The sequence below is a fragment of the Meriones unguiculatus genome, chromosome 12, assembly GCF_030254825.1.
Source record: "Meriones unguiculatus strain TT.TT164.6M chromosome 12, Bangor_MerUng_6.1, whole genome shotgun sequence".
Lineage (NCBI taxonomy): Eukaryota > Metazoa > Chordata > Mammalia > Rodentia > Muridae > Meriones > Meriones unguiculatus.
Genome location: NC_083360.1, coordinates 84,308,333 through 84,380,270, shown reverse-complemented (window position 1 = coordinate 84,380,270; position 71,938 = coordinate 84,308,333). Strand labels below are relative to the sequence as shown.

General features: G+C 46.1%; 1 long non-coding RNA gene across 2 annotated transcripts; it reads left to right on the top strand.

Annotated features, from left to right (window-relative positions):
• The first annotated feature begins 30,238 nt into the window (after nt 1-30,238).
• LOC132646847 (uncharacterized) lies at nt 30,239-70,949 on the top strand. Of its 2 annotated transcripts, XR_009585176.1 has the most exons (4): nt 30,239-32,696; nt 34,747-34,830; nt 46,938-47,074; nt 66,242-70,949. It is a non-coding gene; the product is annotated as an uncharacterized LOC132646847 (long non-coding RNA). The 2 variants fall into 2 exon arrangements; XR_009585177.1 differs by lacking the exon at nt 46,938-47,074.
• The last annotated feature ends 989 nt before the right edge of the window (nt 70,950-71,938 follow it).

Sequence of the window (71,938 nt, the reverse complement as noted above, 5' to 3'; positions counted from 1 at the left end):
ACTAGTTTTTTTTTTTTTTTAATGTCCTACAGACCTGCCTACAGCCTAATCTTATGGACACATTTTTCTCAACTGAGGCTCGCTCCTCTCTGATGACTCTAGCTTGTGTCAAGTTAACGTAAAACCAGCCAGGGCAGGAGCCATCATCTTGTTTTTTAAGGCAGGATTTCTTGGGAGCTTGGAGCGCCCTGAGTATGCTAAGCTGGCTGGCCAGTGCCCAAGGGATGTTCTTGTCTGTACCTCCCCAGTGCTGGGACTACAGGTGCATTGCTGGGCTTTTTTTTTTTTTTTTTGTGCAAGAGTTTCTGGAGGTTGAACTCAGGTCCTCACGCTTGCAAGGCAAGCATTTTCCTGACTATCACTTCAGCCTTACAAATGTAATTGAAGTGGCCTGGATCCAGACATGGTAGCTCATCCCTGTAATCCCAGCACTTGGGAGGCTGAGGCAGGAGGACTGTCACGGTTTGGAAAACAGCCCGAGTTACACTGTGAGTTCCTGAACAGTCTGGGTTACAGAGACCTGTCTCAAAAATACCCAAGCTAGAATTTAAGTGAGCTGTGATAAATTATACACAGCTTCTTTCTTTTTTGTTTTTCACTTTTTAAAAATTTATATTTTTATTAATTACAGTTTATTCACTTTGTATCCCCGCTGTAGGCCCCTCACTCATTCCCTCCCAATCTCACCCTTCTTCCCTCATCTCCTCCCATGCCCCTCCCCAAATCCACTGATAGGGGAAGTCCTCATTCCCTTCCCTCTGACCCTAGCCTATCAGGTCTCATCAGGACTGGCTGCATTGTCTTCCTGTGGCCTGGTAAGGCTGCCCCCCCCTTCAGGGGGAGGTGATCAAAGAGCCAGCCACTGAGTTCATGTCAGAGACAGCCCCTGTTCCCCTTACTAGGAAACCCACTTGGACACTGAGTTGCCATGAACTATATCTGTGCAGGGGTTCTAGGTTATCTCCATGCATGGTCCTTGGTTGTAGCTTCTTATAATATGAATATTCTAGTCATACTAAGATAATCCATTTGGAGAGGCTCCTAGTTAAGGCAGCTATGAAAACATTTTTTCATATACATACTCTTGGGCCAGATAGTCCTGCCTCAGTAGCGTAGTTACCATTTATCTTAGTCTGTTTTCTGTTGCTATTAAAACAAAACAAAACAAAACAAAACAACAACAACAACAAAAACCTCCCAAATGCCTGAGGCTAGGTAATGCATAAAGTTAAGAGGTTTTATTTTTTATTTTTTATTTTTTTTAGCTTAGACTGAAAGTCTAAGATCAAGGGACCTATTCATTTGGTGTCTAATAAGGGCTTTATTGCAACTGGCATCAGAGCAGGGTGTCTGTCAGAGGGGAAAGTCACACAGTAGGGTAGGAAGCCAGAAAGAAGAAGAGGGGGCAGGTTTGTTCTTTGGTAACGACACTCTTCCAAAAATTAAGTGGGGCCCCATGAGAACTACCTTGTTTTCTCCCAAGGGTGGTGTCCCAGTAGCCCAATTTCTCCCACCAGACTCCACTGTAATCGCTCATTGCTTCCCTACATTGTCACACTAGGAAGCAAGTTTCCGCCATATAGACTCCATTCGAAATGCTCAAGCCCAATCATACTATGGCGTTATCTTGCTGCCTAGGCCAGGACAGTCAGATTCAACTTCTTCAAACTGCAACTCTGGCAGAGATGTCTTGGAGACAGATGGTGGAATTACCCAAGTACTGAGATCAACTTTCTAGAGCAACAGGAAGAATGAGGGAGAAGACATTGATGGAACATTCCTGACAGTTGCCTAAAACAGACTATGCACTAGGAACTTGGATTCCTTTTCAGTAGACTCTGAAAGCAAGATGGGAATCCTAAGCCATTTAATAGGGCAATGTCCCCAGGAGATGACCTTGGGGAGTGGTATGGAAAAAGAGAAGGAAGCCTCCATGGTGTGTGTTTTCAAGCATGCTACCCAGTGAGTCACACTGGGGCCTTTGGGGGTAGACTGACCAACTCTGCCAACTTTCCTAGGACTAAGTGGTTTGCTGGGATGGGAAACCTAGGGAAGGCCCAGGCAATTGGATGCAGGATAGTTAACTTAGGATGTACACATGAACCTTTTTCAGCTAGGAGGTGCGAAGGAGAAACCCAACTATCCTTCAGTTCCCCATCCTTGTTCAGGGTTGATAGAGTTTCTTCAAGGTGGAGATCCAGTTTTCCTCAGAGTTCTTGAGAAGCCCTGGGCTCTGGGTGGACACCAGCTGCTGGTGGGACCGAGTCTCTGTGAGGAGGCAGCTTATCACCTTGCCTCGCTTCTTTCTCCTCGCCCACCATGCTCTCCACCCTCAGAGCCTGGGCTCCCACCTCCTTTGGAAAGTGTCAACATCTCTGCCTCTGGCTCTGTTGGAGAAGACTGGCCTAATTCAGCCAGAAGCTTTTGTAGCCCAGGCTTAAGCTTCAGTTCTTCAGCTGATTTTCCATGTTGCTTTGGATAATTAATTTCCCTCAGCTGGGCCTCAGTTTCTCCAAGTGAGAAATTGGAAGCGTAGTATAATCTCTTAGTACCTTCTCAACGCTTATGTTCTTCAAAGTTATGAGTCCCCTAAAAGCCCCCCACGCATGCTCTGTTAACTCATAAGCCACGATCTCCTTTCAACTCACTGGTATTCCTCCCCCCACTCACTGCTAATGAATCTTGGTTTTCTAGGCAATTTTTATTTAAAAGAAAGAGGGAAGAGAGGGTAAAAGCAGGTTTGGAAACTCATAGTCTCTATGCCCAGAGGATATTTTCCTAAAACAATCTTTTTTTTTTTTTTAAGGGGATGTGGAGCTTAGTTTGCAAGGAAGTTCAGTTGGTCCAAAATGGCCTTTGAAACTAAAGACTTCAAGTTCAAGGAGAGGCATGAAGTGATTGGGGATAAACAGTTCCATATGGGTTACTGGATAGGATATTCCTCCTTGCACTACTCTATTCTGGAGCGAGCGGAGACCGCATGCTTGGTGTGCGCTAACAGATGTGTGCTTAGCTTTAATGGGATTTTTTAGAAGGGTCAAGAATTCCCCTGAAGAGTGCTTACCCCACTCAGCTCTCTGACGGTCAAGAGAAGCCACACAAAGTTCCACTGCCTGGTCATTCCTAGGCCTTGGAGGGTTTGCTCATTAACATAGCACAGGAACTCACCTCACACAAAAGATGCTCGGTAAGCTGTTCCAGGCAACATAGTGATAGAGAAGACATGAGATGTAGGTCCCACAGTCTGTGCTTTGGTCACTGTGGGAAGTGGGAAGGGACACTGAGACTTGGGCAGGACCAGAAGGCTATAGACCTCTTCTGTGTTCAGGACCCAGTAAATGTTTATTCCTGTGGATGGTAGATAATTAAACAGGGATTATGGCCCTGGTCCTGTGGTAGCAAAGATGAGTTGCCTATGGCTCCTGTCACATGCAGGAGCTGACACTTCATGAGGAAGATAAGGTACACCATGGGATTGTCACTTTACCTTCTGGATATAGATCTCTACCTGTCACAGGGGCAAGAGGTCAGGGGAAATGACAGGGCTGTGGGGGAGGCAGGCTGCTGTGTACAGGGGTCTTGGCTTTGGAATTACATCATGGTTAGAAATCTGGCTCTGCTCTCTCAAGAAATGAGGCCTTGGGCAAGTAACTAAACCTCTGTGATCTTCCAGGAGGACAAGCCGCTAGGGCTGACTGTGTAGGTCACACAAGATGTGAAAGCATCTAAACATAGAGGAGAGGAACACATTACAATGAATGAGCTTACAAGATTATGAATAGTTCGTTTAAATATTTCTTCTACACAGGAGAACAAAATACACACACACACACACACACCACACATCCTTGTCTCCCACAGAAAAACTGCAGATTCTACAGTTAGCAGTAGAATTGTTTTAATTTTTTGGGGGGAGGGGGAATGGGCAACTTCTTTATCAGTTAAGAAGACTGTTTAAATGGGGTCTTGGTTTCACCCATGGTCAGAAGCTGTTTCAGAAGGAGAGTTTGAAGCAAAGAGGTGATGCTAAACCCATTGTGCATGATCAGCTAGCTAAAAGGTGCTGTGTCCCTGGGTACCAGTGAGTCAGGAGCTGCCTGTGGAATCGAGGGGCTAGCTGTTCACCATTCTGCTTCCCTTACTCTGGGACGCATCCTCTTTTCCTAGGTTGTATGCAGCAAGACTCATCCCCGTGTCCCTGCGTGCGCTGTGGGCGGGACCTTCCGGAGCGGCTCACACACTTGCTGGACCCGCCTACAGAAATCCGTCGGTGAGGCCCTCTCTTTCCTCGTCTGCTGGATGCTGGTGCTTGGGTTCGTTACGTTCTACATCATCACTTCTAAACATCCGACAGAAGCAAGTTAAGGAAGGCTTCTCTGCGGGGAGGGGGAGCAGTTCTTCATGGTGGATAAGGCACGGAGGTGGAACGGGCTCTTGTTCATGATGGCGGGAACATGACGCGGCTGGCGACACTCACGGGCAGGCAGGAGGCAGGAAGACCTTGGGCTGAAAGTGAAGCAGGACTATGCTCCTCGACACCAGCCCTTCCCCCACCCCCAATGACCCACTTCCTGCAGAGGCTCTAGGCTCTCAAAATGGCACCCTCACCTGGGGAACAAGTGTTCAAACATACAAGTCCAAGGGAGAAATTCTGGGCATAAGCCATAATAAAATGGAGTTTAAAGCGGGAACTGCAAGGTAAGATGCAGATCCGCCAAAACTCTGGATCCATGAGTGACCATGTAGAGTACTGCTTCATGGGCCCCTGTCCTCCTCCTGACTGGACTTTTTATGAGCAAAACTTTCCAAAAAGCGTCTGGGATTTCAGAACCTCCCCTCTTAGAGCCATCAGGGTTACCTTAATTGACAGAATGGGTACCAGATCCTGGGCTTCCGAGGGAGAGCTCGGAGGAGTCAGATCTTTAAACGTCAGGGGAGGAGGGGGGAGAAACAGTTGTTTGACGTGAAGGCAGCACAGAGCTGAGCAAAATGATGCCTTGCTGGGACTGAAGATGGAGGCGCAAAGGCTGTTGGTCTCTCTGGACCTGCACTACCTGGTTTTAAGTTTTACTTTAGCGTTCTGTGTAGTATTGGTTAGACTGTAATATTGGTTAGAGCGTCTTAAACAATGTGATTTAATATCACCTATGCTTTGGACAATGAAGGTAGGACCAACATGCTTGTGTGAGGAGACCGGGGAGCCAGAGGAGGCCACCAGGGGCGTGAGAGCTGCCTTTCGAGCCCCAGAAGTTTCTAGCAATTGGGTGGAGTCTGATTTTTCTCCTGTAATTAGGAGACTGAGGCTTAAATTGGGCTAAGGTCCTCTGGGTTACAAAAGAGCTGTTAAGACCGTGGCTTTGCCCTGTGGTTGATTATTCCTGCTGTGACAAACCTGCGGTAGGAAGGGAGGGAAGATTTGGGCTCACAGTTTCCGAGAGTCACCATCACGGTGGGGAAGGCAAGGCGGAATTCATGGTGGCACGAACATACGATAGAGACACCTCCTATCTTGGTCAAGCAGGAGGCAGAGAATTCCCAGATCCAGGGGCCAGCCTATAAACTTTCCTACCCTTAGTAACTGACTTCTGCCAGGCGGGCCACATCTCTTAAAGGTTTTGAAGCCTCAGGAACAGGACCACTAGCCAGGAGCCAAGTGCCTGAAGCATGGCTTGTAGGAGATTCTCCAGATCTGAACTGTGGAAGACCGGGCCCTTTGGAGATGTTTGAATTGCTTCTAGCTGGGGAAGGCTTTCTCTCTGAGATGAGAAAACAAGGGTTCACAAGACACAGCTGCTCTACTCAAATCCCTGGGAGGCAGAGGGACAAACCAAAATAACTAAAGGGACAAAAACAGAGCGACCCCAAAGGCATACAGTTAATGAATGGCAGAGCCTGAGTCCCATCTGAGGGCTGGTTGAGATTTGTTTCTGCATCCATAAAAGGGGAAACAGTAACGACTTCGTGGGGCTGCTTGAAGGATTAAATAAAAGAGCATTTGGAAGCCATAAGCCTGACACTCGGTAAGCGCTCAACATCTATTTAATTCCACCCCTTCTTTCCTTCTGCCGACAGTGGTTGACATGTGGAAGGGCTTTCTTATGTGGTCCTAAAAGTACAGGTTTCAGAGAGGCCAATTTTCGTTGATGATTTGGGTGAATATTCCATCTCGTTTCCTAGGTGTCCCTTTGACGTAGACTTGGAAACTGAGGATGCAGAAATGAGTTAAGTGGTGGTTCAGGCCCCTTGAGAATTCCTGCGGTGGTGAACGAAGTGGCAATAAGGGCCAGTGTGAACGCTGGAGGCTCTGCTAGTGGACCTCGGTGGGCAGGCAGCTCGGGGAGCTTCCTCTGTACTGTTGGTGGCTGTGCTGTGGCTCAACAGTGTGTGGCTGTTTGCAATTCTCCTGGGCTGGGATGGTAAGCTTTGGGAGCATCCTCTGCCAGCCTAGGTATGCAGGGAAACACGAGATGAATTGGGGTGTGCTTTTCTGCTCTGCCTGAACAGGTCCAGAAGCACTTTGAGCAGTGTGCTTTGAAGGCAGTGAGAACCAGCAGAGGAGAAAACTGGAGAGCAGTGGACTGGTTCCATCACAAATTCAGGAGCCAGGTGTGGGGCATCACATCTGTAATCCCAGCACTTTGGAGGCAGAGGCTCAAAAACTGGCAAGTTCAGGGCCAGCCTGATCTTCCTAGGACTTAAGTGCCTATTATGTGCACCCAAATGTACTCCTGTGCATGGTACATGTAATCAGTGTGCCTCCTTGTGTGCCTACATGTGCTTATGAGTACTTAGATGTACTTACATGCTTATTTCATACACATGCCTCTTACACGCGTGCCACATGTAATAAACTCTGCTTTCACGCATGGTGACTCAGTCAAGGTCAGAAGAGGTGGTACTGCAGCTGCTAGTGATGCGAGGTGGGAGTGCGCTGGGTCCGTGGACGCTTGCTGGGGGGAAGGGAGCTGGGTGAGCCTTGACTATGCCAGATATGGACCCTTTGTGTCCTGATAAATCAGTACCTGTTAACAGTGTGCAGTCATGAGAACTCAGCGCTGGCTGTTGGAAACCCCAAGCCTTCTTATGCCCCTTAGGTTTCTCCAGTCTCTGTGAATCTTAAGATTTGGCTTTGATACACACCGATTGACCTCCTCTAAAAAGGTCAGTTTCTATGCCAGGAACTGACTGTCTCAGGCATTTTTTTTTTTTTCCTTTTCTGTACTCTTTCCCACACTATCTCCTTGGGTCTGGGTGTATCCCCTTTTCTGTCCCTGTTGGAGTTATCTGCATTTTTCATATCCAGGAGAGAGAGAGAGAGAGAGAGAGAGAGAGAGAGAGAGAGAGAGAGAGAGAGACAGACAGACAGACAGACAGACAGACAGACAGACCACTTACTGCTTTCTGGAAACCCTCTAGGATTCTTTTTTTTTTTTTTTTCAATGCAGTTTATTCAGGAACACTGAACAATCCTCGGACCCCGGGGAAAGCCAGCCCACAGCTTAAATAGCCTCTGGGTAGCCAACCCAGGCGTGCCACGGGGGCAATGCAGATAGGTCCACATACATGGAAGCAAGCCAGATCCTCGGCCTTAGCCAAATGTGGAGTTGTTCGTGACAGAGAGCACTCACCATCGGGAAGGTGGAAGGCGGAAACCAGCTCCATCTTTAAGGCATAGCATTCCGCAGCTCTCTACAGTTCCCCCTTTTTGTTTTAGACGCATCAGGCAAGAGTAGAGGTCTGATCTCTGATATTAGAAATAAATTGGGACTTTGTACAGATGTTCATTTAGGTGTCATCCACCCAAAGAGCATCAGACCCGTCCAATACCTTTTTCTCAGAGGCGGGACCTGGGGCATCAACCCGCATGCAATCAGACATGCTCTTCTCTGGGTCCAAAGCAGCTGACCCTGAGTGCAGTGCTTAGCCTCGCATCCTGAGCGTATCATTTTAGCTTTTTATGGTATCCAACCATGCTTGGGCAGACTGTCCTGCTTCAATGGCTGTAAAGGCCTGAATGATCATGGCTGCATCACACTGTTGTGAGACTCTAATCTTGCATATATACCACAGGCAAACCAAGGAGACCAACACCAGAAGGCCTGCTAACACTCCCATGCCCGCCCATTCCTTCAGATGATTCATGGCTGCAGCAATCCATGTTGATAATCCTGTGGCTAGTCCTGCATCCACTCCGGTAGAATTTACTGTGACAATGGCCACTCTCAGCTGCTCCATCGTAGTATCGAATTCTCCAGTCCAATTACCTAAAATATAGCTCGACAATTGTTTAGACAGATTTGCAGCGCAGGAAAAATTCTCATGTTGTATGCTAGTGACACAAAGTCCAGCATACTTTCATTGACAGCCAGGTTGAGCGATTTGCCATAGGGTATCAATTTGCTCCTGCAAGAGGTCAATCCTCTGATTGAACACCGTCAAGCTTCCTTTTAGTTGAGCATTAATGTAGCTCATGCCTTAGTTGTACATAAAGGAATTAACCCTCTAGGATTCTTAAGTCTGGTGTCAGGCAAACCGCATGAAGTTTTTTTTAGAACAAGGATCTAGAACTGTTCCTGGTGTATAGAGACTCTCCTTGCCTGGAATGTTCTTCCACTCAGTCCCCTCACACCTGGTTAAAAATCCTCAGCCTTCAGCTCTCCTTAAATGGTGGCATCATCCCGGACTCCTTTCCAGACCCTCAGGATTCAGTGACCTCCCCCCCCCCCCCGGTCACTTCATAGCATTTCCCGTCAGCTTCCAGAATTGTTTGTTGAATTGTCTCTCCTTCCCATTAGAAAGCCAGTTCTGGGAAGACAGTGGATCTGCCGTGTTTACTGCTGTGTCCTGAACACTTGGTTTCCTGTCAGACCCATAGCAAATGTTCAATAAATAGTGCATGAAGGAGACCCCCCAAGTAGTTGGGGTCCTAGTGCCATTCTTTCTTAGCTGTGGCTTCCAAAGAGCACGGTCTGCTCTGAAACAGTTCCTTCACTGCTAAAGGAAAAGTCCATTAATGGAGAGTCCATTCAACTCTGCCATTCTACCTATATTCTCCGTATCTACAGCTCATGCCCGGGCCCACCCAGCACAAGTCATGCCTCAGGAATGCAAGGCACTTGCTCACTCTGAGGGCTTGGCATTCTTTGGAGAACCTTTCACTCTTCGAATGTTATCTTTCTGCTGTGATCCTTGGCAGCCTCACCAGTCCCTCCAGCTCACTGGGGCTGGGTCATTTGATACAAGCAGGCTAGGTCAGCAGATACATCCTACCTACTCTCTGGGTTCCTGGCAGCCTTAGCCTCGTGCCTTCCCATAAGGAGCTGCAGAAGAGGGAGGATGTGCCAAGCCGGTGAGAGAAAGGGGTGGCACTGACACAGCCCTAGGGTGGGGGTTGGGGGAAGAGCCCCGACTCAGGCTGTGTGAAATGTCAGCATGCAGGGTGAGTACGGCTGGGCTAAGGCTGAGTGTCTTGGGGAGTGGTGAGCCCATTTCACTGAAGAACCGGAAGGTTGAGGTCAGTTCTCACCACAGCTGTCCCCCCTTCCTTGCCATTAACCCTTTGAAACCCAGATTCTCCACGGGTAAAATGTCTACAGCCACGCTTAGCCTACTTGCCCTCAGTATGATTTAGAAGAGTGGTGGGAACACACACCTGCTGAATACCTACTGTGTGAACTCTTGGTCTTGACATAGCAGTAAGTTCCCACTTGTGTGTTGGAACACTCCCTTCTTCCTGAGCCTTGGAGACAGGTTTTATGCTCCAACATCTTTATGTAATCCTATGTCCTCCTCAGTCAAGCAGGACTACAAGGTCCTGGAGCATAGAGCTGTCAGAGTTTAAAAGTAAGGCTCTAGAATTGCCCATTCTATGCTTACTGCTTTAGTTTTGGGCTCTCCCACTCAGTGTTTTGTTAGACAAGACAGTTGTCTCCTGGGTAAGGGCACCGCTTGGCCATGATGCTGGGAAGGGCCTTCTCCAGTTGCTAATTCTTTTCTCAACTTAGAAATTATCAGGAACTTTGCCTCTATAATTTTCCCTAAAATTGCCAGTCTTATTGAGAAAGCATTACCATTTTCAATAAATTACTGATAAGCAGATCATTTACTTATGAGATGACACCGAGAAATCTTAGTTCCTAAAGAGTTGGGCACATAGCCTGTGGTCTTAAAGAATGTCAGAGTAGTTTATTGATGGTTAATTCACAGTACCAAGCAACCAATTGGATTTTTGTCTGTACTGAGGCTATAGCCTGTACTCTGACCCAGAGAACAGTTCCTTTCAATGACAGAATGCTGTGGAAGTCAATGGCAAGGGTGGACAAATATTTACAATCTAGTCCTCTATTTATAGAAATTACTTTTTACATTAAAAAAAATTGAGACATGGGTCTCACATGGTAGCCTAAGTTAGCCTTTAACTTGTGGTGATCCTCCTGCCTCAGCTTTTGGAGTACTGGAACTACAGGTGTGAGTCATCATGCCTGGTCCATTTTCTGGCTCCATCACTATGACCTAGGTCTGTTTCATGTGGGGACTCTACTTGGCCATGATAATTTTTCATCAGGGCACATGATAATGGCTTAGGCAGGAAGCCATTGATTAGGCAGGAAGCTTAAGTGTCACATGGCTCCTACAAGCTCCTTTCATGGTACACAGGCTCAGAGGCATAATATGCCTTCTTAGATAATTAGTAACGATCACTAAGTTCTAAGCAACTACAACAAACTGGAGAGGGATAAGCATGGTAGACTTCAGAAGTTCTCTGTACAGGTGGGACTTTATGCTTGCCCAGCAAACAAAGTCCAACTAAGCCAGCTCCTCATACTTCTGTCACATTTCTGGAGACCATAGGCCTCTCCAGCCAGGGAACAGGTAGGCTAGCCGTAGATCTCCACTCCTCCAAGTCCAATGCCCCACACTCATCCCTAGCTCTGCAGCAGACCACATGCTATGGTCTCCACTTTCTTTTTGACCCCTCCCATCTTCAGTGGATCACATAGACCTTCTCCTCTAATCTCCCCTTTCCTCTGCTTATGTCATTATTGGAGCCTCCAACACCACGCATTCCCTGAAACATGCCAGCCAAGCAGGCCAAGGGAACAGGTAGGCTAACTACATTCCTTCATCTCTCTCTCCTCTCCTCCAAATCCAATCCTCCAGTCTCATCTTCAGCTCTGTAGAAGATTACCTATTGTGGCCTCTCCTCACTCTCTGCCCTCGTTCCCTGAAGGCTAAGCAGATCCTGGTGGGATACCCAGTTTTCTCACTCCTGTGAACCCCTCAGCACCCCTGCCCTACCTCCTAGTCCATCTTTATTTCTAAGTGTAAGCTTCCAATACCCAGAAATATATTTTACTTAAAACTCCTAGTGGCCACACCTATCAGGATTCTAAAAGAATTTCCACCACACACCCCCTTCTAAGAACAAGAGAGGGCAACAGAAACCAAGGAACAGAACGACTACCCAACAAAGACAAGACCAGATAGCAACACCTAGAATTACAATCGCCCCAAATCCAGATGCCTAGATGGCAGAGAAAAAAAACATAGTCAATATCAAACAGGGCAATATGTTCCCTGTAGCGCCCGACAACCTCACCACAGTAGGCCCTGAGTGTTGCAACATAGTGGAAGCACAAAGACCTTACAGTAGCCTTTAGGAATATGATAAAGATTCTTAAAGAGGAAATGAAGAAATCCATGGAAATACAAACAGTGGAAAGAAATAAATGAAACAGTTTAAGACCTGAAAGTGGAAATAGAATAAATAATAAAGAAACTCAAATCAAAGGAAGTCTGAAAATGAAAAATTTAGGAACTCAAACAAAACTCTCAGAGGCAGGCATCACCAACAGAATACAAGATGAAAGAGAATCTCAGACATTGAAGAGGTGATAGAAAAGATGGATATCTTGGTCAAAGAAAATGTTATACCTACAAAAATTCCTGGCGGAAAACATCCACAAAATCTAGGATACAATGAAAAGACTATATCTAAGAATAATAGAGGAAGGAGAAGAAACACAGGTCAAAGGCACAGAAAATATTTTCAACACAGTCGCAGAGGAAAATTTCCCTAACTTAAAGGAGGAGCTGGCTATCAAAGTACAAAAAGCATACAGAACCACCAAATAGACCAGACCATAAAAGAAAGTCCTCTTTGCACATATTACTCAAAACAGTAAACATACAGGACAAATAAAGAATGTTAAAAATTGCAAGAGAAGAAGACCAGGTAGCATATAAAGGCAGGGCTGTTAAAAATACACTTAACTTCTCAATGGCGACTCTAAAAGCCAGAAGGGCCTGGACAGATAAGTTGCAGATTCTAATAGAGCATAGCTATCAGTCCAGACTTCTATACTCAGCAAAACTTTCAGTCACCATAGATGGAGAAAATAAGGTATTTCACGATAAAATTAAATTTAAACAGAGGGGATGGAGGACACCAAGAAAACACGCAAGATCGATGAACTCACAGAGACTGAGGTGCCATGCACAGGGCCTGCATGGGTCTGTACCAGATGGGGTCCTAGAGCTTAAAAGAGAAACTGATGTATGTCCCAATCCTTAATCCAGAGGCAATTTCCAGTTGACAAACAATAGCAAATACAAATGTAGTTTTTTTTCCCCAAGGGACCAACACTGGGGAGACAATCTACTTTTAAGGAATCTCATGAAGACACTAAACCAGGAGTCATAATAAATACGCAAAGATTTTGGAGGGTAAAAAGAGAGATAGTAAGTAAAGAAAGATAGTAAGTAGAGAGAGATAGTAAAATAGTAAGAAAGATTCTGAGTGTGCAAGCAAGTGGGTGTCTATTTCTTGTGGCTTCTCTTGGGCTCTTTTCTCCTCTGTTTGCTTGTTTTGTCCTATTACTATATGTTAGTTTTTGTTTTATCTTATTCTCTTATATTTTATTATTATCCTTTAGAAGCCTGTTTTTTGTTAATGAGAGACAGAGCGATGGATCCAGAAGGGAGGGGAGGGGAAAGGAACTGGGAAAATTAGAGGGAGGAGAAACTATAATCAGGATATATTATATGAAAATATTTTAATAAAAGGGAAAATTTATAGTTTGAGTCAGCTATGCAGGATTAATTATAACATTCTGTTCTCAAGCTATGCACAATTAAATACCCATATATCAACAAATCATTCAAATTAACAGGCAAACGGTAAGCCACAAAATTTGTTTCTCAGATATGTAACTTAAAACAATGGCTTTATTTTGTAAATAGCTGTGCGTGGTGATAAGAAAAATCACCAAATGTCAAAAAAGGGGCATGCACAAGTAATTTCTAGAAAAGAAAAAAAAAAAAAAAAAAAAACCACTCCGAATGACTACCAAGCTTCGGTGTAATCGAAATAATGAAAATATTTAAAAGCCTTTTTTACTCTTGAGATGAAATACTTCTGAGAGCTCACATGATGTTGGAGGGAGAGCAATTTAGTCACCTTTATTGGAAGTTAATTTGACAAAACATACTACAGGTTTAACGAGGTTTACATCCTTTGAGCCAAAACGCCAGCAGGAGAATTTTCTCTTGAAGAAGTCCCTGTGAGAAACACGGGAACTATTTCTGCACAATTAACCCCCTGATAGAAAGTGTCATGATGGAAAAAATAAAAGGATCCCTCCAAAACTTTATTGTGAGAGAATGGTTATTATTGCAAATTATGGTAAATAGGATAGCGTAAAACCATCTTCTTGGACAAATGTCATACATGTGGAGGTATGATCTTTTTTACGTCAGACTTACCTGTTTGCAGACACACATGGACCTGCTGGAGAGGAGCACGTTAGTTTAAGAGTGGTAATGTCTAGATTGCAGGGTTATGAGTGTTTTTAATTATCCTCTTCTGCCTCTGCTTTTTCCCATGCCGAGGGATGAGGAATGCATTATTTCCTTATAAGATTAAAGAAAAAAAATTAAATTAATTTAAAATAATGCTATCCAGCAAAAAGTCATAATTTTATTACTGTGAAGCAACTGAGCAGTGAAGTAACAGCTCGTTATTAATACGAATAACCACCAGTCAGCACCAAGCGCATGTCATTATTATTCATCATAGCGAGTACTGAGTACTAACTCTATGTGAGGCATTCAACTAAACATTTTAAATTGTAAAGAAATTACTGCCTGCCTCGTGGAATCACAGCAAAGATTGCAATCACTTTCATTGTATAATGAGGGAACTATGACTCCCTGTGAGAAAGTGGGTGGCTGACAAAAGATTCGGAGCTTCAGCTGGTGGAGCCTCTCCTTGAACAGGGGTTGTTCAGCATGGAGGCTCCTATTTTTTGACGCTAAAATTCACTGGCAGACACTTCTCACACGGATAGTGTGAGGGCTTTGGTTGCATAGCCCTTCCACGGTGGGCCTGCATCATAAGACAATATGGGTCGTGGGCTAGGCCTACAAGAGAATGAACTCAACCTCCTGATGGCTAGAGTCCACTCATTGTCAGAGGACCAGTTTATAAAAGAAAATCCAACTCCCCCCACAGATGAAACAAAGCCGGCTTTTCTCCATAATGTCTTGGCAAAAAAATGGGGAACCCATCACAGAAGAGTTGGGGTTTCCTATGCGAAGCTTTTGATAAAGAAAATCTGTATCATCCATGGTCCTCTTCTAAGCCCAGCTCCATCCCCTTCAGGGGGATGCAGTTTTCTCTTTAGAAGTGTTAGCATCTTCTTGATGGCTATAACCAAGACCTTGTATTCATAGAAGCCCTTCTTTCTGTGTCTTTCTTTCTTTCTTTCTTTCTTTCTTTCTTTCTTTCTTTCTTTCTTTCTTTCTTTCTTCCTTCCTTCCTTCCTTCCTTCCTTCCTTCCTTCCTTCCTTCCTTCCTTCTTTCCAGTTTAAACAAGAGTGGTGTGTGAGGTGGCTTACTTGGTCTTCAAGAGCTGGGTGCACCTTGCAAGGCTGTGGTGAGGGTTAATGATGGACTATGATGACGGGATAATGCCAATCTTGGCTCTTACATCATGTGCATCTGTTTCTCAGCCTGGTGCCCCTGCACACAGCGGGCACTCAGCAGATCTTTACTGACTGAGAGGATGACTCAGTGAAGCCCACAGGTGACTACAAGGAAGTGAGTGGCTACCCATTAAACTCTAGCCATGCCATGCTAGGACTCATTGCCCTGGCTCTTAGTCCACATATCTGTATCTCTGGGGGGCTAGGACCTGTTGGTCTCTGGGGCATCTTTTAGCTCTGACATCTGTGTTTTTGTCTAAGTCCACCTACAGTGACCAGGCACTCAGGAAGAGTGCCTGATGTATGATCAGGCAGAAGGGTGATTGGATGACATAAAGGTGAGTGGAGGGAAAAAACAAAAACAAACAAACAAAAACAAAATAAAAAAACCAGTCTACAGAGAGTTAGGAAAGCACACTTTTTGTGTTTTTTGGCACCAGAAGGCCAGGGAGGTAGATCAGAGGGTTCTTAGGGCCTTGCTATAGAGGGAGAAGGGGCAGAAAGGGCCGGTGAAAGGCATTCCATTTGTGCAGCTCTCTGTGTCCTCCACCTTGGAACATTCTGTATGTTAAGGTGCCATTTGGGGGAGCCATCAAATCCTGAGTTCTGAAGTTAAAATATTTTAGGATCTTCTGTTGCCTTCCAGGCCTCTCTCCACTCTCTTCCCACTCTCTAGCGTGACAGTGAATCCTGGGCCCCTGTGGAAACCCTCTGGGTTTTGTTGCAGAATATCAGCAGATCAGAGTGAGGATGAGGTAAGGATGTGGGGTCCCTTCAGGCAGGCTGTGTTCTTCATCTGGACGTGATCACTCAGCCACTGCCAAGGTTTCCTTCTCAAAAAGACTCTTATCCATGCAGTTGTCCCGTCCCTTGCAACTGAGAGTTAAGCTCCCCTGTTACGGGCTCGTGGGCACTGCAAGGACAGTTGTACTTCCCCACCCCCAACCTCTGTAAATCGTCCTTAAATGAGCCCTTCTTGACTTGTCCCTTTTTGAGCATACTGCCTCTCTCTTGTTAGGATTCTGAGTGACACAAATAGATGGAGATGAGAAGTGCTCACAGAGAATACTTAAAAAATGAAATTTAGACTGTGGGTGCCCTGCATGCCCTCAGAATACATACATAAAGAAAGACATGTGGTTTGCAAGTTTGCTGCAAGTTTGACTGTGAACTTTCTAGAGACTGCGTGACAGAACCACAGGACAAGATCTCTGGTCATCTCCCCCTCCTGCAGCACATGCAGGGCCTTTACAAATCAGGCCTTGAGTAGGGCCCACCATTACCAATGTTACGGAAGGTAACCATCTCCCTCCAGATACTTAAAGTTCTAAGGTCTGGTGCCTGTCATTTTGGCCTTATTTGAAATGAATGTTTTTGCACATTGAAATGAGGTCATACTGGCATGGAAAGGGACCTTATTCTAACAACTGTTGTCCTTATGGAAGAGGGGGGATTTGGACATGAACTGGGGGCTGTGGGAGGCCCTATGTAAGAAGAAGCCTATGTGACGATGGAGGGAGGGATTGGAGTGATAACAACCAGAAATCTGGAGTGAAGCATGGAACAATTGTCTTCTCAGACTCCGGAAGAATTAAGCCTGCAAATGCCTTAGCTTTGGATGGTCTGAGTTACTGCAGTAGATAAAATTTCTGCTGTTTAAGCTACCCTGTTTGTGGTCAGTTGTTACAGCAACTGTACAAAATGGATACAGCATCGCGTGCTTTATGATGTGTCTGTGTCCACCTTTTTGGCAGGCGAGAACGCTACCACTGAACCACTTGAGTACCCTTTCTGGTTCCATCTTCCATACCTCACTAGCTCACCTTTTTTTTTTTTTGCCTTTGGTTCTTCCCTACCCTGTGTTGTTTCAGGTTGGGCTTGATGCCCAGAGTATCTTTTCACTTACACAGAGTCAGCGTTGCTGTCTTTTTCACTTACATAGCAGCGGAGGGGCCCTTCCCCAGGAATCCTCCCAGCCATGTGGTGTCCATTTCCTTGGGTTGACCTTGTGCTTGTGTCCCTTCTTCAACAATAACCTCCCCAAGCTAAAGCCTTGTTCCTGCCTTCATCCTTAGGGTCTGTGAGAGTGCCTGGCACAGGCCGATAGTGCTTACTGATGTTTGTGGGGTGGCTCTGTTTGGTACCTAGTAGAAGCAGGATGTTTTTCTTGGTACTTTGTGTGGATTTCCTTTGTAGATAAGAGTTTTAGGATTATATGTTTTCTAAGTTGTTTGATTGTAAGTGGCAGCACTGGAGTTGACAGAAGGGAGGCCTGACCTTGGAGACAGGTCCCTCTGTTCAGTGGGCCTTTTCTTTAACTTCACAGAAAAGCAAGGGTCAGGTTAGGGAGCATCTGGGTGCTGCAGTTTTACTTTTTTTTTGGTTGTTGTTGTTCATAGCAAGTTTTTCCAGAGTGGTCAGCTAGGAGCTTTCCATGGACGAGACTCAAATGACTGTGTATTTACTCTTTTTGCTTTTGCTTAACTGACAGAGATGTTTATTCCTTTTTAAAACACATTCTCTAAGTGGAACAATATGGACGGGACACTCAGTCCTTGAAAACGAGAGATGTTGGTTTAAAGTCAACACAGCTACACTGTTTTCCAGCTCAGTGTCACCCATGTCTACGCTGTTCTGAAATGGCAGTACCAGTCAAATGCCCCTGCCTGTTTCTGCTGCAGCTTGCCTTTGCAGGACGACATGCTCTGGGAAGGTCTGGTGTCAGTGCCAAGCAGGGGACAGGGCACACGGCTGCTTTTTACTGAGAAGCTCATGTCTCTGCTTTAGTTTAAGCTTCACATCCAGCAGACCTGAGCTGAGCGTTGGGAGCCTAGTGGTGAGCAGGAAGGACGGGGCCCTTGTCCTCAGGAAGTTAACTGAAAGGCAGAAAGGAATTAAAACGGAGACCCCACACATCCAAGCCTTGGGATTCCGACCCAGCTGTGGAAGGCTAGGTGTTCCAGAATTTTCTTGTGCCCTTCTTTCCTCTGGTGATGCCCCATTTTATCATGCCTGCTTTTCTAGTGTTTTCTTTGAATATTGTTACTGGAAAATGTCTGTGCAGTGGACCTTACATAAGCTGACCTACTTCTTTTCAACCGCAGGAAGGTTAAACGTTGGAACTATGTGACCTTGGGTGAGTCCCAGGATCTTTAGGGCTCGTGTTCCCCTCGTGTGGTGGTTTGTTGATAGGAGGCTGAACTGAGAGACTGTGAGAAGGGGCCTGTTACCATCAAGAAGCTGTCCAACTGCTGGGCCTCTTTACAACAAACAACTGCCCACTCTCCTCAGTGGGAGTTATTCTAAACAGCACAAGAGAGTGATATTATTAAAACAATAACAAAATAATAACTATCACTGTTATGGTGACTGCTAGCATTTGATTATCATCTAAATATTTGGGGATAAACATGTAGAACTTGGGGGATAGGCCAAAAAAAAAATATCTGTAAATAGAAAGCAAATTCAAACAGATCATGTCCTTTTAGGCTCTTGTTTACAGAGTTAAAAAACATCACAGCAGAACAGAAGTAGCTAATCCCCTTTCCAAGGGGAAAAGTGGGCCAAGCCAAGAAATGCCAGTAGCCATGAGGAGCTAGAAGAATGGGGTGCATATCTTCAGTTCCCTATAAGCCCCAGAGGGAATGTAGCTCCACCAACACTGGACTTCGGTCTTGGGAAACCAATAATCTAACTTTTGGCTTCCTGGTCTGTAAGAGGATCCATTTCAGTGGTTTTATGTCACCACATTCACCGTACCTATACTGTGGTAGCTGCTGGAAACTAGTTCTAGGGGCTTAGAGGATGATAAGATGCTCTTGGCCTTGCAGAGGCAGGACACACATCTGTATGTCCTAAGCCTCTAATTTTTCTGGTGGGATTAATGGCAGGTGCAAGATTGGCCCACGACACTCAAGAAAGTGAATTGTTTCTGGATTAGCCAATATCTACAGCAGCCTCAAGGAAGAACGTCCGGGTCCAGAGTCATCAGTTGGGTCCACTTGTGTCAACTTGACATGAACCAGAGTCATCAGAGAGGAAGGAGCCTCGGCTGAGGAAATGCCTCCATGAGATCCAGCTAAAAGGCATTTTCTCAACTAGTGATCAATTGGGGAGGGCCCAGCCCATTGTGGGTGGTGCCATCCCTGGGCTGGTGGTCCTGAGATTTATAAGAAGGCAGGTGAAGCAAGCCTGTAAGCCGTATCCGTCCATGGGCCTCTGCCTGGGCTCCTGCCTCAGGTTCCAGCCACACTTGAGTTCCTGTCCCGACTTCCCCCAGTGATGGACTATGATCTGGAAGTGTAAGCCGAATAAACCATTTTCTCCCCAACCTGCTTTTTGGTCATGGTGTTTCATCACAGCAATAGAAACCCTACTAAGACACAAGGGACAGGAGGCACTAGAATCATAAGGTGGGCAACGATCCGCGTGCACACTGCTGTAATTCAGGGTTGAGCAGTGCTATTATTCTGCCTTCCTTCACTGTGGATTTGTTTTGCCGGCTTTGATCTTCATTTGAATTGAACTGTGTAATGTGTCGTTTGCTCCACAGGCTGTCTCCCATGTTGCCTGCAGAAGAGCTTCGTGTCAACCCAAGGAATTACCTCCTCTCATCAGAGTCTGGGGCTAACACGGACTGTCTTCAAGGTCCTGGCAGAAATGGGCTCCTTGGGAAGGGCACCCTTAAGCAAAGTGATTCATTGCAGCCAAGGGCAGACAGCACAGCATTCTTGCCAGCAGAGCAATGATCCCATCCTGGAGGGGATCAGGACAGCATACTGATGACACCATCACACTTCAATGTGTTTATCTACTCTCCTGATGTGCACACAGGTGGATTCCAGTGTATGTGGTTAGGAATGTCTCTACAGATAGTTTGGAAAATGTCTTATCATGGATATAACCACTTGTTGCTGTTAGATAAAGAATATCCATCATAGACTCTTCAGAAGTTTCTATTCTCAGCAATAATACATGAGAGTTGGGTTGTTCTGAATGGAATGGGCCTCAGACTCTGCTCAAGACACCCCAAACGTTCTCAGCACAAAGGAGATGTATTTGCTCCAGAGAGATAAAGGGCAAGAGGTAAGAGATAAAGGCAGGTGACAGAGGAGAGGAAGAAGGGAAAGGGAAGGAGGGGAAGGGGTCTTTTCCCCAGAGGGACTAAGAACTGCCTCTGGGTGGAAAGGAAACAGATGTGGCCCACAGGCAAATGGCAGCTCATAAAGGGAAAAGGGAAACCCCAAGTTAGGATGAGTTGGTTAATTTTGATGGGGCATGTTAGTTAGGGTAGCTGAAAGAGGGCTTTTGATTGCTGAATTTAATACTTTGATAGCTGGACTTTGGTATTGGTAGCCAGCCTCGGGAGGAAGAACTGACCAGCTAAGGGACTAGATCTTGGAAAAAAAAAAAAAAACCAGAGGGGATGGGAGAAGGGCAAGGCCTGCCAGAGCCGTGTTTGTTACACTCAGGCCCGTTAGAGCCCCTTCACCAACTTTTGTGGGTGAATATTTAGAGTCACTCATTAGGTTTTTCTGTTTGTATTTATTTGACTGTCTCAATATGTGATATTTAGGCAAATATCTGCCTAAATTCTTGTGTCTAGTCAACTTTGAACTCAAGGTCGTTGCTACTAAAGATTTCTCCCTGAAATAGAGTCATATCATTGTGACTCTTCCCCATGGTTTTGACAAATAGCTAACAAGAGCTAAGCTAAGAGCAGAAAACATCAGGAAGGGATGTAGGAAGAATGTGCTTCACCTCATGGTGGTCAGGAAGCAGAGAGGAGGGACCAAGGGTAAGTATATTCTCAAGACATACCCCTGGTGACCTACTTCCTCCTAGGAAGCCCTGCTCCAAATAGCCATTCAACCGTGGACTCAAATGTGAGTGAACCTATTCGTGAGGTTAGTTACAACAGGATCTTACTTCCCAATACCCCCTCCAGCTGAGAACCAATCTTTGAACACATGAGCCTTTGTCACATCCAAACCGCTAAGATCAGGTTGTTCCTTGTGTACCGGAAGTGTCTGGTTCAAAGGCTGAAGTACTTCTGGTACAGTGCTCGCCGGGAACTGACCCACACCCTTGGCCATCCGTGTGGCCCTTCTGAGTTTCTCAAATACGAAGGGCGCTGCTGTGACTCCTGAGGCCAATCCTCCCTTCTTACTGTCACTCACATACTTCTCTGGTCACCTATGCAGTGTCTACATGCTGGGGAAGGGGGTCCAGAGCCAGAGGAAGCCAGGATTGTTACCTACTGCTAGGAAATGAGATGCTAGGACCTGTTGGGGAGCGGCCAAGAATCATTAGCAAGGTGTCACAGACAGGGTGACTTAAACAACAAAAACTTACTTTCTCACAGTCTGGATGTTCTTTCAGTGTTGGCTCCTGACTTGCAGATGGCCACCCTCTCACTGTGTTTTGCTGTGGGGTTTGACCTATACACACATCTGTAAGTCTGTGGGATCTCTTCCTTCTCCTATAAGGTCACATGACTTTGTTGGAATAGAGTTCTAATTTTATGACTTTATTAACCTAATAGTCAGACCTCCACAGAGAGTCAGGGGTTAGGCTTTTAGCGCAATCCAGAGCTGGGAAGACACTATTAGTCTTTGTCTCCAAAAATCACAATAAGAAAAACCAAACCAAACCAAACCAAAACAGAACAAACAAACAAACTTAAAAGTACAGCCCAGAGCTTCAGTGATCCCTGGAAACAAGCAAGCAGCCAGAAAGCCATGGCTATCACCTCCAGAGAAGGTTTGGGAAAGAATAGGAAGGTGCTTAGAACATTAAAGTAAGTTAGAACATTAAAGTAAATCTACAGACAAGTAGATTAAAATGGTAAATTTTAAAGTCTAAAGAGGTGCAAAATATTCTTACCATCTCATTTTTTAAGGAAACGAGTATGTGTTAACTTGACGTAAAAGTAAACAAATATTTGTTGCAGAAACTCATGGACAAGCACACGTTTACCAAGTAATAAAAGTCAGCATCATGGAACGAGAAGAGCAGCATGGTGTCCCCTGAGAAGGTGTGCCAAGAGGTACCACCTCTGGGTGCTTCTTCCCAGGATTGCACAACTGCAATTTAGTCAGGAGACACTACAGGAGGCCCAAATGAGGGCCAGTCAGAGAGAACTGGTCAGTTTCTTCAAAGTCTCAAGGTCATGGCCAGTGAAAGGGGAGAATTGTCTAAGGGGCTGTGGCAGATTAGATGAGACCAAAAAAGACAAGATGGATGAAGATGAAACTCTAAGATCTAAATACAACATTCCTGAAAAATGCCAGGAAATCCTAGTAAAGTCTGCCCGTTACTGAGTTGTGTTAGTCCAACATCATTAGATAAATTCAGTCATTGTGCTAAGGTCACGTGGGATGTTAACCTTAGGAGATGCCAGTAAGGGTGCCTGAGAACTTTGTTTCATACTTGTAATTGTTCTGTAAGTTTAGGATTATCTCAAAATTAAAAAGTTAAAAATAATTTCCCCACCAAATAAATACCAAACATTTTACTACGTAGCCGGCTTTTATCAAAGTTTTAAAAAAATAATACCAGTATCACACTAAATCTTTCTGAGAAAGATAGACTACTCTCCAGTTTTATGAGCCCAACATTACCCCGATCCTAGATATTAAAAGAAAAGAAAGCCAAGATTAAAATCCCTCATGAATATAGACACAAAATACTGGCAAAACATTAGCAAGTCTTATCCAGCAATATCCTGTGCTTGTCTCAGGAATGTAAGTTTGGTTCAACATCTGAAACTCGGTTATGTAATAAAATATTAATAGAATAAAGGAGAAAACAATATAATCATATCAATGGAGATAAAGCAGCTGATATCACAGCACAGCCACTCATGGTGAAATTCCTCTTGAGCTAGGAATAGTAACAGGCTATAGAAATGATTCCTGGAAATAGAATCCACAATGTGAGAAGAGCTGTCTTCCCTGTGGAAGTCTGTCCTCGTATACAACATTGACAGCAGATGCTTTCCCTACGTTCATGGATGTCCATCTGACCAGTTCTGTTCCTTAATACACAAGAGCTCCTGGACAGTCAGTAGCACATGGAAAAAAAAAAAAAAAAGGTACGCTGACAGACAAAAAGTGAAATTGTCTTGATCGTACCTGGCGTGATCCTTGTGTAGAAAACTCCGAGGAAGAAGATTCAGGAAGTTGTTGAGATATATGTAAATAGAACAAGGCCCTCAGGCTGTAAGTTCAACATTCCAAAGTCAGTTGTAATTTTCTATAAAGTAAGGGTTGATTGGAAAATAAAGTGAGTACAATGCGAATTAGTATCAAAAACATGAAAGAGAGTAAGTTTATTAAGAAGTGAAATCCGTAAAACATTAGTAAAAAATTGTCTTAAATTACTACAGAGGCATCTAGACTTTAGAATTAGAAGACTCGATATTTAAGATGACATTTTGGCTTGACTGGATGGCTCAGTGGATAAAGGAATGCTACCAAGCCTGATAACTTGAATTAGACCCTTAGAGTCTACCTGGTGGAATAGAGAATGAGTTCTGCAAGCAGTATTCTGACCTCCATACAAGCACCAGGGAATGCGCACACACACACACACACACACACACCTGTGCAGTAAGTATAATAACGTATAACAATAAATAAATGAGAAAAAGATGCCATTTCCCTCCTAAATTGTTCTATAGATAGAGTGAAATTAAAAAAGAAACTTCCAGAAGACTTTTTAGAAATCGATAGACAGTGTTCAAATTCCCATGTAAATGTGTAAAACCTAAAACAGCCAAACTACTTTGCAAAAGACACTGTTACAGGACTACACAAACTTTTGGGTTTTTTTAGATTCTTATTTAAAACTTTTCATACAATATATTTTGATCATATTCTTTCTCCTCCCTCAGATACTTCCCACTCAATTTCCTATTCTTTCTCTCTTGTGTTTTGAGACAGGGTTTTGCTGTGTAGCTCAGGCTGGACTCCCTCTTTTGTTCTTCCTGCTTCAGCTTCCTAGACTGATGGTGCTGGAGGCCTTGCTAGCACAGTTGGCTTCTGATATTGAGACTTCTGATAAACTGCAGTTGAAAAGATAGTGATTTGATAGAAAGACAGATATCTAGATGAATGCAAGGCAGCAGACTCCACCAAGAGACCAGGAAGCATAAGGCAGGTTGCTTTTCTGTAAGGTGCAGCTCTGATCTGGGGCTTCAAGGGCAGTGTTCACAGCGAGCAGAGCTGCTGCTGGTGGGGAGCACAGTGAAAGTGTCTGAGCATCGACCCGCCTCTTACCTCAAGGTGGATGATGACAGGGCTATCTGGAAAAGCTATAAGTACTAAAATCTGGACAAAACCATGAATTACAAAAGAAAATAGCTCTATTAAATGTGAAACCTCTGCTCTTTAAAATAAAATACCAAGACAACGAATGACAAAGTTACCTAACTGAGTTTGGCAATGAGAGATCTATAACAACCCACAACAGTCAATAGCAAGACAAACTTCCCAGTGAAAAATAGACAAAAATTTTTTTGCATAACCATCACACAAAAACTACAGCGTTGGCAGCAAGTACATGGCATCACTAGTTGGTAGAAAGTCAGGAATTACAGTCATCGGGTTGACTTCATGTTCATTTGTTAATATTTGTTTCACACTGAGTATAAAAAAACTTCAAAAGGTTTAAATACAGTCAGAATGTTGCTTAATTTAAAATGGCTTTTAATCAAGTATATGAAACACTTTTAGGAAAACAAGACTACCTGGAATTCCAGCTGTCAGTGGGCATCTAGTTATCTTCCCACAGAGGCGTTGTCTTGTTTCATTCAGATTTCATCTAGGTCTATACATAGGTGTCTGGGCAGTTGGATTGCTTCATATTCCAGAGTGTTTCTTGGTGCTGTGCATGCTGTGCCCATTTGTAATACCTTTGGAATTAGGAGTTGGAACGACAACAAAGAAGCCCAAGTCAGCCCCCAGCACTACTGGAAAGCAGTTCCTTGCTAAGCATGACCGACCCTATCTGTGCTGTTTCCTTACCTGGGCACTTCTGCCCTCCCATTCTTGGTGTGGTGTCTGATGTTGGGTACTTGGTTCCAGTTGGCCTTTGAAGGATGGACAGAAGGAGGAGGAAGGGAATTCCAGCCTCCTAACTGGGCTGGATAGCTTGCTTTGGAGCAAGGCTCTGGTTCCAGGTTGTTCTAAGGTATGTATGATGTATGTATGTATGTATGTATGTATGTGGGGGTGGGGAATGTAACTCAACAACAGAGATGCCTGTATATTTTATTTCACATGTGCTCATGACATGTGGGCTCTTTAACCCATAAACCCATTGCAGCTTCCTTCTTCCCAGGTCTAGGATGGCTGTGGGCAGGGAAGCCGTCAGGACCTTTTTGGTAGGAGCTGTCTAGACCCTGCAGAGCCAAGACTTGGAGAATCATGGTGAAGATCAAAGCCTTCACAGGCTGGGTTTAGAGTCTTCGTTGTTCCATTGTATCATGGAGCAGGGGGAAGTTACATTTATGGGCAGAGAAGGTGGCATGGCCTCAGCTGTGAGCTCCTATTTAATTTGAACCAGAAGAAGAATTATATTTAAAAATTTTAATTCATTTTACATATTGTGCTTCTGCCCATAATTTTGCTGGGGCGATTACTTGGCTTACAGTGAGTGGAAAAGGAGTCTTGGTGTAGCTCCCACTGACCACTCGGGGCCTTGTTATCACTGGGAGCACTGTGACCTTGGGAAGGACAGTGAACTGCCTGTGTAAGTAATTCCTGAGGCCCTGTTCCTCGCTCCCTCATCCCCTCACTCCGTGTGCTGTGCTTCTCTTGCCTTGTGGAGGCAGATGGCAGCACAATAAATGGGCTCTTGTTGACCCTAGAAAAGAGTTTAGAGAGCCATCCTGCCTCTCCCCTGAGTCGTCTAATGTTGGCTGACCTGACAGTTTTCTCTTGGTTATGGATGTCCTGTAAGAACAAGTGAGGTCTCTCCTGTCCATCATGTTATCCCTTCCCCACTATCTTCATTCTATAATCACTCAACGACATGGTTTCTTTCTATCCCTGTGATAAATACCAAGATCAAAAGTAACCTGGGGAGAAAAGCGTTTGTCTTACCTCACAGCATTTATCATGAAGGCATGATAGTTCGGGCAGTAACTCAAGGTAGGAACCCTGAGGCAGGAACAAAGCAGAAGCCACAGTCTAACACTGCTTGAAGACTTGCTTCTTGCGACTTGCACAGCCTACTTTCCTATATCACCCCGGACCGCCTGTCCACAATGAGCCGGACCCTCCCACATCAGTCATTCATAGAGAAAATGCACTGCAGATTCTCACACAGGCAACCTCATGGGCTTGAGTTCTCCGTTGAGGTTTCTCTTCCCCGGTGACTCTAGCTTCTGTCAAGTTGGCAAAAACCTGATCAGGACACACGAATTCCTTCCTACCATGGGCCACTCACCTCAGAATGGTATCTTCGCAACAAGGCCTACCTTTGTCAGTCTGTAGTCTCTTCTAACTTTCCTTTTCATTTCTCATGGTCTCCTATGGAGGTATGTGTGCATTTGTATGCACCTTTTTTTTTATTGGTCTATTCTGTCTCTTTTCCTTCCTCCCTCCCCTCACCCTCTTCCTCCTCCTCTGCCTCTTCTTTTCTGGTATCCAGCTCCCCTCCCTATTTCTACCTTCCCTTATCTCTTCTTGAATTTACTCTTTCTTCTCTCACGTTTCTGTCTTTTGCTTTTGCTTCTTCTCTGCCTTTTTTGCTGGCTCTCCATTGCTGTACCTGTCTTTTCAGCTTCCCTACTCTTTCGTATAGTATGTATTTGTGTGCACAGTGTGCGTAGGAGGTGCCGCAGCAAAGGCCTCCTGAGTTTCTTTTTATCGAGGATACGGAGCAGAATGGAAATGTGGCTAGGAAGTTACGTCAGTGTGGGAAACGGGAGACTTGAGTACTGTTAAGAATGTGAGTGTTTTTTCCATTGGTCACGTGAGTCATGGAAGAGTTTCAAGGGAGAGTGTGAGTGTGAGAGTGCAGCTGTGAGTAGAAGGAGGTGTTCAGACTTTGGAGACCCAGGAGTTGCTGTGGTGGTGCTCTAGGCAAGGGAGGAAGGTGAGTGATGGAGGTGCTCCTCCACTTACAATATGTCTCCCCTTAAGGTACTGGCTCTCACCCTTCCCAAGGCTTTGACCCTTTAATACAGTTCAGTGGTGTGGTGACCCTCAACTGTGACATTATTTTCCTTGCTACTTCATAACGCTAATTTTGCTACCACTATGAATCGTAATGTAAATGTCTTTGGAGATGGAGGTGTGTCAAGGGGGGTCTCGACCCATAGAAAACACTGCAGGGGTTTCGAGCGGCTTCATGTTCACTGAACAACACAGAACACAGAACAAGCTGTCTTCTGCAGAAGACCTTCAGGAGGCTCTGGGGAGAGAGGTGATGAGAAGTGGCGGAGTTTCCAAACTTGGAGGAGTTTGGAATTGGGAGGAGACATAGATACATTGACAGAATCTCTATAAAAACACACGTGTGTGTGTGTGTGTGTGTGTGTGCGCGCGCGCGCGCGTGTGCATGCAGAAGAAGTCACAAAGGGAGGGGCCACTTAGAGAAGGCACTTAGTCACATGAGTCTGCTTCCAGGAGGAAGTGAAGCCTGAGCTGAATGCTCTGACTTCTCATCGCAGTGTGCGTTGGGTGGTCACTGGCTCTACTCATTGCACCCACCCTAGTAAAGGTCTGTGATCATTCCCTCACCCATGGCTGGCTCAGGGACGGCAACCAGCATTCTCCTGTGCCCACTTGGACTTATGGGTAACTGCTGCCTGAGGGCCATTAGGCTGGAATCTGAGATTTGTGACTAATTAATCAAATTTGCCCTGGACATGGGAGGCACAGAGTATGGGTAGTGGCTCATGTGCTACATATTACATTTGAGTGATTCCTGCCAGATAATTAAAACAAAACGAAATACAAACATAAATACAAATAAAACCATATGTTCCCCAGAACCCATCTGAAGCTAGTCAAGACCAGCTAGAGTCAGTTCTGCACTGTGTGGCTGCGAGTCATTTGAGGGAACTGGAGTCTTTCTGCCTTGAGCTCCTTCCTCACACTTGACACAGTGGCTGACATTCTACTCTTACGTTTTCCTTAGGGTAGGATGGCAGGGGGGCTGAGGTTCCTTTGGAACCAAGGATGCTACCAGAGAAAGGGGCTCAGCTCATCTTTGGCACATCACTCAGCCAATACCATCAATCAGGCACCTGCCAAGCCAGGGCCCAGCCCTTAGGGGGATGCGCAGACAGTTCAATAGAGGTTGGAATATTAAGAAGCCCGTTCTCTCTGCGCAGGCTGTATGGCACAAGAGACTGAATGGGTACCAGCTGGGAAGCTTGGCATGCTGCCCAAAGCAGCCCTCCTCTGGTGCACAATGGGCTGGATGACCTGCATTCATCTTTAAAATGTATGCAGTTTTGAAATTCTGCTTCCTAATGTGCAGCATCTGGGCTTGTTTGAAGGCAGACATTCTTGACATCAGCTAGGATTTAACTGACTTGCCAGCGAGAGAGAAAGACACCCCAGGTTGATGCGCTCGTATTCACCTTACAGTTCTTTGTGCCAGCACCTTCAGGCTGTGACTGTGCACTTGGAGGTTCACGTCTCAGGTGGAGAGTGAGTACAGCCAGCTGTTCGGGCTGCTTGGAATTGGGACTCCCCTCCTGGCTGGGTTACGTTGGGTAGATTACTACGCCTTCCTGAGTTTGCTTTCCTCACGAGAAGATGGAGATGGGTATATATGGAGTAACTGCGAGCTCAGAGCACAGGACTTAGGACATTGTAGCTCCTCAATAGGTTGAGTTACATCCCTCGAGTGACCTGACTCACTAAGGGCCTCGTGACGTGGGGTTGGTGATAACAGGTGACTTGGGATTCTTGGTAACTCTTGTCATATCCCCTACCTGTAAGCTTCTGGAACTATTCTGGGAGAACACAGGGAGGGAGGAGGCCTGGAAAGCTCAAAGGAGGAGGCAGGGAGCTAGAAGTTGCAGGGAAAGTTGGTTTTCAGTGTCCTTATGACTGGGCCGTAAGCAGTGAAGAATAAAACTTAAGGTTGGACAAGCAGATGTGGCTGTAGGCCTGTAGAGCCTAGCCTGCTTTATCTGGTTGGCCATAGGGAGCCACTGAGGACATCTGAGTGACAGCAGTGGAGTGACAGAATGGCGTCATTAAGCCTTCAGAGGACAAATATTCTGTATTCTGGTACATCCTGCTCTATCTCCAGACCCCAAAGAAGATCTGGCACAGGGCAGGATAACAAATGTTCAAATGACAATCACATCCCTAATGGCGGGCATCTAGGATGAATTGGAGAGGTCACCCCTGGAGGCAAAAGGGTGTGTCAGTCCTGTAGGATCAGGCCGTGAATGATGGTTCTCCGGAATTGCCAGTAGGGATGGGGTGCAGAACAGCTGCTTGAGGCCTGGGGAACATCCCTTTTTCATTGAGCACTGGCCAGCCTCTGCCTCCAGGGAAGGCTTCAGAATAGCCTAATTCATCCTGACAGCAAGGCCCAATGTTCCTGCAGAGCCCTGCACTCCTGCTCCCCCATTCAGCTCAGAACATAGTACAGGCTGGGCTCCGGAGAGGAAGCAGTCATTTGCATCCGAACATGAAGCAGTGTTTTCTGAAGTTGTGAGCAGAGCCCAGCTGGGGCGATCTGTGCTCACTCGCAATTGCAACCAGCTTGTTTCAATTTGGGGCTGACCGGTGAGTGGCGAGAATTCACGTGCTGGCTTCCCCAGGGAGAGCCACACAAACACGCTCAAACACGTGCGGATGAAACAAGCTCTCCCGTGCCTCGGGGACCATGGTTTCAATAGTCAGACAGCCAAAGGAAGTGGCAAAAGTGTCCCTTTAGAACATGTTCCCTCATGCCTGGACTGTTAGCTCTCAGGTGAGCCTGGGTTTCCTTGCCACTAAGGGGATCAAGGAAGGGAAGGGGGGTAGCGTGTATTTCTCATGCCTCGGGCTGGCAGCTCTTTCTGGAAGTTTAATAAAACCCTCAGGGGCCAGCTGAGGTGGTATGCTGACAGCTGCCTTACACTTTTGAGCACCTACTATGCATGAAACGCTTTGCTTGGTGCTTCCCTCCATGGCTTTCCTAAAGAGGCAGGTGGTGGAGAAAGAACTGGGCTGGTTGCCAAGGATACATATCGTTCCAAAATAAAAGACAAATTGAAGTTGAAAGAGTCACTGGGGTGAGGTTTAAGGAGACTCCTTGGAAACATGGCTTCATACAGGATGTATGGTTATCTTGCTGAATCCTCCAGAAGGATGGAACAAATGTCTAAACAAACAGGTAAACTGCAAGCAAAGGCTTTCTTGCACACCTTTTCCTGGGTCTCTCTCTCTCCTCTTATCTCCTTCCTATACGTTGATTGATACAGTGACTTTAAGGACAATGCAAAGCTTTGGTTGTCCTGGGCTCGCTACTCATCATCCCATCATCTGCTGGCTAGCATAGAGGCAGGAGACCATGGGCTCTTGGGAAAACCATGGAAGATGATTCAGGAACCTGAGGCTATTAGCATCAGAGCATGGGTCTCAGTATCCCTAACAAGCTAGGCTCAACTACCCATCCTCAATAGGCTAATTCAACAAACAAGTAAAAGGCAGAGGAAGGAAGAACCAAGAGGCCTTGTGACCTTCTCCCAGCATGAGACTTCTGGGTAAACTCCAGCTTCCTGGGGACCATGGCTGCAATAGTCTAAGAGCCGAAGGAAGTGGCATATGTGTCTCTTTAGGGCATCTTCCTTTGTGCCCGGACCATTGACAGTTGTAAGTAGACAAAACTATGGAAGTGGCCTTCCATCTCAGGTTGAAAATATCAGAACTGTGCATCTTGGTCCTTGTCTCACTGTGCCCAACTGTGTAAGAATGGGCTGACTGTCCTCGGTGTTTCTGTCTGTGCATGAGGCACAGTGCTCCCTAACCTAGAGATTTGGCAAGGATGGCATGAGAAGTGGGTCACAGCACACTGACTGACATTATGCTGATAGCTGGGCCAACATGGCTCTTCGTGTGCTTTGCCAGGCAGCTGGGTTAGCTACCTCCTACAGCCTTCATCACGACTTTCCCAAGTGCATCGGCTGCAGGTGTTCCAAGCTCCCGGAGTCTCCTTCTCCAGCTCCCTGGGTCGTGCAGAAAGCTCTTTGGCCACCAGGCAGAACAGCCTTCTTCATTAATGAGGTGTTTCATTTTACTGCCAGCCCGTTGTCCCCTCCCCTTTCCCCAGAGATCTGGCAGAGCTTCCAATAAATTGTGTTTCAAGGAAAGAAATAGAAAAAGACAGTGAGTGGCTTCCAGGTTGGAGACTGTAAGGTCTCCTTGTGCAAGGGAAACAATTCAGCCATTGTCTTTCTTAATGGTTTTGCTCCGGGAGGCAGCTGTGGGCTTCTCTCCCCAGATTATTTTCTTCCCCTTCCCTGTGGTCAGTAGCGGTTTTATTCTTACATGGACTTCTCTTTATTCCCACAAAGGAAATTAAAGTTTGGTTTGGGACTTAGAATGAGGATGTGGCAGGGGTTCACCTAAAAAGTGAGGCTGAAGAAGCAAGGCCCGTTGCCAAGTAGGCTAAGGGTCTCCCCCTGGTGAGCAAGCCGGGACTCTGTGGGCTCTGCTCTGGCGTCTCAGAGAAAGCCTTGACCCCGAAGCCTGAACTGATGAGCATGACTTGCTGTGGTTTATCGTGATGAGCACAAGAAGCTCAGCTGTTGCTCTCTGGTTTGTATTTCACTGTCCTTTGGCAAGGGGATGGAGATGTGGCTGCTGGTGACTTTGAACATGGCTTGTGGGAGGATAGACAGTATGGAAGCCAGTAATGTCAAACACACAGGATTGCCCCTTCTACAGGGAGAGATGTAGACCTGCTTCCTGTTCAGAAGGTTGGGAGTGGAGGTGATTAATCATAGCTTAGTTTGGTGGTACACGCCTATCAACCCAGCACTCGGGGAGGCAGAGGCAGGCGGGATCTCTGTGAGGCCAGCCTGGTCTACAAAGGGAGTCCAGGATAGCCAAGGCTACACAGAGAAACCCTGTCTTAAAAAAAAAAATACCCCAGTGACTTTTGTGCTAACCGTATGAAGGAGATCATACCAGATCCTCTCCCAGACCCTTAAGGTGTCACATGTAGTCCATCAATAGAACCCACCTTTATGGAAGTTATTGCATGTACTTTACAAAGAGTTTCAATGTAGCCATTTCTTAAACTGTATTATACCCACAAAATTGTGTTAACTATCAGGATTTTTTCCACCAAATTGTGCTGTACTTAAATATGCTTAAAGTAAACTACTCGATTTCAGGTTCTTGCTTGAACCAGCACTGGCTACTGGGTCCTGTTGAACCAAATATCTTCTTATCTCACGTGGATCATTACTCTCCCAGCCTTGATGGTTGCAGAGACACCCCACCCATAGCCCCAGAGGGACCCATATTTTATAGTCCTTTCCAGCTAGCTTGATGCTGGCCAAGTTCCTTAGCTTTTCCTCTGTAGACAAATATTTGTTCTGAACACCCATCTCGATTTCAGGGAAGAACTGGCCCTCTCAAGAGGGCCGTGAACCATGGCACAGGCACCGTGTTTTCCTGCTGCCAATTACAGCTCTTCTTGTCTAAACTTCAGACCTCTGATCAAACATCATCTGTTTCGTGGTAGGTGTCCAACACATTTATATCTTTGTTTGATTCACTGTGGTTGTTCAGAAAGGGGATTGGTGGGTGGTGAACAATTTCACCCTTTAGACTGGTGTACAAAGAATATGGGTTTATTTAGTTTAATGCAGGGGGCTATGGACTAGACATATGTTGCTCATGTGCTTCTCTGTAGGAGATAGTCACCATTTTCCTTAGCTCAACGACATCACTAGAAAGCTGAGTAGTCTCCCACAGAAACACTCAAAAGGCACATTCTAGGAGAAAGTGTGTGTATTTTACTCAGAAGCTAGCAGGAGCTGGGGCTGCTGACGGTGGTGGCTTACAGAGATGCAGCCTTATATTCATTACTGCAGAGGCCTAGTTGGATTAAGGCCTTTGTCATTCCTGGTGGTGTTCGTTCGTTCTCTGCTCTCATTCAGGTATCCCTACCAGTCTTGGTTCTTTGTCTGGCTGTGTGACCCTGATCTTTAGATACATAGTGTCTGACTCATAGTAGGTGAGAATGTGTTCGGTAAAAAAGACAGTCTTGGCTTCAGTAAGTTGTGCTATGTTTTTTTTTTTTTTGTGTGTGTGTGTGTTTTTTTTTTTTTTGAAGCAAGGACCTGTCAATCATTCCAGCTAAAAATTTTCCAGGGTGGGAGTGAAAGTTTTGTGAATGGGTTGCTGCAGGGTGTGACGAATGACGTTTCTCTCACATGTTGGTCTCCCTCTAAGGAATTCTGACAATAAGAAAATGGCATCGAACGTGAACTGGTAATTCTGAAAACACATTGCATTTTGTAGCATAGTACTCCAACCTGGCAAGTATTTTCATCCAGCAAGCACACAGAACTGAGTCTTCAGTAGGTTTTCCCACCATTCTAGTAGACTGCTCCTAAATGATGAAACAGCATGCTAAGATTCGTCATGGTCGGTCATGTGCTCATTGTCCTACTCCTTTTTTGTTAAATGGGTTCCTTCGCCAAAGGCAAAGTATGAGGGAGCCACAGTATAGTTTTATATACAGCTGGTGCGTGTGTGTGTGTGTGTGTATGCTACTAACCTTAAAAGTCAACTCTACACAAGCTAGAGTCCTCTGGGTTGAGGGAGCCTCGATTCAGAGGATGCTTCCATCAGATTAGCTGGTAGGCAAACCTGTGCAACATTTTCTTGATTAATGATGATAGGTAGTCCTGGGCAAGTTGAGTGAGCCATGGAGAGCAAACTAGCAAGGATCACTCCTCCATGGTCTCTGCTTCAGTTCCTGCCCTCCTCTAGTTCCTGCAGTGGCTTCCCTCAATGATGGACTGTGCCTGGGATATATAAGGCAACTAAACTGTTCCCAAGTCACCTTTGGTCATGGCCTTTATGTCAATCATAGGATGCAAACTAAGACAGTGGAGTTGTCAGAAATATTGTAGGCAAGGAAGCCAACCCCAAACACGTGATGAAATCTGATCCAGTGGGGGTAGTGATTCTTTACCCCTATAGAATTCAGGGTTCTGATTAGGCCCGTGGCTGGTTGGTTGTGCTCCTTGTAAGTGGTGTGGATCAGCATTGCTTTCTGCTGGTGCGGCTTGAACAGTCACTCAGACATGTGTTCAATCTCATCTAAGCTTATCTGCCACAGCTCTGCTAACCTCTCTCCGGAGAGTTGGACATGACTTCGTTCATGACCCTGCTGAACAAGCATGAAGTTGACTAAGGAAGTATGGCAAAGCAGGACACACTGATCATATGATTACTGAGTGTCGTGTTGCAGTATGTGATCTGTTTGTGAACACTTCTGCACAAACACAAATAGCTTCTTGTCTCATGGCCAACATTCTGAAAGGTCTTCTGCCATACCTCCTCCACAGGGTGTATCCTTCAGTCTTGTTACAAAGCCCTGTCTCTCTGGCCATTGAGATCACTCTGTAGGCCTCCCCGGTCAGCTCCAAACATCCCTCTCTGAAACCGAGTTGAAAGGGCTTTAGTCTGACTCTTCAAGCACACCCAAGTTTAAGGCCTAATTAGTGGAGAACCAGAAATCCAAGTAGGGTTTGACTTGTTTACTTCTCCCCACCAGCTGAATTTCCCATCCCAGCTCTTGGGTTTTCGTGAAAGGAAGCCAAGCACATGGAAAGCTCCAGGCAGCCCAGCAGGAGAAGAGGTGAGTCATTTACTTCTAGAGGAATTAGGTTCAGTAATGTCCCATTAATCTGGCTTCATCAGGAAATGAGCTGTGTCACCTAAGTACATTTTCCAATAACCGAAGCTAACCCTTTCATGTGCCAAAACTTGATTTAATCATTTTGGATGGAAGGCCTTCGAAAACTAATTACATGCTCCTTGACTATTGCAGTGTTGGGGGGGGGAAGGCTGCCCATTCTCTAACCTTTTCTTGAGGACACAGGAACCATTAATTCACCAGGCTATAAATTAGGAAAAATAAGGTGCTATTTGCACCAGGAATAAATTTCCCCATCTGTGCTGTGGATTTTGAGTTCTTTTGCCTTCTCTAATAATTGTATTCATTTCACCCTCATTTCTTCGAGCTTTTATTTTGGGGGGGGGAGGATTGTAGGCTGGCCAGCGAGGACTGGTCTCTGGTGTCAGAGGCACATGCAGAATCTAGCCATGCCCTTATATCCACTGGGCTCCATGACCAACCATGATGAATCTTAGCATCCAAGTGAGCTGTCACTGCTTATGTCTGGAAAGCCCAGCGTCACCTGCGCTCCCGTCATTGAAAAGACCAGATACACAGTGAAAGGGGATGATCCGTCGCCATGAAGCTCACCTCTCAGGATATGTAGCTGCTTAACAGTGAGCACTGCACCCCAGTGAGTAGTTTTCCTCTTGCTCTGCAGCTTTCCTACATTTTGACCCACACACCTCGTCTGCAGAGGCTCCTCTCTGTGCTGCATGGACAGTCTTATCGCTGCCTTATTCGCCCTGTCCATAGTCTCAAGGCATGCATCATAAACTTGGGTCCAGGGTAGGGGTCAGACACGCCTTTCTCATCCACAGGAGGAAGCATCCCAGGTCCTCAGGGGGAAACAAAGCTTCTAGAGTAAAGCTCACAATCTGTTTTGCATGTGGGGGGGGGTCCCAGGAGACACATGTAGTTCTGTAGACTTTGGATCTTTAAAATGCTGGCATGCCACAGTCAAGTACCACTTTGGATGCCTGCCCCGAGCTTTTCTGTATTGGAAGAGAACTGCAGAGGCCTCATTGCTCAACTCTGGGGGAACAGGCTCCCAGAGCTGCAAATAAAAATCACGACTCCCTCCCGTGCTTCCTTTGTCTCTGTTCCTCCACTTGCATTTGCTTGGAAGCACTCCACCCTTCAGACACTGGGTAAAGCCTGGCCAACAAGTGGAAAATTAGGAGTGAGGGGCATGCTAGTTATTTTGCTTTAAGAGAAAATTTAAGTCCCTAGAGCTAAAGCTAAAGCCACAGACTGACAGGGCAGGGCACGCCCCTGACAGCAACCTCCTGCCAAGGATACTATAATGCTGATTCATCTTCTTCTGAAATGAAGAGCTCCCTAGAGAGGGGTGAAGAAGGAAAGGAAAACAAGGGATTGCGAGGAAGAGGAAAGGGAGGGGAAATAAGAGGGAAAAGCTGCTATTGCCCAAGCATCTAGTATGGTGTCCATGTATGTGTGTTCGTATGTGTACATGTAAATGCAGGGCTCTCTCGTTTAATACAGACACCTTTTGCTCTTATTTCCACCATTCAAAGTAGGAGAATAGTTAGATTAATGTTTTCAAGTTACTGCTTGGTGCATGAGGGTTTTTCCTGGCAAACAAAAGGACACAGACATTCACCTCTCCCTTCCTACCCTTTCCCATGGTACAGAAGGCAAGAGAAAGGAAAACAAGAAGATGCTAATTGTGTACCCCAGGTTACAGGAATGAAAATCGTCGTAACTTTTTTGGATATAGCACTTTATAGCTAGCACATTTTTTGCCCCCTTTCCTTCTCACACTTTGGCTTCCTTCTACAAGGAATGTGTTTTTGTATTTGTTGTTTAGTCTTCTTCTTCACCTTCAAAATGGGTGCAACAATTTGTTACATATTTATGAGCAGAATTTGAGGAAACCAAGCAAGACATCATGGCTGGCTCCTTGGTTGTAGGCTCTTTGCAGGAACCGGTGCTTAGAGAAATGGCAACAAAATACCTCTGTCCGTCTACATTCAGTCTTCTGTTTCTTCCTGGGATGTGACACAGATCTTCCTCCCCAATGAATCTCCGTATCATAGGAATCTTAGTGGGACAGCTCCTAGCCAACTCAAGGATGGCTGACATGAGATAAATGGAAAGTGGAAACAGTCAAAAGCAATAAAAAGCGAGACCAGCTGAATGGCACAGTACAAACTCAAGTTGCCAGGCTGGTGCTGTTCTAGGCTCTGACAGGCTGTGCATGCCTGCTCTAATGGCAGAGTAAGGCATCTTCTTGCTGATTCAAGTCTCTAGTTTTCAGGACAAGGATGTTCAAGGAACATCATGAGTTGGGGGGTGGTCATAAGCCATGTACACACATGATTCTTACAAGTTTTATTTACATTTCCTTGGAAGGGTTTCTATTTCTTTCATGTGACTGGCAACACAGAAAAACCTTCATGGTTTTTTGAAGGCCATCACTTGTCCTCAGAATTCTGTCACTGGCTCTTCTTGTTCAAAACACTGTCTGGTTAATCTTAATCAGACAGGAGTGAGTACTGCTCTATCTCAACAAGGATGGGGCATGTGCACTGGAGGACTCAGAAGAGGCTAAATTGATAGTCTAGCTAGATTTTTGCCATGTGCACTGGAGGACTCAGAGGAGGCTAAATTGATAGTCTAGCTAGATTTTGCCAAATCTCAAGAACCTATGACTTTTGCGTAACAGCTATGAGATGCTCTCTCTCTCTCCTTCCTTTCTTCCTTCTTGTATGTAGGCATTTCGTCCTGCGTGTGTGTCTGTGTAATATGTACATGTTGTTCCCATGGAGGTACGAAGAGGACATCAGATCCCCTGGGACTAGAGTTACAGTTAGGGGCTACAGTTGTGAGTCACTGTGAGTGCTGAGAATTGAACCCAGCTTCTCTGCAAGAGCAGCCAGTGCTCTTAACTTCCAGGCCATCTCTCCAGGCCCTCAATCTGGTACTTTACTGTCTCCTATAACCCTTCTTCTGTAATCACATTGAGGAAAATTTCCAGAGAATGCACTCACTAACATTTATGAATTCACTGGTTGCTTTGGTTATTTAATTGTCCAAGGATCTTATTTGGTAGCTGCTGGTCTCCCATTTTAAAAGTATGAACAACTGCAGTTAAAAAACATTTTGAGATTCTCCAAGGCTCTAGAATGGGATGTCCAAGAGGGAGAGATGCACATGAAGCCTGTCTTCCTTAGAGTTATTGAAGACTGACTAGAAAGAAACTGATATTTAGAAACAGCCAAATACCAGGACTCCTGCTGAGTCCTTAACAAAACTCATGTCCTTTCATGACCGTCGCATGCCTGGGCCTGTGGTTGTTGGCAGGCACAGTGACACAAGGGAACAAAAGCAGTGCCTTACCCAATGTCATGAGTATAGAAAGTGGGCCACACTGTCATCTCTGGTGTCATCCCTCCCTTCTGCCAGCCAGGAAACTTGCCCTTCTAATCCCTACCTCTTTTTGTGGAGCCAACTCCTAAGCAGTGTGAGAAGTTGGACATGCTAGGAAGTAGGACGGAGCTAGTGGGCAGCAGAGGCAGGAGGGACAACTCAGAGGCTCCCTGAGGCTGAAGGCAGGGAGCAGGGAAATGGCACTTCTCCTTCAATTTCATGTTTAGCTGAGTCTAATTAATAACCAACAAACGAGTCTATAATTAACTCACTCCCCTGTTGGCCAGCTTAGGGAGTAATAGTAACTAACATTCCTTTTCAAGTCTGCAGAGGTTGCTGAGAAGGGGGGAGGGAGATGGAGCTTCAAACTCAGCATATGCAATCATAAGAGCTGGGCCTAGCGTTCCTCGCTCCCTCTCCCCTGCAAACTCCATTATCTATACCAGATGTTGCATTAAAAGAAGAATTACTATACTTCAGGGCTCAAATTATATGTGCCTGATTTATTGCCCAAGTTCAGTTTTAAGTGCTACCTTGCAGAACACTGATAAATGATGGCTTGTTATTTTGCAGAGTGCCTGGGCTGGGCTGATGAAGATATCAAGGACAGGAAGGGGTTAACTGTTTCCAGGCTGAGCCCCTTTGGCTGTTGTTGTTCCCCCTGAACATTTCACCCTGTCTCCCTAACCTCCCACCATCCAACACGTACAATTTGGGTTGCTTTTATTTTCCATCTCTGAAGTGGTATGCACAAGGTTCTGTCTTGGCTCTGCTTAGTTGCAAAGATAAAACGAAGAAGCTGAAGGACTTTGTTGAAGATCTGCGTTGGACCTATTTTGGCTAATGACCATCTTGCCAGCATGGCTTTGTGTTCTTCTTCCATACTGGCCCTATTCCATCTGCCTCATCTTAACTCTTCTTTTCTCCCTTCTCCTTTAACAAACTCATCCTCTTGTTTCAGCACAAAGGGTACTGCCTGAACCTGATTTTTAGCTACCTGCTTCTACTCAGATTCATGGCGCCATAGACTTGCCTGGTACTTTTAGGACGTGTGGTTGGTTGCCTGATTCCTTTCCTGTAGTATGAACATGAGTCTGTGCATTAAGCCCTGGTGTCGCCACTTTAATCTCAGAGCCCAGCCCAGAGCCAGACACAGATGCCTGATATTAGTGTTGAATGACAGGGTGAACAGACAGGCTGCTTGGCCTGTCCCACTCTTCTTTCACACTGCCCACTATCTCCTTTCCTCTTGGGTAATTTTGCTTTTTAAAGGGTGGCTTGCTGTGTTTCTGAGACTTTACAAAATCTCCCTCACTAGTCTTGTATCTTTGGGAGAGCTACTTGAACTCCTTGTGCCTCGGTTCTTCCCACTTGTAGGATGAAGGCTACGATAGAGCTGCCTCCCAGAGTGGCTGTGTGGTCTGAGTAACTCTGTCAGGGACACAGAAGCACACCTAGCTCATGATAGCTTCTGTACAAGAGACTTAAAAGCATGCAGTTGGCAGAGTTGGAGAGATGGAGCAGTTGATATGCCTGCCACACGTGAATGAAGATCTTAGTTTGGACCCCCAGCACTCACGCAGAAAGCCAGGCAAGGTGGCATGCATGTTGGTTACCTTAGTGCTTTAGGGTCAGAGACAGATGGATGCCTGGAGTCCACTGGTCTAGCTGAAATGATGAGCTCTGGGTTTAGTGAGAAACATTGTTTCTGAAAGTAAACCAGAGAGCAATCAGGCAGGACATCTGATGCCAAACACTGGTCTCCACATCCGCATCCACTTATGTGCGCACACAGAGGAACATGTACACACACACACACACACACACACACACACACACCTAGAGAGAAAGAGAGAGCGCAAGCAACACTTGACATATAATTTACGTGTTTTCTTTGCTTTGTGCTGGCTCCATTTCTCTGGCCACATTCCTTTGGCTTTCTTTCTCAGCACTCAGCACCTCATAGTAGAAACAGGCCAACCAAAAGACCCTTCAGCTAGACAGCTATACCTCAGTCATCACAATGGCAACACAATGGTTATCAGTAGTCTGGAGAACATGTTAAAATGAGTTTCTGGAGCCCAGGTTTCTGTTCAGTCCAATAACCTTTATAGAACATCTGCTGAGGTCAGGGCGCTATGAAAATGCTAGAGGATTTAACATCAGATCAAGGAGTCTTCCTTTGGGTAGAATCAGAGTCAAACAGGGCACAAATGGATAGTCAGGCGATGGTAACAGAGAGGGCTGAATGCAGTGTTTGGGCGTACCCATGAGGGATAACCAATCTAGACATGGAGGGACCCTTCAAAGGAGCTGGGGGGTTAAAGTGATCCTTGGTAAGTAAGGGTGAGCTTATCAGGCACTGAAATGGGTATAGTTTTCCAGGCAGAAGGAATAGCATGAAGAGGGATCAGAGGTATTAAAAGTGTTTTGGAACCATGTTTTATGCAGAGGCTAAGCACAGTTTGAAATTGCAGTGGGCAACAGAGGAGATGGGCTCAGGGGACTTTGTATGTCATGCTTGAGGAGCTTTGCATTGTGTCCTGTAGCTTATGGGCAGCAGCTGAAGGCTTAGGAAGAGGAGGGCGCTCATAGTAATCTCCAGATGCTGCAAAAATAGACAAACAAACAACAACAATAATAACAAGGACTCATAATTCTTGACTGAGAAGAGGAGCAATACTTTGGATAATCAACTCTTCATAAATAGAGCAAATGGGGTCCAGTCTCTAGGAACTGCTTTTCTGGGTACCCTGTGGACTCTCTGGGAATCAGCTACCTTCAAAAACCAAGTGTGGGCATTCATATTGCCATGTTGAAATGCAGCAGTTATCCAGGTAAGGATAGAGCTGCCTTCACCCTCTTCCCATTCAGTTTTAGTAGGGGCTATTAGAGAGTCATGAGGGTGGAATGAGAGAAGGGAATTGTTGAGCTCTTACTCCATAGAGAGCATCACATATGCCTGGGGGATAAACACTTGTTCTTGTTTTCATTCTTCTCATTTTTCTTCTCCTCCTCTCTTCCTTCTTCTCCTCCTCCTCTTCCTTCTCCTCTCCTCCTTCTTCTTTCCCAACAACTCTATGAAATAGACACCAAGTAGCATAAGTGAAGAAAGAGAGGCCTTGAGAGGCTAGTCAACAGATGAAGGTGATGGCTGGTAGAACTTCATAGATGAGGCCATTTCTTTCAGAACTGTCCGTGGGAGGGTGACTTTGTTTTCTCTTCCTTTGCTCAGCATTCTAAATTTCTTTTAAAATGGCTTGTAGTTTGTAAAATTATTATTGTATGCCTATGGCTGTTTTGCTGGCACCATGTGCATGCCACACCTCCTGAGGCCAGAAGGAGGCAATCCATCCCCTGGAACTGGATTTTTTTTTTTTTTTTAAATGTAAGTTCCTTCGGTCAAACTCAGGTTTTGTCCTAAGACAATGGAAACAAAACAAACAAACGAAAGAGAATCTAAGCCAGAGCAGAGAGGCTGGAGGATAGCTCAGATGGTAAATCACCAGTCTTGCCAGCACAAACACCTGAGTTTGATTGAAGGAACTTACATTAAAAAAAAAAGAAAGAAAGAAAGAAAAAAAATATAACTAATTCCAGCACTGGGCAATGGAGGCAGGAGGGTTCTTTGGGCCCCACTGACCAGCCAATCCCATCTACATTGTGAGTTTCAGAGTGAGAGACCCTGCCTCAAATGATAGCAGTGAGGACAAAAAGGTGGGAGGGTGGTGTCTGAAGAGTCACATCCGCTGTCCTCTGACCTCTGACCTCCACACACAAGCGATCGCGCACACAGTCAAAGCAGGACGAGATGGTTCCCTCAGACACTTGTCTGAGGCAGAAGATTCGTCCTCTTCTCTGGAGTTTATTTTGTCTACCCCACACCTGACCATTCATCTGTACTGCATCTCCCACTCACGAGGACCTGCTACCCACCAGGCTCTGTGACCCAGCCAATTTGGTAAAGCCCTTCGATCCTCGTGTGTGAGACTAGTCATTCTCTGGTCATTATTCCTGTTTTCCTCATAGCAATTCCAGACAGGGTTCTTTTCCCAGTGTTTCAAGAAGCTAAATGAAGCAATGAATGAACGAAGGAACGAATGAATGTTCGCTGAGCAGCTCTTTTGCTCAGTCATTTGACAGATGATTATTATTTAACTAATGTGTGCTTTGTACCATGCAGGTCCATAGTGAGTTGCAAAAATCTCTGTGTCATTCATGGAGCTTGCTGCCTGGCTGGGGGTAAGAGGGGAAGACAGGTATTGTCATTCCAAATGTTAAGATTGGATCCTGAAGAGGCCTGGTGTCCTAGAGAAGGCACCTGGACAGACCTCTGGGCACACTGGTCAGTCAGAGATTGCTGTGGTAATCTGAACTATGGTTTTAAGAGTGAAAAGTCCATTACTATGGAACCCACTTGGACACTGGGCTGCCATGGGCTACCTCTGTGCAGGGGTTCCAGGCATCTCCATGAGTGGTCCTTAGCTGGAGTATCAGTCTCAGAAAAGGACCCTGTGCCCAGACTTTTAGTATGTGTTGCTCTCCTTGTGGGGCTCCTGTCTTCCCCTGGTCTTACTATCTCCCACTTCTTTCATAAGATTCCCTGACTCTGCCCAAAGTTTGGCCATGAGTCTCAGCATCTGCCTCGATACCCTGCAGGGTAGAGACTCTCAGAGGCCCTCTGTGGTAGGCTCCTGTCCTGTTCCCCATTTTCTCCCTCCTCTGATGTCCATCCTCTTTGCCTTTCTGAATGGGGATTCCATAGTAATGGGAACAGGGACTGTCTCTGACATGAACTGCTCTTTGATCCACCTCCCCCTTGAGGGGGGAGCAGCCTTGACAGGTCACAGAGAAAGACAATGAAACCACTCCTGATGAGACCTGATAGAGTAGGATCAGACGGAAGGGGAGGAAGACCTCCCTTATCAGTGGACTGGGGGAGGGGTGCAGGTGGGGAAGAGGGAGGGAGAGTGGAATTGGGAGGGGCGGAGGGAGGGAGCTACAGGGGGCATTCAAAGTGAATAAACTGTAATTAATAAAATAAATGAAGAAAAAAAAAGAGTGAGAAGCCTAGAACATTCCTATCAGAAACTTCTATACATTATATGAATTTATGAATGAATGAACTTACAAGTAAATAGTTTCTTAGGTCCTGTGAAGAATATTCACTGTCATCTGTCTTTGAGCTCTTGTTTCCCAGGAAAGTGTCAACCTTTAGTAAGCAGTTGCCCAGAGCCATGGGGTTTTATAAATAGTGACATTAGGTTACTGATGTTCTAATTCTGGCTACTTCTTTCCCAACATCAGTACTTTCTTGAGGGAAAACCATGGCTTCTTGTCTGACTGTAACAAGTACTTGAAGCAAGGCACTTGACCTCTGAGTGGCAGAAGCTATTTTCAATTGAAGAGGCCAGCTTCTCCTCCTGGTGTTCCTTCACTGACCTAAAGCCTGTGTGGGCTGCATTTCAGACACTGTCAGTAGTCCAGGGCTTTGCTTAGGACCAGAGAGCCAGCCAACAGAGAAATCAACAGAAATCCCATGTTCTACTCTTTTTTTCTTGTAGAGATTAGTAATAAAAATTTTCCAAGCAGAGTACTCTTTTACTGTTCTCTCTCTCTCTCTCTCTCTCTCTCTCTCTCTCTCTCTCTCTGTTTTGTGTGTTTGTGTAGGCTGGATGGCAACATCTTCAATTCCTCTCTGTATCAGGTTTTTCAGAGAGAGCTCACTAATTGGCTAGACTGACTAGCCAATAAGCTCCAAGAATCTTCCTGTCTCCATCATCTTGAACCAGGCTTTTACATGGGAGCTGGGGCTCTGGCCTCATGTCCTCATACTTGCAAGGTAGGCACTTTACTGAGCTATCTCCACAGCCCCATACTGTTGCACTATGGTAGAGGAGAAGGAATCTATGGCGTTAACACATCTTCATCTCGGTGACTTATAAAAGAAAGTCAGGAGATGCTCTGTTCTGTTCTAAAAACTGAGGTCTTGAGGACCTAAAGCGAAGCAGTCACTAATAAAAATTAAAATATCGGAGCTAGAGAGATGGCTCCATGGTAAAGAGCGCCTTCAGAGGAGCTGGGCTTGGTTTCCAACACCTGCCTCAGATGGCTCCCACTGCTTAAGACTCTAACTCCAGGGTATTCAGCGCCCTCTTCTGGCCTCCACAGGCACCTGCACACATGTAGAATATACTCATAGAGACAGAGATGGATAGAAACTTTTTTTTTTTTTTTTTACGGTTAGGTTACTGTGCGGCTGTTTAATGAGGAGACCATTTTTTTTTTTCTATTTTTAGGGCCACTTACTACACTGCCACTAAACTACACAACCAGCCTACTGTGCCTCTATGCAAGGAAGTGAAGAGGGGAGCAGCCAGGTGTGGAGGCAGCAATAGGAGTCAGTCTGGCTCACATCTCGAGCTTGGTCACCAGGAGCCTGGAGTACCAAGGGTCACTTTGAAATTTAAAATTTAGGTTGTCCTAAATCTTGGGCTGTGGGGGGAGCTCAGTACTCAGTACAGGCAGTGGGTATCTGTCAAAAGTAACACATAAAAAGGAGAGAGCCAGAGAAAATAATTTCATGTATTAAATACAGGAAAAAACAAAAGAGGGGTTGTAGGCATATTTTTTTTTAAAAATCTATTTTATTGGGCTCTTTTACCTACCTACCCTAAACCCTTGTAACTGCTTCCCCCCCAACACTAGGTAGGATAGAGGAAAGGTGGCATTGACCTTTTATATGCTACTTCCTGCTGATTAGAGACGCAGAATTCCTTGAGGCAAGCCCAGTCCTTGTCAGAATATCCAGCCTTCCAGCAAACCAGCAATCCAAAGCTAACAGCAAATGCAGCAGCAAGGTGAATCAGCAGTAGCAGGGGTAGGAGTAGCTCCTGCAGGCCCTCTCCAAAGTCCCCAGAATTAAACTATCTGCAGCTGGCAAGGATCACCCCTCTGCTAGTGCACGGGGCAAATCATAATCACCTGCTGTGAAGCAGCCTCTTATCCTACACTTGGGAGTAAAACAAAAACATTCATGCACATAACTGTTTTGTTTGTTTGTTTGCTTTTATTTAAAGATACCAAACTCTCACTACAGGGGCCTTTGAGAGAAAAACACCGAACAAATAAATCCTGAGATTAACACTATTTAAAAACACACACACACACACACACACACATAAAGGTTGTGGGGTTTAGAGGCAGGGGGATTACCGAGATTCAGAGAGGATGGGAATGGTAGAGTAAGAGATGCTTGCTTTGAGTCTTAAAAGGCAAGCTGGGTGTTGTGGAAGGCCCCTTGGTTATTTCCCTGGCCCTAGCCTATGCTAACTAGTTCCCCTCTCTCAGGATTTCATCCTATCGCTGTGTCAAGCACACTGAAACATAGACCAGTTCCGCAATCGTCAAGCTCCTTCCTGCCTCTCTGCCCTGCCCACACTGTCCTCCTGCCTACTTGCTTTTCAAGATGCAGCCCAAACTCCCACCCATGGACTCTTTAGAGCTAACTGATCGTTGCTTCCTCCTATTAGACCTGCAGTTCGCTCAGAACCATGGCGTTTTCTAGTCAATAGGATCACATAACGATAACTTATCAAGCACAGGTTTGCTAACGTCTCTGCGTGAATCACTGCGTTTGGTTCTCACAGCTCGTAAGGAAGTGGGTGCTACATCCAGGCCCCGCTTTACACAGGGAGTAGCAGGCTCAAGATCCAAACCCAAGTAGGTCTGACCTAGGGTCTGGACTCTTTAACATTCCCCAGCCTGCCTCCTAGAGTGGCATGGTGGTGTTTATTTCTGGGGTGGCCCTGGGGGTGCAAAAATGGCAGAGGTGGAATGTCTGGAATGTGCTAAGCTCTCCCAGCCTGGTTCAAGAAGATAGATATGCCCAACAGAGCCGCTCCAGGACTCTCTTCCCTCATTTGAATGTGGCAGCCAAGGAAGGGAAAGGCCCGGGACTGGACTCGGCTCCAGTCTCCTTTTCCTGGGGTCCCTCTGATACCTCCCCTCAGCCTCCACGTGCACTCTTAGAGTGTGCAGCACCTGCAGCTTTCTACTCGCTGTGCCCATGACCTTGCAGGAAACAGACTAGCAGCCAGGCAATTCTACAAAGCATAAAGTGGTACTCGGATGATGTTGAATATTTAACTTTTTTTTTTTTTTGTAACATCTCTACATAGAGGTAATCTTCTGCTGCTATCACATCTGTTGTTGCTAAATCTTCTTCCCCCCCCTCGCTCTTTGTTCTGCAAGGCCAGCCCTGTGATTGTGTGGCTGGGCAAGGCTTTAGGTAGGTTGACACATGAGAGCCTATAGCTGGAGGTTAGACACGGGGTAGGGAATGACATGGGGTGGCCTCCCTCCTTACTTCTGTCAACATTTTCGTCATCTGTGTCCTTGGGTAGCTCCTGCATGGTGCTGCTCTCCACAGCTCTGTGAACTCCTCGGCCCTGTCCCCTTGGCCCTAGCGGAGGTGGGCACTTTCTGTTGTCCCTTCCCTGTTCTCCTTTGCTGAACAGTCCTGTAAAGAAGCTTTTCTCCTATTCCTCCTCCTCCTCCTCCACCCACCCCCAGCAAATATCTGCTGAGCTAGATTTCTCCCAACAGAACTCATCAAGGTGCTCTATTCACAGCAGCCATCTGAATTTTGTTTGCTTTCTTCTATTGAATTCAAGGCAACAAGAGCCTGGGTCCTACAGTGGAGAAGCTGACCACCCCCTGTACTGTGTGAGGATTCCCCGTGCCTGACAGTTAGTCACTGCAGAAACCTTCCATCTGTACCATCCTGAAGGAATTCGATCTTCATCCCAAGGTCCACTACCATTCCCAGTTCCAATTCAGATGCCTGGGTCCATGGGGGCGGAGGTGTGTGTGTGGGGACCTGGGGGAGATGGGGACCCAAGGGCAGAGACAGTCCAAATGCCAGCTTCCTGTCAGGGTAGTCTTAGTCAGCTATGGTTGCTTTAGCAAAACACCACACCACGCTGGGTGCTTTAAACAACAGCACTTTAGTTCTCGCGCTTAAGGGGGAGGCAAGTTTAAGATGAAGATGTCAGCACATCTGGTGTCTCCTGAGACCTCTCCTTTCTCTTCGGCTTAATTAAGGCTTCCTTCTTTCCTTGTGTTGTCTTCATACAGCAGTGGCCTTCTCCCCCACCCCCATCCCCCTTTGGGGAGGAATGGTGGGGGCTTATTTAACTTGCTGTGTCTCTGCCAAGGCATCCCAGTCTTCAGATTTCGCCATGAGGGCCACGGTCTCAAAACACAAGCTCGGGAGGGGCTTAGTTCGGTGTGCGGCAGGCATGATGGGAAGCAAGGACCAACCCCCCGAGCTAGTCCCAGCGCTTTAGGACTGCCACCTCCTTTCCTCCAGCCCTCCTGTGGTGTGTGGACAGATACCTGAGGTCTTTCTGAAGCCTACAGATGTGCCCCTGGGTACATCCATTCTCGTGTGGGTGGGGGAAAGACACAAGCCCACCGGCCACTCAGTCCTAATCTGTTTTCCTGCCCTACATTTCCAGGCTTTGCTTTACTTACCGGAGCCCCGGCGGAGGCCGTCGGGTGTTACCTCGGACATTGTATACAAATACCCCTAGCAAACTCCCGTCTCTCTAGAAACTTCCTTGGCAAGGAGATAGGTGGGGGGAAGGCAGGGTAGGATGAGGTGAGGGAGTAGGAGGGACAGGGACAGGGAGAAACCCTTAGAAAATCTCCTCCAACGGCCACTTCCCAGTCTGTGGCTCCTTGTAGCTTTCTTGGTAACTTGCTGTCTGTCGTACTCAACCGCTCACGGCTCCTTCTCCATAAACATGCACATTCCCCGTCTGACCTAAGCAAGAGGCAGGATGTCCAGGGCAAGGGAAGCAAGCGAGCACATAGTTCTGGGGCCAGGAGTGCGGGTTTGCCCTGAGGATGTAAGACCTGGGGTCTCACAGATCAGGAGTTCAAGATCGCCCTTCCCAGAAACTCCCCCAGACCAAGACTCATTGCAAAAGCAAGAGGTTTATTCACCATTGCACAATGGGGTCACCCCTGCTGGTCAGCAAAGAGTGGCACCGGGAGACAAAGGCCTTTAGGTTTTTAAAAGAAAAATTGCGGGAAATTTGAAGTTGCAGTTTTGGCAGTTTAGGATTGGATGAGGAAGCTATAAAGTAAGATAATTGGTTAGTCTTAGGTGCTCAAGCTTGGCCAGTCCTGCCAAATGTGGATGCAGCTGCAATTGAAGGTGGGGGTGGTTAGCTCATCCTTAAAGATTAGGGGCTACAGACTTTTGGCTGGAGGTCAAAAGCTACTCAGAAGTAATCTAGGTTCGCTGCTAAGAAACGCTATCTCAAAGACAAGGGTCTGGTCCTTCTTTTGCTGAGTGAAGGTCATTGCTTGTTTGTCTTTTTTTATGTCTGTCCTCGCAGATAGGGTCACATTCCTCCATTCTCTGGAAAGGTACTAAGAGGCTTTAGCTTAATCTGGACCTACAACTCAAAACTATAGGCTTTAGAAGACATATAGGTTACAAAGTTAGCCTAACCCTTTCAAGGATGCAGTGAGCGCGCACTGCAGGGAGCTTGAGTAGGCTCAGGAGGGCAGGGGCTCATTCCACGTTACTTGAGGGCCCAGGGCTGGGTTACCTAAGAGGATTTCGACAGGAGGCAATGCAGATGCAGGCGCTGACTTCCCAGGTGTGGGGAATTCACCACAATGAGCGGAGATGCAGAGAGAGCCATGGATAAAACACGTTCGCATTGGAGGACAGAAGCAATGCTGACTGCTGTGGGGTTGGGGCTGAGCAGGGACTTCTGTAGCCCCTGAGGGGCAGTTCGTCAGACAGGCATGGAAATCAAAGGCCGATAGCCATGCAGGGAAACGGAACCTGGGGATGGCAGGCACAGCCGACATTCCCCTAGGTTCCTTCAACATCCTTACCCAGCGGCTCCCAAACTGGTGGGCTCATGGATTCTCATGGCTTCCCTAATGCTTCTGAAAGTTAAGCCATGGGAGGTGTGCTATACTATCAGGGCCTATCCAGTGGCGACCCCCTTTTCTTGTGACCTCCTTTGAACAAGCGCTATCATTAAAGACGAGATGTGTTGCTTCCCCCTTTAAAAATGTACTCACGTGTAATCATAGATAAAATGTGTTTGTCATAAAAAACTTGGGAACATACAGGAAAATATCCTTCGAAAAGTTAAGAACATCCTGATTTCAAAGATACCTGGCATCACAGATAGCAGAGACAACATTAGAATCTTGAGATGTTTCTATCCAGTCACGTTTCATAAGTATGTTTTTGGGTTTTTTTTTGTGCGTGTTCATATCCATTCCTAGAACATAGCTTTTGTTTATTTAAGCCGTGTTACCTTTTTTTTTTTTTTTATACACAGGATGGCATGAAAATCTAAGTGTGATATTCATAGCTAACTTTTGTTTTACTGGATTTTCCCTCCATTTGGAGTTAAAAGGGTCTCTGTCCCCACCTCGCTTGCAAAGGGTTCACAAATGATTCTCAGAAGTCCTGAGAGGTTTTTCATTAACTTAGGAGCTATGACTCTAATTTTCTGTGCTCAGAACTGTGGCCTTTACATGGATGTGTGGAGTGGAGGCCTCTGTGAATGTGTCCCAGTCCTGCCAAGACCCACCAGGAAACTGTCTCTTCTGGCTGCAGTTTTAAGTCTGACAGCTGCCTGGCACTCTTGCACTTCTGGGTGCCTTGGAGCCTTTCTCTGGGTACAGAGCCGCACACAGTTGATCCTTGCCAGGCTGGGGAGCCACGCTAGGAGGGCACAAAGCCTGCTTTTGATCTTGTGGGAGGTGTTTTGCCAAGCTCTGATGGCTGAGCCTGAATGACGGCTCCCCTCAGTCCTGTCCCTCCAGCATGTGGCCCCCTGCCTCCAACCCCACTGAGAGCCGGACCCTTGGACCATGGGATGGCCTCTGCAACCTCTTTTCCTAACACACCACATCCAGATGGACATTCTGGGACTTCCAAAAGTTGATCCTGAGAGAGCCACCCCCTTCTGTCTGATCTTGTGGCAGCTCCAGCCCAGACTAAGAAATGTGAGCTCATAACCACGAGTGAAAGGAATAACCTGGTGTTTGTGTTTGCCGTTACTGGATGTCAGGGTAGTTCGATGTACAGAAACATCAATCTTTTTCTTTTTCTTTTTTCCTAGGCTCAGATGTGTTCTGAGCCTCCCATGAGCTACATGGCTCCTCAGAACAGCCTGCCCTGCCTGCTTCAGAGAGGCCATATCTGGGGTAAACTCTTTCCTCAAGATGATGACTCCCCAATTCTCCCCTCCCCCAGGTAATCCCTTTTGATCCATCCCATCATTCCTCTTGGCATTTCCAGAGATAGCTCCCTCCCAAGGGTAAAGATGATGGAGGCCCAAGCTGGGAACTCTGTAGGTGAAATGAGAATTTTGTATGAACAGTGATAACCACTTACTAACTTATTTTTTTTTTTTTTTTACATTTAGAGTCATGCTATGAGACATTTTTTTATGTCATTAAAAATCATGTCATTTAAATTCAGGTGATGGTGGAATTTCCCAGTTTTGGGAATTTTTCCTTTTTTTTCTGCTCCCCCTCACCACCTTAAAAAAAAACATTAAGAGAAGATAAATGTCTGTGCCCATAAATTTTTATTGTGGTTCTTATAGAAGTATTCAGCTTCTTAGTGGAAGGTGCAAAAGTCACCTTTTCAAAAGCCACCTCATACATAATGTGTCCTTTTAGAAACAGTCTACCAAAATTGCCATCAGTCGACTTGCTATCAAAGATGGTCCTACCATGACTATGGTTCTTAGTTGTGTTGATTAAAGAAAGAATACTTTTCTTCCTTCCACATTTCTAAGGCAACTTTTCTCGTTTTTAACTTGCCCACTATTAGTTTTCTCCTCTAGGTCAAGAGATACACTTGGTAGGAGAGAATAAAGGGTTTGGTGTACATCCCCGTGGGCTTTCAGAGAGGACCGAGTGGCCTGTGGGCAGATAAGGCTAGGAGAGCACATGGCCTGGGCAGCCTGAACACGCTCTAAGTCACTCTGGTAGACCCTTGGGGCACTGGCCAGAGTATTATAAGGCCTTGTAGACAATGTCCTCCTCCTCGGATGCACCATCTTTCAAAATAAACACATGCACCTTACGCATCACATCCTCCAATATCACCAAATCCTGTCCCACCCCATCGCTTTTGGGGGTGTTTTTCCACCCATGATGTTGTCACTGTCCCACTTCATCCAGCTCCTGTCGTTCTTGAGCTCTTACACTGATTGCCCTGCCCCTGAGCCAAGCATCAACACCTCTGATCACATTTCTGGGAGAACTATGATCATGCCATCATTTTACTTTAAATCTTTCGTGAGGTTGTCCGAGTGGCTGTGATTTGGCTCATCCCAGCCTTTCCATTTATCTCCTACATCTTGCCTCTTCTCAGTCTGTCTTCTGCACAAAAAGAATGGCCTAGAGTTTCTGACACAGCCTACCTTCTGAGAGCTATGCTGTACCTTTGTTGAGACGCTTTTCCCTTCTCTCTCCTCCAAGAGGTTGACAGGACGCGTGGCCTGGGCTTCAAAAGTGACGCTAGGCCCAAGCAGCCCTTTTCTCTGGGCTGGGCCAGGTTCTTCTCCAACTTTCTCCTGTCACAGCACATGGCCAGGAAGCTCAGGATCTACCTCCGCCTGTAGAGAGTATGGCTTTCTAGGGCAGTGATGGTCTCTCTGTCTCCAAAGTATTGACCAGCACTGCCCACAGGCCAGATCAAAGTGAAAAAACCTATGGCCTTCCTTGTTCACAAGTTACTATGATTCTCCCTGTGGAAAATCACACAGGAGTGCAATCAATAAGTGCAAAGCCCTTCGGGTTGTTGGGTGCCGTTGACCAACATGCTGAGAAAACCAGCCCCATTGTCAACATTTTGGGCTGGATAATTTTGTGTCGTACACTCCTAGGCATTTCTGGATGCTTAGTACCATCCTCAGCCACTGTACACTTGATGCTAGTGGCATTTCTTAGCGGCAATAACTAAAAATGTTGGCACAGAGTGCTAGATTTGGGGGAGAGGATCACATCCCACCCCACCCCCATTGAGAACTGCTGGCTTGGAAGGCTACCGGAGCGCAGAATAGGTCCTTGAGTTTCTTGTGCTCTGCTAGAGGCAAGAGAAAAGTGCCACGAGGTTCCCATCCAACTGTAGGGACTATCTTAGTCACTGTTCCATCACTGTAACAAAACACCTGAAATAAATGCCTTATAAGGGGAAAAAGTTTACTCTGTCTTATAGTTTCAGAGTCCGAGAGGGGCTGGTCTATTGTTTTTGGGCTTGTGGAGAAATAGTATATCGTAGTATTGAAGTAAAACTGCCTCCCTCATGGAACAGGGGCAAAAAGAGACAGGAGGGGCCTCAGTCCCAATGTCACCTCCAAAGGCACATTCCAACGGCTTTAACTTCCTTCAAAAGATCCCACTTCCTCCCAATAGAGCCACATAGGCAATTGAGAAACACTTATTCAAATTGTATCAGGAGTCTTCCTAGAGATGTGATGGCTTGGGGGTGGTTGCCTAAGGGTGAGTATCATCCAGAGCCTGTTCCCTTGACTTACCAAGAGTCCGTAGGGGAACTTGTGGAGGGGAAGCATCCAATAAAACTGGGAAGCGCTAGAAAGTTCCAGATGCAATCCCAGGTCTGGTGGCTCAGCATGGGTGTTCCAAATGTTTCCAGTCTGTCAGATTTTGTGATGAGCAAGTAGCTTTGAAGCTTTGAAGCGTTGGCTTCTTATCATGGTGAAGAGTTAGGGAAGCCTCGAGGCTCAGCATCATCTCTGGCCCTAAAACCCTGGGCAGGCTTCCTGACACAAAGGGACAGGGAAGTGCCACCCCAGAGCTGGACTTAAAGATCTGCATGTATCCTGGACCAGCAATTCAATCAACTGGATCCCTGACCTTTCTCCATATCTCCTGCAGGGCCAACCCCAAGGGTTGGGGTTCCTGAGGATGCTACCCCATCTGTTTGTGGGGAGAGAAGGTGGAGGGGTGGTCTTAGGTGCTAGAGAATCCATGTGGAGATGGTGGGCTCCATTTCATAGGGAAATGGCCTGAAGTCACATGCAGGCCAGGCATTAAGGGCCATGGTGGATTTCTGAGACCTGTGAGGAAGAAAGAACACTTAGGTTCTATCACCAAGGCTGCTTGGTTGAACCTGGTCACTGGGCCTTATGCTCATGTTCCCAGGGAGAAAGCATACTCAAGAGGAAGGGAAGGAGAGTGCAGGTCAGATGAGACAGTAAGATGCCAATCTGGAGCCTTCATAGGGTCAGGTCCATTTGAGGCTTCCTTGTGTGCTTCCGTACGTAATTGCATTTGTGTTCTTGATGCTTCACATGACTAGAGGAAGCCATTCAACCTCTCTGAGTCACGGCTTTCTCATTTTTGTTATTTATTTTCTACTTACTTGCAGCACTAGAACTTAGATTTGAACCTGGGGTCTGGATCATGCCTCCCAAACTCTCCCTCACCCAGCTGCATACCCTGGCCATGTTCACCTTTTAAAATGGAAAAGGAATACTATTGACCTTAAAGTGTTGTGGAGAGGGTAAAATGAGCTCTTGCATACCTAAGAAGAGATGAGCACTTCTCATAGTGGTGAGAACATGATGGTATCTCTTGAAAGTTCCTGCCCTCCATTGATTGAAGGGCCTTTAAGGAAACCCAGGCACTCAGAGTAACTCTATCAGCTCCGCTCTTGACACCAAGTAATGGTCAACCGTGGAACTGGCTTCCCCACAGAACTAGTCGAAAAGTGTTGGATGCCTCAGATTAAACAGATGCAAGGGACCAGACTTCAAAAACACATGACTCAGGAAGATGTATGGCAAAAAAGAAAACCTTTACCTTTTGGAAGATGCCAAAGTTATACCATCATCAGTCCCTAACCATGGATACTGGACCCTGAGAAATTGCTTTTACCCTCATTTACCCAGGGGACAAAATGTGGGCTCCTCTTTTCTCAGAGAAGCTCCCAGAGAGGTGGGCTGCTCTCCACTATGGCTTTCCTCTGAATAAGGGGAGTCCTTGCTGATGACTATTGAGACCTAATGAATGTCCCTTGTACTTGCCTCTGGCTGTGTCTTTCTATTCAAACTACATGCACACAGGCAGGCTACATGCATGCATCCTTATAGCCACAAATGGTTTTCCCCAAAAGAATAAAGCCAAAGCCCATTCAGTTGCTGGATCCCTACCACCCCGTCAGTTATTTTTTGAACCCTATGGGCTAGCTGCAAATTCAGTTACCCTCACCAAAAAGCTCAGCAGAGAGATGCAGAAGGAAGCACACAGATACTTCTGGTGCAATGAAGGAGTACAGACGGCAGAAAGAGCCTCGTTTCAGCATGGCTGCTGCTTGTGGCTCCTTTTTATGACTTTATTCTGTTTTTTTTTTCTCTGCTTTTTTTCTTCAGTCACCCTTTCTCTGGCCCCTGGTGGGTGGCCCAAATGTTTAGTTTCGAGGGATATGAGCCCTCGATAGGGACTTGGAGAACATTTCCACTGACCCTACGAGAGAGAAGTAGGAGCCTCCTGAGGAATCCTTCTATTTCATCTTCTCCCAAAAATAGAGGCCCCGTTTTTTTCCTTGACAATCAGGATCAGGAACCCGGCCTGTTTTGGGGACTGCCTCTCTTCTTGGTCTCTTGTTGCAGGAGTGGAAGCAACCTGAGCACCAAGGGGCCCTATGAAATCCAGTTCACCGAGACCACTGCTCTGCCGCCTCACTGGAGCAGTCCTCCCCAAAGCATCGCCTCTTCCCCAGATCCCCCAAACTAGCAGAGCCCAGAGCTGTGTGCAGGAGGACGGAATGTGAGTGAGTGTGGAATGAGACATACAGTCCTTCTTCCCCTTGGCTCTGGACATCTTGTTCTGTCTATACAAATTAGCTCCCTGTTCAAAATGTTTAGCCCTGTCTTTAGAAGAGTGTCCCGTATTGTGAGCTATCTTCCTGCTGGCATGCTAGAATGACATTTGGGGACTGAGGGTGTCTTACCCCGGCCACTTTCACTATTCATACAAGCCCTATGAGCTTGTTTTTACTGGGTGACTGGGTGTTGTTGGGCATGGCCAACTTTATGGTATGGATTATGCTAACACTCAGTCTGAGAGGCTCAGCTTGGGACAGGCCTTATCTTGGAGTCTGATGTCCAGTCATTCAGTCACCGACAGGGCCCTGTAGCAACCCAAATGATGCTTATTAACAGAACATAATGACTCTACATTTAGGGCTCAGATTTGCCCCTAGACTTCAAGGTCTTATTACTGTGAATTTCAGGTTGAGTAGTCCTGGTTTGTTACCCACTGTTTCAGTCTGGTTTAGGCACTGTAAATATTGTTGGCTCTCGTACGTCATCCCAGAGAAGCTGCAGAAATGATTGTGACATGGCCTGATTGGGCAGAGAGTCCCCCATTGTCTGTGGTGGTCATCTTCCAGCTGTTATACTAAAGACTACAGCAGTGATTCCTCAATTTGTGGGTCACAACCTCTTTGGGGGTGGAACTTCCTTTTGACAGGGGTTACCTAAGACCATCATACCTATTTACACTACAATTCATAACTGTAGCAAAATTATAGTTATGAAGTAGCAACAAAAATAATTATATGATTGGGAGTCACCACAACATGAAGAACTGTATTAAATGGTCACGGCACTCAGGAGATTGAGAACCATTGTACTTAAGAAAAATCATCTTTAGAAGGTGAAACATTTCTTTTGATTCATGCTGTTAGAAGATTCAGTCCATAGCCTCTTGCTCCTGATCCTCTGGACCTGTGACAGGGCAGTATTCATGGAGAAGAGTGTGTTCTGGATCGAGATGCTTGAATCATAGCAGCTAAGTGGGATGCCAGGGTGCTAACATCCCTTCCGGAATGGACCACAAGGAAGTGAAATCTGACTTCCTTCCATTAGGCTCCATCTCTTAAACGTTTCAGTCCCCAATAGCACCACAGACCAGGGGTCACACCTATAGAATCTGGGCCTTTGGGGGATGTTTCAGGTTTAAGCTGTAGTAGTGTTTTCCATTCAAAGCTGGTCATTTAAGCCCAAATGGGTTGATGAGGTCTGTTCAAATGCAGTCTATATTGGCTCCAAAATCCCGAGGCCCACCAATCATTGTACTTTCTGAGTAGTAAGAAGCACCAAGTGCAAAACGCTTTCCGGGTGTCTTGTTTTCAGTGGTGAACCCAGGGCCTCGTGCATGCAAGGCAAGTATTCTACCGCTGAGCCTCATTCCTAGCTCCAAGCTCATCAGTTTTCGTGGAATTGCTGAAACATGCCCTTGAGTCCTGGTTTTCATGAGACTCCCAGAAGTCCAGTCTACATTTGTAGGGTTTGACTCCTGCACCCGGCTCACATGTGCCTTACCAAAGCATCTGTAGGACCTGCTGCTGCCATCGGTTCTGATGCCACAGTGAAGTTAATGTGGTGGACAGACTCTGCCAGCAGGAAATGACCTAATGTTTCTTCCTGTTTGAGGTGGTGCTGGCCGTTCCTTAAACTTTGTATTCCTTGCTTGTGTACCTGGCTCGAGTCGAGATTACGAATGTTCTATATTGTATTGGTGGTGTTGGGGATTGAACCTAAGGCCCAGATCATGCTAGGTAGGCACTCTGCTGCAGAGCTATACCATCCAGACCAGAGGTTACACATCTACAGTTTGGACATGTCCTGATAGAGCATCTCTCCCTTTCAGTTATGAGGCAAGATTCCTCTCAAATAGGAATAAGGATTGGATAGTGTTTAGCTGAGACACAGTGGGCTTCTGCAGTAGGCAGCCCACATGCAAAGCATTGTTAGGTGTTGCTTACCATGCTCCTACTGGCCAGCCTCTGACCTGGGCACCGTCTATCTCCTGGGGCGGCATCAGCTAGTTCAGAGATGGCATTCTCCCATCATCCTCTCTGTGTTCTGGCTACGAGGCTGAGGACACAGAGGAGATTCAATCAGGCATGGCCCTCTGAATGCCCCCCACTCCTGGGATGGGCTCCGAGTCCATCTCCTGTCCTCTGTTTGTGGTCTGGATGCTGCGACAAGAGCATGTGGCCAGAAGAGAGGAGGACTTCATGTAAGGTAATGGTTCATGACCTTCACCTCTGGTGCTTGTGTTTGTTCCCTAGCACTGTTCTACCAGGGTCACAAATGAATGGCTCAAAACAACAGATATTTCTTGTCTCATAGTTCAGGAGTTGGCAAGTCTGAAATCCACCTTGGTGACAGAGGTGGGATCTTCTCTGGGATGCCGAGGAGCAATGTATTCCATACAAACCTCCTGGTTTCTGGTGGTTTCCAGAAAACTTCTGTCTTTAGTCTGCTGAGGTATTGCTCCAGTCCCTGCTGCCTTCTGACTTTCCTTCTCTTGGCAGTAGTGGTCATTACGCTACATTAAATTCCAGCGCGACCTCTTGCCAGCTTGATAATATTGACACGTGCACGTCTTATTTCCAAATGAGGTCATTGTACAAATAGGTACAATGATTAGAACCTTACACTTTTTGGATGGGGCATGATTCAGTTCAGGATAGTGCTAAATTCTTAAGGAGATCTCTTTTCATTTCATTTCTTTAAAGAGGATGTAACTTCCGTTTTCTTTGAAAGGAGGGCTATGTTTTATAAGCAGTACCTCTCCTGAATCCCTCTCCTCAGCATTTCCCACTTCGTAAACACTTTAACATTCAAGATTCCATAGGGCTGCATGTTCTGGGGAAAATGTCCTCCAGCCAGAGGTCTGGCCACTTCGAAAAAAAAAATTTTTTTTTCAGAGGATCTCTGAACTTTAGCAATGGTGGAAAGGTAACATTCTTGAATTGAAATGTTAAAAGTCTAGGTAGGGGAAGAATTACCAAACAAGTGACTTGATTTTTCCAGTTGATTTAGTTCAGTTCAATATCTGTACCTCCAAGTTTCTTGTTAGGTAGTAGTATAATAGCCTCTCAAACAGATACGATCCATCTGTTTATTAAGAGCCATCATGCCATTACTCTTTTATATCTCCAAATTACTGTGAGGGAAAAATCAAAGAGACACCCACCTGCTGTACATATTTAGAGAACCATGGAGATGAGACAGGTGGATTTCTATTCCAAGTTCAGGTGGCTGGTGAGGAGTGGAGTGGAGACCAGCAATTTTTCAGCTAGCAGATAGGGCTGATTGTGCTTGTCAATTCTTCACTTAAACTTGAACAAACTGGAACAATTGGTAAGTATTACCAAGTATAGGCCAGGACTTTGTTAAATACTAGGTTAAAGTATTAGCACCCCCACATACCTCACTGACACAGAAATCAGCGATTTTATTATTAGAACAGAAATTCCCAGAAGCCTAAAGGGTTCAAAGATTCATTTGAAAGTGCTGGGGGGGGGTGTGCTGGAGAGATGGCTCAGAGGTTAAGAGCACTGGCTGTTCTTCCAGAGGTTCCAAGTTCAATTCCCAGCAACCACATGGTGGCTCACAACCATCTATAAGTGAGATCTGGTGCCCTCTTCTGGTATCCAGGCAGGACACTGTATACATAATAAATAAATAACTCTTTAAAAAAAAGTGCTGCCTAGGTTGCTTGGGTAGAGATGAGTCAGTACAGATTTCTGAGGGTGAGATGGGAGATAGCCCTGAGGTGATGTCTCGGGGAAGGTGTGAATGAGAGATGGGGCACAGAGCAAAGTGACCATCAGAGGGTCGGTATCTAGGGTGAAAATCAGTATTGTGACTTCAGTTTAGCTGGGCGAAGAAAGGTCATAGCTCCAGAATAAAAAGATACGATTTTATACCAGGGCTGTTGCCTGGGGACGGGGTTTCCTCTTCTATACTTGCCCGACCCCCAGGGCACTGGTCAACTTCTTAATGCGCTTTGGTTGGTTGATGTGACGGTTGGGGAAGTTGATTCTACTGACGTCTTATGGGGACAGTTCATGAACCCCGCTGAACACCCCACAGTATTCAGCTAGGCCTCCTACGACAGAGACACCCACACCCACAAGTTTGAAGAACTAGATTTTTAATTAGACAATGATGTTTGCTCATTTGTTTTCAGTTTTTGGTTATGTTAAAGGCAAACTACAAATTTTCCCCAGAACTGGCGAATCGCTAAATGATCCAGCCACCTTATTTATTTTGAGTAAACTCAATACCAGCATTTTCTCCTCCCTGTTTTGTTTGCTTATCTGTTTGCTCAGGTTGTTTGAGACAGAGTCCACTATGTAGCCTGCTTTTTAACTCCTGCCTCAGCTTCCATACCTGTTCATTTTCCGCTTTAAGGTTTTATTTTTATGTGTGTGTATGTGTGTGTGCCTCTGTGTGAATGTATGTCATATATATGTGGATGCCAGGGGGGATGAGAAGAAGCTGCTGAGCTCCTAGAGCCAGAGTGACAGGTGGTTATGAGCCGCCCTGACACAGATTCTGGAACCTGAACTCAGGTCCAAAAGAGGAGCAGTAAGTGTTCTTAACTGTTGGACTATCGCCCCGGCTCTTATTTATTTTTTATCCTTCATGACTAGCGGGCTCCTGAGGCGGTCAGAGTCTGTATGAACTGTTCGCCAGAGTAGTGCACACTTTGGGGCTTGCTTGATGGCGCCATGTCACTCCATAAATACCAGGTGGAATAAACTGAGCTAATAGTTGCTTAATAGGTTGGTCTTTCTCCGAGGCGTTCAGCAGCATCCACACGGGAGCTCAGGATTCAATGATTGGTCGGACAGATGAATGAATTCTGGACAGTGCCAGGAATGGGCAAGCTAAGTGGGGTACGGGGAGGTGCTGAAGGAGAAACTTCTCATTAAAATCCCAGCAAGGTACCAAGCGGCATTTCCAGAGCACGTTGAAAGGGAAACAGACAGTTCTGGCCAGGGTCCTCTTGGCCCACACCTCAGAATCCAGGCTGGATTTGGAATCTGGAATCTGGAAATTACTAGGTTTCTGGTCTCCTGGGTGCTCTGTAACCTTATCAGTGAAGCTTTGTCAGTGTTTCCATCATAAACCTGGGCGTGGGGCTAAGTGGCCTATAAAGCCTTACTCTAGGGGAAAGCTGGCAGGCAGCAGCCCGGTAGGATGCAATTAGTTTGGCTCAAGGAGGCCGCGGTTGGCTTCTTTGCTTAATTGGGAGAGCACCACCAGGAAACGCCAAGGTTTTGTGCTCCTTCTGTCTCTGAGGACAGGTACAGAGAGGCTTCTGTTGCAGGGTAGAAAATGGGCCAGTCACCAGCATCAGCTCTGGGAGGTAGAGGTGTGGAGAGGGATGCACAGCAGGCTCTGGGAAATGTACCCAATGTGGGTACCATAGGCAAACTTCATACTTCTTCCGGGTCTCCAGGCCCCTGTGGTTAACTCCCAGAATCCTCAGGGTCTGTTTCTGTACCTGTGCCAGGATATAGTCTGAGACAGCTGCAGCAAAACAAAGCTATTGCTTTACGTCTCTCCTTGCACTTAGGCCCTCTTCACTGTTTTCATCGTGAGCAGAAGCACTTACTACTGTGCCCCGTACCTTCTATTGCTGAGGAATATGAGCGATCCAGGCTTTTCCGCGGCAGTAAGATCTCTGGGCCTCCTGGAGCCTCAATTGCCTCATAAAAATTTCATTCATTCATACTTTCTTTTATCCTTCCTTTCTTCCTTCGTTCCTCCCTTTCCCCGTCTCTCCTTTTTCATCTAATGTGCATGTGTGCGCACACATGCAAACTTGTATGCAGGTGTATTACCATGTGCTTATTGGGGGTGGGGGCCGGTCAGAGGGCAGCTTGAGAGAGTCAGTTTTCTCCTTTCACTATGTGGGTCCAGGACTGAACTCAGGTTGTTGGGCTTGACAGCAAGCGCCTGCCTTCGCTCAGTGAGCCAGCTCTTCATCCCGTTTCCCCATTTTTAAAGTGGGAAACTAATACTGAACTTATGGGATAGTGATAAAATGGAAGTGACAATTTGTAAAAATGAGCATAAGGATGGAGGGGGGGAGACAGGGAGGGAAAGGGAGACAGACATACAGATAGACACATATATAGAAAGAGAGACAAAGAGAAAGACACACAGAAAGTAATGGAGACAGAGACAGGGAAAGAGACAAAGAGAGAGACACACAGGGGGAGAGAGAGAGAGACTTTCACAATAGCTGTGTTCCACTTGTTCTAGTATGACTACAATCTTAACAAAGTCACAATGTCACAATGCTATCCTCTGGGTAAGCCTCAGGCTGCGAAACACAAAGGTGTGGACACTGTGACTGAGGGTGAGCAGATGTGAGCGAGGGGCCAGGAAGGACTTCACAGGGGAGGGGGTGGGACTTGGAACCCTAAACAATGGGTTCCAAATCTCCTAGGCAGAGAAGGAAGTCACATTGCTATTGAGGGCACAAGAGGATCCAGCCACAGGTGCCCAGCAGAGAAAGGACTGCTAGGAGATGAGCTGAGGAAATCCTTGCTTTCCTCTTTTCGCTTGTCACTGGTCCCTGTCATTTTGCCTTTAGAACATTTCAGATCCCCACAGTCATTAGTAGGCCTCAGGGGGTGAGAAACTCTCGTGATCCCAGCTAGGTCTTACACCCTCTATGAGGCCGTGGCTTTTTTCTGAGCTCCCCTTCCTCCATCAGGATGATTTTTACACCCCGGACCTGCTCAGCTCTGCACCCCACATCCTGCATCCCTCTTCTGTTGGAGGGATCACACCCGTGTAGTTCTCATGTTGCCTCTGCTAGGTTCCTGGTTCTGTGCCACACACCCTTCCTTGAAGGGTCATATTTCTGGGCATGCTGATGCCCAGGAGAGGGCATCTCTGTTGGTATCCACAGCGGCTATCCACTTCTCAGGCCAAGGGGCAAGGCCAAGCGGAGGGTTTGGAAGCAAGCAGGAAGCAAGCTTATTTGAGCCCACCGCTGCTGAAGGGCATACTAGGCAATGCACCCTTGACACTGGGCCCCGATCTGACTGCCACTAAATATCCTGGACTGTTGGCTCAAATTTCCTAACTCTCACTTTCATGGGATGGAAAGTGGTCTGTAAACAAACTCTGGCCTGCTCCAGAGAAGGAAGATCAAACGCCTTTGAGAATCCGATTCCATTGGAGGAGGCTCCCTCCTGCTGAGGTGTGGACAAAACTAGATCAAACCTGCAGTTCTTTTGTTCATCTGTGGGGTTTCCACCGAAGAGTAGAGGTGGGAGATTGAGTACTGGGTTTGGGCTTGGGGCTTGAAAGGCATAGGCCTCATCTGCCATCTTGGGGGGGGGGTTAAGACAGGATATAAAAGTACCTGCTTGCTCCCTGTGTAAGCCGGGGAAGGGCGGGTCGCTAACAGCGAGGACACTTTTTCAGCTTAAATAGTGCAGTCTGAAAAGCTGGAGAGACAGGGTAAATAAACAGAAGCCTCCTCCCTTATAGCCTGGGATGTGTCTTCCACTCCAAGGGTCTGGGGATGCTGTTAGTGGAAGGGTCCTGACTAGAGTTAGCCAGGCTGGCCACTTAACTGCTGTTGTGGGCAACTCACTTAACCCTTAAGCTCCCATCAAGCCCCAAACACCACTCACTTTAATTTCCCAAGGGGTGAGTGGCCTGCTACACAGTGAGTACCCCATAAATGTTAGCTCCCTCTTCTGCCCCCACCCCCAAATACCATTTTCCTCCCCAACTGCCACCCAGCCCTGGGGGCACAGCTCAATAAAGTCCCCATAAAATTCAGCTTCTCTGAGCCCAGCTTCAGAATTTATTGCGAGTGGATTCATCACATTGTTTGAATTATGGCAATATGAAAATACAGAAAACCCACGGGGAGTCAGCCTTTTCCCATATATAAAACGGGGTTATGATCCCATATAAACTTTTAAAAGGGAATGCTTTAGTTTATATCTCCGTGCATATGATTGAAAAAGAAAAGGAAAGGAAAAGGAACTCACTGTCGAACAATAGCCTCACACCCTCTCTGTGGAAGCCCTTGGCTCCTTTCTTTGCATTCTTTATTTTTCATGACCTCCGTACTGCAGCCAGCCAGGGATTTACCTGGCTCCAGAGTCCTGGTGCCTCCTCAGGAGCCCTTGGCTTAGCAATACTTCTCCATCTCTGCTGCCACACCCTGTGTCGCGGTCACTAGCATCCTTGCCACCAGCATCCTTTTCCTGGACCACAAGCCTCCTTGCGATGAGTGCGTCTATTGGGCTGCAGCAAACAGGATGGGTGGAGGTGGGAAGACTGCGGGGCCATACACATCTAGGCTGTCTTTTTTCATGTCAGGCCTCGGGGAGGCCCATCTGAACCTCGGGGTGATGTTCTAGCTCCTGTACGTCTTGGCCTAGCTCTGCTCCATCGATATCCCCCTCGCTGGCTTCTCCTCCCTTTCCGCCAATGTGGTCCTTTCTGCTTCTCTCGCCTGGAAGGCTCTTTTCTCTGAACGTCCTGACACCGACTGTGTCTACTCTTGTTTCTGAAGGCTCAGGCTATGTGCAGCTTCCTCTGAGAGTATCTACAGCTCACCCTGCCTCCCTTCACCCACCCCAAACCCAGGTCAGATCCTCCAGCTCTGTGCTATCACACAAATGTCCTCTGTCCCACGTTGGAGAAAAAAAAAGTGACTGTGAATTTGATGAGTCTCTAATCCTAAGCTGTGAGCCCCACGGGGCAATGATCGAACCTAATTTTCTCATATTCATGTGATGTTATACGATTGAAGAATTGTAAAGAAGGGACTTTCATGTGGTAGACACTGAGGACAGATTTCAAGTTTACTGTCAGTCTTATGGGGAGAAGGACAATTATTTTGTGGTGCTGTGAGGGTAGGAGACAGATTTGTGACTCCAAAACTCTAGAAGGCTTCAGAAAGACTGGCAATATTCAAACATGCTCATCCAAGAGAATTTCATCTCCATCCATGTTTGCTGTTCCTTACAAATGGCTGTGCGTGCATGGGCAAAAAGAGAAAGAAATGAAATAACTAGTAGACCACATAGTTAATACTCACTATCATGAATCTGTTACTATTGCTTTCATTTATTATGTGCCTGTTCTTCTTATGAGAGTCTGGGGACAGGGGAAGAGTTCCTAGCACTGTGATCACCACTCATGATGGTAATTATTCAGCACCAGCTAATGCCCGCCAGAGGTGCACATTGGCGAATTCTGGGATCCTGGTTCTGTTTACGTTTGGATGGTGAAGGAGTATCAATTGTGGGCTTTCAAATGAGACCTTCTCTTGGATGGCTGCACATGAAAGACTCTCCTGGGCACTGGCCCAGGGTCCTGTATTCGTCATGTGTGGATGGATGTTTGAGAGCTATTTTGTTTGCACATGACCCCACCTGTCAGGAGCCGCATCCAAATCAGAAAAACACATTATTAGCCCTTAGGGCAACAAGAGTGATGTGACAATAGTAATTTGATAGTAGTTTAACCTGAAGTGGTAATAATTCATGATAGTGAATGTTAACTTTTACATACCAATTATTTTATTTTTCTCCTTTTGTCCATGCATGCACAGCCATTTGTAAGGAGCAGCAAAGGTAGCTAAGGATTAAATTCTCTTGGGTGAGCATAGGTGAATCTTGCCAATCTTTCCAAAGCCTTCTGGAGTTTTGGAGTTGGGCAAAACATTCAAGATGACATCTCAAGGAACCCTTGGCAAAGTGATTTGGCAGACAAGCCAGATATTTGGAGACTGAAATCAACCAACAAGTTTATTATTATAAAAGTCCCTTCCCGTGATATGCCATGTTGTGGTGTAAACTTTATGCCCATGTGTGTTACTCTGTGTGCTTCGTATGCAAAGCTCTGGTACTAGATGAGCTGAATTTTCCAGTCCAGGTGAGAAAAGGGCACAGAAATTTATCCATGGCTGATCAGCTAGATAGCTGCACTGCCAAGCCATACATGTAGTGTTTTTTCTTTAAACTCCAAGTTCTTTCTTATTTTTAATTAATTTATTTTATTAATTACAGCTTATTCACTTTGTATCCCAGCTATAGCCCCCTTCCTCCCTCCCTCCCATGCCCCTTCCCAAGTCAATTGATAGGAGAGATCCTCCTTCCCTTCCCTCTGACCCTAGCCTATCAGGTCTCATCAGGACTGGCTGCATTGTCCTCCTCTGTGGCCTGGTAAGGCTTGCTCCCCACTCAAGGAGAGATGATCAAAGAGCCAGCCACTGAGTTAGACAGTCCCTGTTCCCATTACTAGGGAACCCACTTGGAGACAGCTGCCATGGGCTACATCTGTTCAGAGGTTCTAGGCTATTTCCATGCATGGTCCTTGGTTAGAGTATCAGTCTCAGAAAGGACCCTGGGCCCAGATTTTTTGGGTTCTGTTGCTGTCCTTGTGAAGCTCCTGACCCCTCCAGGTCTTTCTATCTCCCCCTTCTTCCATAAGATTCCATTCACTCTACCCAAAGTTTGGCTATGAGTCTCAGCATCTGCTTTGATACCTTCAAGTTCTCTTTCTATTGTCATATTTCTGTTATCATATTGTCTAGGCAGGTCCAGGTTTTGAGTCTGCTTATGCTTGCCTCTGACTATTCCCCACTGGTTTCTCCCTGCAAGCGCTGGTCTCAGACTTTCCCTGCTCCTTCTTTTAGAATGCTCTTCCCTCTTTCTTCACCCTTGTTCCCATATCACTTGCTAATCCCACGTGCTTCCATGTAACAGGGAGGTGCAGTGCAGGGTGGTCTGAGCCACGGGGAAAGATCATCTGCATTGTGGGTTTCCTGCTTAAAGACAGATGCTGGGAAAAAGGGCTGCGTAGGGAAACATCAAGAGATGCTCTGTAGCTTTTAGGTACTTTGCTTTCTGTGTACAGTCTTCATATCCATGTCTTATGGACTATGCACTTATTGTTATACCGCAGGAAAAAAAGATCAACATATCTTACCTGCTAGGAAAGGCTAAAGTATTTATTGAGCACCTGCTGTATTCTAGTACTGCACTTATAACTTCCTGAATCCACAACATCCTACAGAAAGTGTGCATGTTTTTATTTTACAGACAAAGAAATTACAGTTTTGGTTGGTTAAGGACTCATTGAGCAAATGCATGACAGAACCCACAGCCCAGGATCAATCAAGCCTATCCTGCAATTTGAGGAAACTGTTCCAAACAGAAAATGTCGTTCCTGGGTCCTATCTGCCGAGATCAACCCAATCCAGGCCTGACTTATCTGACAACAGGGATTGAGGGGTAACAGCCTGAAATTATTTGTCAAGGAAGAATGAAGGGGATTATGAGGTGTCAAACAAATAGGAAACAATAGGGTTGCAATTATAAGGAAAGTATAGGCAAAATTCTAGGAAGCCACACTCTTACGGAGCTGTTTACTGTGGAAGTGCTGGGAAAGGATCCCTCTGTCCTGCAGACCATATGTTGTAGAGAAACTGTATCAAATCACAGGACTCTTTACAAAACCATATTTCATTCATGAAACCAGTCAGCTTGATCAGTTGAGCCTTTGCCACAAGCCAGTCCTATACCGGGTCTTGCAAGTCCAAGGCAGACAATGGTGAGCTCCTGCCTTCAGGCTGTGCACTGCTGAACTGTTGAGAGGTGAGAGAGGATGGACACGCCTCGGGGCACTGGGTGCACACTGACACACAACTGCCCCAGGTGGAAGATCTGAGGGATGCCAGAGGATAAGTCAACTGTCCGGAGGAAGTGATGCCAGCAGACCTCAAAGCAGGAGTAAGGTACCCTTCACACAGAGCTGTCGCAGGGCACCTTCTAGGCTGGACAGGGGGCACAGGCAGGGCACAGCGTGGGAAAGAGAGGGCAGCTTGGCACTGTTAAGAGGGGACACTGGTAAGAAGGCATGGTATGGCTCTTGGGGGTCACACCTATGTCTCCAGCCTCACACTAGGAACAAAGCACAGGCCTCCTGACCAAGACTGGTAAATGAAAGCTGACAGCTAAATGGATGGAAAACCAGGCACATCCCTGCTGGGAAATGTCTTTCTAGCGTGTCTCATTCAGCACTTCTATCAGCGTCATCATAAGGAAGCCTACCAGCTGGCTGCAGTGGGCAGAATGCATAGTGGCATTGGAGCCTGACTGTTAGGCCCCAGCCTGGCTCTGCTGCCCGCTGCTTTCACTTACTTTCTTTTTAAAAATTTTTTATTAATTACAGTTTATTCACTTTGTATCCCCCCTGTACCTCCTTCCCTTCTCCCCTCCCAATCCCACCCTCCCTTTTCCCCACCCGTGTCCCTCTCCCAGTCCACTGATAAGGGAGGTCCTCCTCCACTTCCCTGTGATCCTGGTCTATCAGGTCTCATCAGGAGTGGCTACATTGTCTTCTTCTGTGGCCTGGCAAGGCTGCTTTCCCCTCAGGGAGAGGTGATCAAAGAGCAGGCCAGTCAGTTCATGTCAGAGACAGTCCCTATCCCCATTACTAAGGTCTGTGCAGGGGTTTCAGGCCATCTCCATGAGTGGTCCTTGGCTAGAGTATCAGTTTCAGAAAAGACACCTGTGCCCAGACTTTTTGGATCTGTTGCTCTCCTTGTGGAGCTCCTTTCATAAGATTTGCTGCACTCTACCCAAAGTTTGGCTATGAGTAAGGCAAGGCTGCCCATTCTCTCCATATCTCTTCAACATAGTTCTTGAAGTCCTTGGTAGAGCAATAAGACAATTAAAGGAGATCAAGGGGATACATATTGGAAAGGATGAAGTCAAAGTATCACTATTTGCAGATGATATGATAGTTTACCTGAGTGACCCCCAAAATTCTACCAGGGAACTCCTACAGCTGATAAATACCTTCAGCAAAGTGGCTGGATACAAAATTAACTCAAAAAATTAGTAGCCCTCCTGTATACAAAAGACAAAGGGGCTGAGAAAGAATTAGGGAAAATAAAAAAAAAGAAAAGAAATTAGGGAAACAACACCCTTCACAATAGCCACAAAGGACATAAAGAACCGTGGTGTGACCCTAACCAAGCAAGTCAAAGACTTGTATGAAAAAAATTTCAAGTCTCTGAAGAAAGAATTAGAAGATATCAGAAGATGGAAAGATCTCTCATGCTCATGGCTTGGCAGGATTAACATAGTAAAAATGGCCATCTTACCAAAAGCAATCTACAGATTCAATGCACTTCCTATCAAATTACCAACACAATTCTTTACAGATGTGGAAAGAAAAATTCTCAACTTCATATGGAATAACAAGAAACCCAGAATGGCTAAAACAATCCTCTGCCATAAAAAATCTTCTGGAGGTATCTCCATCCCTGATCTCAAGCTGTACTACAGAGCAACAGTAATAAAAACTGCATGGTACTGGCATAGAAACAGACTGGTGGATCAATGGAATCAAATAGTAGACCCAGAAATAAACCCACATACTTATGGACACCTGATTTTTGACAAAGATGCCAAAACCATACAATGGAAAAAAGATAGCATCTTCAACAAATGTTGCTGTTCTAAGTGGATGTCTACATGTAGAAAATGCAAATAGATCCATACTTATCACCCTGTACAAAACTAAAGTCCAAGTGGATCAAAGACCTCAATATAAAACCAGACATACCAAACCTGTTAGAAGAAGTGGTGAAGAGCCTTGAACTGATTGGCATAGGAGACAACTTCCTAAACAGAACACCAACAGCACAGGCTCTAAGAGCAACAATCAATAAATGGAACCTCATGAAACAGAAAAGCTTCTATAAAGCAAAGAACACTGTTGTCAAAACAAAACGACTGCCTACAGATTGGGAAAGAATCTTCACCAACCCTATATCTAACAGAGGCTTAATATCCAGTATATATAAAGAACTCAAGAAGTTAAATAGCAACAAATCAAGTAAAACCAATTAAAAAAATGGAGTACAGAGCTAAACAGAGAATTCTCAATAGAGGAATATTGAATGGCAGAGAAACACTAAAGAAATGCTCAACATCCTTAGTCATCAGGGAAATGCAAATCAAAATGACCCTGAGATTTCACCTTACACCCATCAGAATGGCTAAGATGAATAACTCAAGTGACAACACATGATGGAGAGGATGTGGAGAAAGGGGAATCCTCCTCCACTGGTGGGAATGTAAACTTACACAGCCACTTTGGAAATCAATCTGGTGCTTTCTCAATTAGGAATAGCACTTCCTCAAGATCCAGCTATACCACTCCTAGGTAAATAGCTAAAAGAGGCTCAAGTACACAATAAGGACATTTGCTCAACCATGTTTGTAGCAGCTTTATTTGTAATAGCCAGAAGCTGGAAACAGCCCAGATGCCCCTCAGTTGGAAATGGATACAGAAATTATGGTACAATGGAATATTACTCAACGATAAAAAGCAAGGAAATCATGAAATTTGCAGGTAAATGGTGGGAACTGGAAAACATCCTGAGTGAGGTATCCCAGAAGCAGAAAGACACACAGGATATATACTCACTCATAAGTGGATAGTAGACCAAGAGGGGATGGCCTGGCCTGGGCCAAGAGACTTGTCTAACCAAACTGCCCTTATATAACTAGGGACCAGAGGAGTTAAGGGTGGGAAGGCCAGAGCCTGGGCTAGAGAAGTTTAGGGCAGGGGGCAGTGGAATATTCGGGCCATATTCTGTAAACACAGAGGGACTGAGGGATGCAGAGAGAGCCTGGAATATGAGTGCTGTGTCTAGGCCAACAGACTAGTAGGTTAGCATAAAAGACTTCCAACCAGAGTTCCTTGGATTTACCCCCTAATCCAGTGATGGGTTATTTTTATATTTTTATCACCATTATTATCACATTGGCTTTTTTCCCCCATTTATTCTACGGGTATAAATGTTTTGCTTGCATACTTTGAGTATATGTTTGGTGCCTACGGAGGACAGATATGGATGTCAGATCTCCTGGAACTGGAGTTACAGGCAGCTGTGAGCTGCCATGTGAGTGCTGGGAATAGAACTCAGGTCCTTTGCGAGAGAAGCCAAGGACTAAACCGCTGCTTGTCTGACTGGAAGGGAAGAGGAGAAGTGTCACTGAAGCCGGGAGGGAAGCCCAGGAGCTTGGGACTTGCTGAGTTGATACTCTGTTACATACTGAAGTGGAGTTCTTGAGTAGCCAGGAAACAATTGCCCCTTCCCTGCCCTTTTAAATTGAGAAGGTAGAAGCCACCTGTAGGAAAGGGACAGCAGGTACCTGCAGGATGGATGAGTGGTTTCTAGTAACAGGAGGGGAGCATGACTCACAGGCATGAGACAGGATGGTATGGAGGGAGCTGGTGCCTGCCAGTTCTCTTCAGATGCATCCGTTTTCCTCAAGGAGGAGAAACAAGACCATCTGCTGGGCGTGAGTGAGAGAGACGAGGTGCTGAAGATTGGAGGGGAGGGAAAGGCGTTGCTGAATCTCATTTTCCTTCCTGTTCCTTGCACGGGGTTTGGCACAGAAGAAATCCGAACAAGTGTCAGCTGAGCCAGATTCTCTGGTGTTACACCCCAACACTGACAGTGACTTGGAAATCTCAGCTGCACCCCTCTTTATATGAGTGACCCCCAGAAATCAACGGCACTCTCTTTGCTTTGGCTGCCTTATCTGGAAGATGAGGACTGGGCGAGATGGCCCTCCTTAGGAGATGCTGGAGCAATGCCGTTTCCCAGGTGCCACGGTGCCTTATCCCACCAGGCTGTCCAATGCCCTTGAAGTCAGAGAAAAAAATTGGACTGGACAAATTTTCCATTTTTGTACTTGAATAAATTGACTTAAACTAATCATTAAAGACTTGGTTTTCCTCTCTTAAAAGTGGAAGAAGAGATTTTATGAGTTCGGATTTACTTCTTTTGAAGCAATCTGGCAAGGTTTTCTATTTCCAAGTCCATAAATGGTGGAGTGGGCAATTACAAAAGAAAGACAAGCCGGGCCAAGATGTTGTAGCTGGTGTCTGTAAATTACTCTGTTCCTGTTAGCCCCAGATGTGGGTGCCTTCTGTGCCCAGTGCGAGCTACCTGCAAACCCCTCCTCCCAGGGCGGGCGTGGGGCCTAAAGAAAGAAGCTGAGGGGAACACTGTCATGTGTCATGCACACTGTCATGTGCTCACCAACACGCAGTATGGCGGGAACACACTGTGTCTTGGTGAGAACTCCAGGAGCCCAAGTGGCAGAGTCCTTCAAGGCCGTCAAGTGAGACAGTGGAAGACCAGATCTCTGAGCTTCTGGAAGAGTGCTCCAGAAGCGCCCAAGGCAGCCCCACGTGATCCTTTTGGTTTGGACCTTTGCAGTCTGTCCCAATAAAACCAGGAGGAGTCACCCATGCTCTGGACTGGCAGCAAAGGGGAAACAGATCAGCTGCCCAGCTCCAATGAGGAGCAGATGGGCAAAGCTGCACCATCCCTGCCCATCTGGGAGACTGGCTAGCAGTGCTCAGAGCCACAGTCCCCAGTTCCCTGGTTCCCCCAGACTGACTCAAGCTAGCAGATTCCCAGAGGTGGGCTGAGGAGGGATCAGAGACCAGAGCCTCCACTTCTGATGTCGGACTCCAGTTCTGTCCCATTTTTAGATGCGAAGGCTGCTCATATGTCCTGGTTTGCCTCAGATAGTCCCAGTACAGACCTATTAACCTGATCCTGGGGAGAGATTTGTTAACACCATCCCTTTAAAAATATCCCTGTGTGGATAAAAAAAAAAAATTGTTCTATGGATTTGTTACCTGCTCTAACCCTTCAAACCTCATTTCCACACCTGGGAAACTGAAATCTCTGTCTATGACTG